We start from the raw sequence: 53184 nt of genomic DNA, 5'->3' as shown, positions 1-53184 counted from the left end.
CAGCAGGCTCCCTGCTGAGCAGAGAGCCCGATGCGGGGCTCGATCCCAGGACCCCGAGATCATGACCTGAGCCGAAGGCAGCGGCCCAACCCACTGAGCCACCCAGGCGCCCCAACCTCTTTTTTTTTTTTTTTTTAAGATTTTATTTATTTATTTGACACAGAGAGAGAGATCGCAAGCAGGCAGAGAGGCAGGCAGAGAGAGGAGGAAGCAGGCTCACTGCAGAGCAGAGAGCCTGATGCGGGGCTCGATCCCAGAACCCTGAGATCATGACCTGAGCCGAAGGCAGAGGCTTAACCCACTGAGCCACCCAGGCGCCCTAAAAGTAGCCTCTTGCACACCTTTTTTTTCAGTATACCTAGATTCCCCCAGGGCTGGAGGCGGACCTACGGAGGTTTGACGACGCTTTGCCTCCAGCCGCTGGGCCGCGCTGCAGGCTGAATCGTCGAGATTCCAGAAGCCGGGAGGGGGCGCTCTGCGGCCCTCAGCCCCTGCCCCGCCCCACACACCGCGCGGACCTGGAGAGTCGGCCCTTAACAGCCCCCTCCTGGAAGGTGCTAGGTCCCAAAGCTGGCCTGCCCCCAGGCCCATCTGCCGGCTAATGTTTAACCTGGTCTCACTCCACATTATCCGCAGTAGAGAAGTCGGGGCGGGGTGGGGGCAGGAGAGGTCACCTCCAAATCGCTCCTTTCCAGGCCTACATGTCCTTCGAGTATCGCCCAACAAGTTCATGAGCACCTACTCTGATGTATTCATGTAGGTCATGAGTACCTAGTATGTGGCCATTCATTCCACCATCATAAGCACCAACCATGTATCCATTTGCCCAAAATATAGTAAGCATCTACTGTGCATCCATGCAACAATTTAAGAGCAGGAATTCTGTGTCCATTTATGAAACATGTACATTGGCTTAACATGTAATGAGCACCTGTCCTGTGTCCATCGTACAATGCCTTGAGCACCTACTATGTGCCAAGAACTGTGCCAGGAGACCCACCGGCCTCTGCTCTGCCAGGGACAGCGGCATCAAATGCACACAAGAGGACAAAGTTACACGGGGAGTCAGATGCCTCACCTACAAGATGCTTTTCCTCTCCTGGACTCAAGGCCAACCGTGAGGTGGCAGGGCTGGCCAATAGCAGGAGGACTGTTTTTGAACCAAGATTGCGACCCGACAGCAGAGCAGCGAGAACATAACTGGGCAGGGGCTCCAGATTGGCCCAAACACGACACACTCAAGAACGCGAGCCCGGGATAAGCTTCAGGAAAAGACAGTTTAGGCGGGTGCTGGGCTTTAGCACGCGCCGTCATCCACTCCTTCCACCTCCTAAGCTTGGGCGCCACGCCGGGAGCGGAGGGTCCGGGCGAGACCAAGGACCCCGGCGGAGCTCAGGCTGGGGACGCAGGTTGTCCCAAGCCTGGGGCCGAGCGGAAGCCCGAACTGCTCCCGGCCGGACCTCGTCCTAATTCCACGGGCGGGGGGACCAACCCGGGACCTGGAGGGAGGGTCTGATCCCGGCCTCGAACCCTGGCTTGCGCCTCCCCGAATCCGGAGCCGGGGCCTCTGCCCGCCCGGCGCTGCCCGCGCGTTCCTGGAACTGGGTTGGGCGGAGAAATCAGGGCCTGCGGAGAGGCATTCCTACCGCCCTCCCCGCAGCCCGGGGCCGCGGGGGGCCTGGCCAAGGTGACCCCGCAGGAGGGAGGCGAGGGGCCCCCGCCCCCTCGGCCGCAGCGACCTCCTCCATCTTCCCGGTCTTCGGGGCTTTTCCTCTGGGCCCGCACGCCCTCCCTCCGGTCAACGGCGCGCCTGCCCCCTCCCCCGGCTTCCCCAAGGGCGGGACATCCCTCTCCCCCCCCCTCCGCCGCCGCCACCCCCAGGCCACCTCCGGGCCGTGTCCCAGCGCTGCCCTCGGGCCGGGGGCGGGGCCGCGGCGGGAGGGGATGTACCCGAGGATGGGGCCGAGGCGGCGCGCGCCGCTCCGCCGCGGCCCGGCGCCCCCTCCCTCCCGGTACCCTCTCCTCGCGGCCCCGCCGCCCTCGCTCCCTCCCCTCCCCCGGCCCAGCGCCGACTCCCGGCCGCCCCCTCCCCCCGACGCGCACGCCCCGCCTGGCAGCTGGCGCCCCGGGCCTGGGGCCGCCGCGGCGAGAGGGGTTTGCTGGGAGGGCGGGCGCGAGGGAACTAGCGGGGGAGGGAGGAGGGAGCAAGGCCGCCCCCCGCGCCCCTCCTCCTCCCCCTCCTCCGAGGCTTGCCCGGCCCTCCTCCCGCCGCCTCCCTCCTCCCTCCTCCCTCCCTCTCTAAGACATCCCCGCACGGCCCGGCCGCCGCGGCCACCTTCCCTGCCGGAGCTGCAGATGTGGCGGAGCGGCCGGGAGCCGGGCGGCCGTGCCAGGGGAGCCCGCGCCCCGTGAGCCTCGCGCCCCGGCCCCCGCCCGCCCCGGCCCCTCCCCCGCTCGCTCCCCTGCCGCCCCCCGACCGCCGGAGCCCGCAGCCGGGAGCCCGACCGCCCCCGCCGCCGAGGTAGGAAGACCCGGGGCGTCGCGCCGTGGGGACGGGACTGGGAGGGCGGCGGGGGGGCAGGGCTGTCGCGCGGGGGCCTGCAGGGGGCTGCGGGACCCCAGGGTCGCCTCCTCCTCCCGCGTCCCCGCCTCGCCCCGGGCCATTGTGAGCCCTCGCCGGGGCCCCTGCGCTCGCTCCCTCGCTCGCTTGGCTCGCGCGCTCCCTCCCTCGCCGGCTCCCTGGCCCCGTCCCTCCGTCTCTCCGTCTCTCTCGTGCTTCCTTCCCTCCCTCCGTCCGGAGGCCCGGTCGACCCACGGCCGGGCCCACGGCGGGAGCAAACTTCGGCGGGGAAGTTGGGCGGCCGCGGTGGGGGCGCGCTGCAGGGTGAGGGGGGCCCCCGGAGCCTGGGCACAAAGTTGTCTGGGGCAGCCGGGCAGTCGCCCCTTCCCAGGGCTGCGCCGGGGCTGTTTCTAGGACGGGGTTTGAAAGGTGTCTCCTCCCTTGTCCCGGAAAGTCTCCCCACTGCTGCGCCTGGTTAGCCTGGGCCCTTCCCCGGCCGGGGGAGGGAGGCGTCTCTGGGGGTCAGGACGGGGTGCAGCCGCGTTGGGCCTGGGAGCCGGAGTCCTGTCTGGCACTTGCTCCTCCTCCACTGCTGTCTGGGTGGAAGCAGAAGAAGCTGGCAAAGTGAAGAGGGCAGGGGTATCCAAAGGGCCTGAAGAAGGGTCCGGAGGGAGTGGGGGAGGGGGCGAGGCAGGCAGGTGCATCCCGAGGGAGGGAGATACAGGCACCCTGCTTCCCCGCAGGCCCCCGGGAGTGGGGCTGGAAGCCAGGCTGGCACCTGGAGGCCTTGGCACACTGCCCTGGCCTGTCGGGTACTCAGGCCACAGCAGGGCAGCATGCTGCTTGTCTGCCTGTCCAGGAAGGACCGCCTGGCCTGTCCACCCGGGGCAGTGATGGTTGCAGGGATCCTGGCCCTGCCCTGGAGCCTGGGAAGCGGGAAGGGATCCTGGGAGGAGCCCTGGGCCCCCAGCCATCACAGCCCAGGATCTTGGCTCTGAAGGGAAAGCTTGACACTGAGGGGGCAGCCAGGCCGGCCGCAGACCTGGCCAAGGCCTGGGCTCTCGTGGCTCTTGGTCTAGGCCAGGGACAGGGCCTGAGCTGTGGTCTTCAGAGGTGGCCTTCCTGAGGGTCTTACGTCCTGGAGGGAAGGTGGGGCTTAGCTGAAGCTGAGGGTCAGCTGGAGACACTCCGGTCCCCCAGGGCCTTTCACAGCTCCCAAGCTCAGAGAAGGGGAAACTGACCCCTTCCGTCTGCCCACCCACCCAGTCCCCTCCAAGCCCCGCTCCTGGTGCCACAGTGCCACAGCTGTTCTAGCCCGTCCCACACGTCCCTCCCCACACATCCCTCCCCGGTGACCTCGGAGCCTTCCCCCTCTGCTCCTCCTTCTCCCCTCTGGGCCTGGGCTGGGCCTCCCAGCTGGCCCTCGCCCACTCTGGGGGAAGGGCTGCACCTGGGGAGCCCTTCCCAGGACACCCCTTTCCAAGCTCTAGCCCAGTCCATTTTACAACCCACCCCCAGGTCTACTTGGCCCTGTCCACAACCAGCCAGACAGGAGGCAGTGCCAGGGGGTTGGGGCACAGTTTATGGAGGTTGAGGACCCCTTGGAAGCGGCCCTGTTTTCCTTAGCTCCTTACCCTCCCCCTCCTTTCCGGAGCTGCCATTAGCGCTGACCCTCTGACCCCCAGAGCCTGCCCACCCTTCCCTGTCTGTGACCTTTGACCTTTGGTGTTAAATCCCTCCAGCTGGGGCTCTTTGGCCCCTGAGTGACCCTGGCCCAGGTCCCCTGGGGGGCCTCTCCCTGCTCCTGGCTCTCTACACAGGGACACCTGCCAGTCCCTCCCTCACTGATGGGGAGGGGGTGCCCCAGGAAGCCAGACTGTGAGTCACCCCACTTCCAGGCACCACTGCTTTTAGAGTCGGTGGCTTTGGGGGATTCGGTTGAGCCAGGCCACAGCATTGAGGGTGAGTGGGAAAAGCCCCTGGCCTGGGAATCTGATCTCCTGGATTGGAGTTTGGGCCAGGCCACCAACTCCCGGGGGCCGGTGGGGCAGCTCCCTCTCACCCCCTTTCTGGGTCTCAGTTTCCTCATCCGTAAAACCAAGAAGTCAGACAAGGTGAACTTCCCGAGCTAGAGTCCCTCAGAAAATTTGTTGGGGGGGGGGTACTGAGAAGTGGGGTCAGGCCAACAAAAGCCAACTCTCAATTATCCGTGGGTGGAGCCAGTATGAACAACTGGATGCCGCAGACATCCAGAAACCTCATTTCAAACAATCATGGGAACCGCGTCCCCCCAAAGCTTTTGTTGTTTCTCAGAAGCCAGCTGCAGATGGGGTAGCCACAGCCGTGTCTCCTGCCTGGGCTCCCCTCACTGGGAGTGCCCGTGGAGGGCGAACCCGCCTGCAGGAGGACAGAGCTCTGCCAGGGACCCTCCTTGGGGCCTGTCAGAGGCCCTGGACTACTCTCAGCCCCACCTTGTGGCTCCCACACTCCCCTCTCCCCTCCTTCCCCGGCCTGGCCTTGGCCCCAGGCGGTGGGAGTGTCTTCTGCCACCTAATCCTCCTGGGGTCTGAACTGTGGTATAGAAGGAAGAATGTGTTTTCCTGACGACATTTTCCCATGTGCGTTTTCATCTACCCGGACTGGCCTGGAATCCGAATTTCCCACTTGGGCGAGGGGGGTGGGGTGGGGATGGGCGCTGGGCAGAGTTTGGGGCAATCCCAGGATGAGGGAGGGTGGCGACAGCTGTGGCTGGGGGACCAGATGTTGGGGCTGGGGCCTGCCGCCTGCCGAGGAGCTGGTTGGGAGGCATTTGGGGTGGGGCCCTGGTGCTGGGAGGCACACTGGGGTTTGGTGGGGGAGATGGCTGCTCCTGGCTCTCCCCTCTGGCCCCGGATGTCTCCCCAGGTTGCATACGGGGCCAGGTTGGAGGGGAGGCCGTGGAGGCCCCTCATCCAAGCAGGGCATTCAGCCTGCAGCCGGGAGGCCCTGAGCTGGGTGGAATGGGGGCAAGAAGCTTTTCTGAGGCTGCAGGGGGTGCTTCCCTCTAGTCAGGGTTCCTTTTTCTTTTCTTTTTTTTTTTTTTTTAAAGATTTTATTTATTTATTTGTCAGACAGAGATCACAAGTAGGCAGAGAGGCAGGCAGAGAGAAAGGAGGAAGCAGGCTCCCTGCTGAGCAGAGAGCCTGATGCGGGGCTCCATCCCAGGACCCTGGGATCATGACCTGACCTTAACTCACTGAGCCACCCAGGCGCCCCTCTAGTTAGGGTTCTTAATGTGATTTTATATCTCACACAGATGATGGAGGCCAGAGGGTGACTGGTGGAAGGTGCCTGGCGATCCCCCCTTCACCTGGAGGTGGGGAACGCCCATGGCTGGTGAGGGGGCAGCTCAGGGCCAGCCAGAAAGAGGCAGCTCTCCCTTGCCTGAGTTGGTTCCCTTGCTATGGCCCCAATAGGTGTGGGGCATCCCCTCTCTGAGATGGGATGCCCGGCCTTTCCCCAGCCTGCCATCAAACCTGGGTGTGGAGGAGCACAGCTTTTGCAAAGCCCCTTGGGACACATCCCCCCAACCCCCGCCTCGGCGCCAGCCTGGTGAATTCTGAGTCAGGTGCTGCTAGGGCCGGGGACTCAGTATTTCCCACCTCCAGTAGCACTTCTGGTGCTCTGCTGACCCACCAGGGTTGAGGCTTTGCTGCTGGGACAGGAGAGGATGGGCTGCTGGGGGGTCCTGTGTAGGGGCATGGCCTGGAGTAGAGAGACCCCCATTCTCTCTGGGGCTCCAGCCCAGCTCTGCAAACCTCTGCTGTTCTCCAGCTCACGACAGTGCCTGCTGAGGTCCCTAGGGAGGCAGGGGGTCTGGGGAAGGAGCGGCATGGGGAGAGCAACTCCCAGAGAAAATTCCCACCTTCCAGCAGCCCCGGGAACTTGGCAGGGCTTGACATCTGTCACCTAGAATTGCCATATCAGCCCAGTGAGGAAGATCCATTGATCACTGACAAACAAGGAAACTAAAGCTTTGGCTGGAATAGGGCCAGTGGTCTTCTGGGCCCAAGTTCCTGGATCTGTTCTGGCTGGTGGGGTGGTACCTGGTGGTCAGTTTCCCAGCCTGGGTTGACAAGGGATCCTGTTCTGGAGGGGAACCCAAGCTGCCCCAGCAGCTGTGTATACTTGGCCCCCAAACCTCACCCTTTCACTGGCCTTAACTCCAGACTGCTCTGTGGGGGAGGTGAGGCCTGGCCGAGGTTTGCAGGGGCCCCTGGCCCTTCTTCGCATTCCAGCACTAGTGGTATGGGGCCATCCCAGGGGAGCTCTGGGGGGGGCCTCTACCCAGCTGGCCCCCAGGGAGCCCCGGAGCCGGATCTGCCATCCTAGCACCCTAGGATGCTTCTCTTCCAAGCTCCCTCAGGCTGGGCAGGGAAGGGGCCTCGGCTCTGGGCATCTTGAGGGGCCGGAGCTCTGGCCTTCTCCTCCTTCCCCTCCCAGATGGGATGGAGTGTTCTGGTTAACTGGTGGTCAGGCTGGGAGGAGCCTGGGGGCACGGGGATGTGAAGTGATTCCAGCATTGGGGTGTGCGTTGGGGGGCTTTCCATCTGCTCCAGATGCCCCTGATGGGGGATGGGCAGAGGGCCTGAGAATCTTCCAGTGCCATGACTGGGGGTCTGAGGAGAGGCTGGGCCTTCCTCGGGCCCTTTGTCTTCAGTGCCTGTGAAACCAGGTAGTACAGGGACGGCCCCGCGATGCTGCGTGCGACATGTGTGCTCACACGTCCTCCTGCCTTGGCAGATGGCTGCCCGGGGAGGGGACTGACCCAGCCCCTGGCCCCCTCCTCCAGTCATGGCCAAGGACTGGTGGGAGGCTCCGGAGGCCCCAGGAGACCGCCGAGCTGCCTGACTCAGTCCTGGGAAAACAATCCTGCCCAGCTGACAGAGGGTCTTGTCTCCTTTGCACAAATGCACTCACAGGCTAGTGCCCCACTGGGACCCTGGGAGTCCGAAGCCTGCGGGTGGAGGCTACTGGGGGGGAACTGACACTCAGAGATTTGAGGGCTTGGCCTGGGATCACTTGGGGTTAGGGAGGGACAGAGGGGGACCCGAGCCCAAGGCTGTCTGGCCCTGGCCCCTGAAATGTCAGTTCAACGTGGGAATCCCCTCGGCTCTACTGTCCCCCGCTCTATCCCCCCATCCCCTATGTGGGCATGAGGGCATGACGTGGGGGCAGCTGTGTCCAGAGGAAGCCCTCCCTTCTCCCCATCGTCCATCTGGGTTTGGCTGGCAAGTCCCAGCGAGCCTGAGCCATTTCTCCCCTGGGCCACTCCCTCCTACATCCAGAGCCCCCCAACCCCCCTCCCCACACTTTCAGGCTGACTGCCCCTGAGCTGCCCTGTCCCCCTCCCCCCTGGGCTATGGGGCCCTCCATTGTCCTGCCTGTTCTAAAGCTCCCCCCCACCCAGTACTGCTGGCTGTCTGCCTGCCAGCCCCACCCTCTTTCAGGCCAGGCCCACACCACCACCTCAGGACACCTAGGGCTCACCCTACTGGGTGCTGTGGACCCTGGGCCCCCAAGGGCCTGCAGCAGGCCAGGCCTGACAGGGCACTACCCAGTGGGTGTTTCCTTTTGGGTTTGGAGACTGCCCCCAGCTTCTAGACTTGCTTTGCTGCCAGATGGGACAAGCTGGGGACAGGTGGGGGAGGCAGGGAAGAGGGGCTGTGGGCAGGGGTGGGGAGGGGAGGGGTGTGGGGGTGGAGTCCAGAAGTCATGGCAGGGCCCCTGTCGGGCCTGGTCACTGGCTGCTCTGGGGGTTGGCCCCATGCCAGCCCTGGGTGGGAGTGGCAGGAGAGAAGCTGGGGGAACTGGGCCCTACCAGTCATCCCAAGTGAATCAGGGCGATGCTGGCCACCCCATCCTCATCCAGGTCTGCTCACGGGTCCTTTGCCCTGGACGGGGAGGAGGAGGCCTCTGTGCCATGGCCCAGGCCCCGGCTCTCACCTTGACCTTGGGCAAGCCACTTCCTTCTTGGGGCTCAGCCCTTCCATCCTTCCCCACCTCACACGGCTGGTGGGCCCCACAGTTGGATTCATTCCTTCAACGGACATTGCTGAGTGCCAGGAAGAGCGGAGGGCGGGTGTGATGGTGCTGTTCAGGGAGTGGTTAGGGAGCTCAAGCTCCAGGGGACTTGAGGCCAGCCCCTTCCTTTCCTGGATGGGGAAACTGAGGCCCAGGGCTTTGCCCACATCAGATTGGGGCAGGCCGGGTTTTCTGGCCTTGAGCCCACAGCACTTGGCATCGCTGCCCAGTTCCCAATGGTGGAGGGGGTCAGCTCAGCATAGGGGCCGTGGGAAACTGCAGTGGTCCCCTCCAGGAGGGCTTCCCGGGCTCTAGGACTCCCTTCTTGGAATGAGGCGCTGAATGCCAGCAGCAGGGGTTAAGTGCTGGGGCCAAAGGTCGGGGCAGTGCATGTCACTCTCCGTGTGCAGAGTCAGGCATCCAAGGTGTGTTCATGAGTCGGTGGCATTACAGCAGGAGCGAGGACTTGGACCCTGGATGACCGTGGCGGGCAGCCCAGGCCGCCGGAGGGCTGGGGATGCTTCCCTCAGCAACGCAGGGACAGGAGCAGGTCCTCTGCTCAGTCATCAGTCAGGCACCTGCGGCCAAGAGTCTGAGGCCAGAGAGGGTAAATCATGGAAGACTTGCTGCAGGAAGGGGTCGGAGGCAAGTGGCAGCTGGGGGAGAATGTGAGAATGTGGAAGGGTGTACAGGGGGCCTGGCATTGAAGAGGTGAGCATCGGGCTTGTGGGAGAAAGAAAGGGAATCCTGAGAAAGGAGGTGCTGCAGGGGAGAGCTTGAGGGCAGGAGCCTCTGGCCTGGAAAAGAGGAGGGTACTTTCTGTGTAGAGCACTCCATGGCTTCCGGTGCCCTCCAGGTCCTGGCCCAGACCCGCTCTTGGGCCTCCTTCTCTTCTAAGTGACAAGCAGTTTTGCGGAAGGTCAGCTGGGGCCACAGCTCCAGCCTCTACAGCACTGGGCACAGAAAGAGTGTGGGCTTTGGAACCTGGCAGTAAACCCCCAGATGTGCTACTTGCAAGCTCTGTCACCTTGGCAGGTGATTGAACCTCTCTAAGCCTCACTCTCCCCCATCTGGAAAATGGAGACTAGCACCTAATTTGTGGGGGGACCGGGAGGATGAATGGTGATGCTGAGCGGGAGCCTGTCTGGGCTGCAGAACAAGTTAGGACCCGATGTCCCAACACTTCACCCCATGTCCCCACTGCTTGGGAGCAGCCCTCCCCCACCCCGCTGCTCAAGCTCCCCCACTGAGGTCCAGGGGCCTTTCATCCTCATTCATCTGGAGGCCCCCGGGACTGAGTGGGTTGGAGGGCCTGGTGTTGGAATGCATAACTGAGCGGTGGGGTAAATGAGGCGGAGGGAGGGGAGGGCCAAAGTCCAGAGCCCGCCTTGCCAGCCTCGGCTCCCAGTTGGCAGGTGCCATTCCGTGGGCCTGGTGCTTGTCCCGGGGTAGTGGGAGGGGTGAGCCGTGGGCAAGCCCCCAGGACTCGGGAGGTGCTTATCGGGTTGTCTCAGAGCCTGACCTGGTTGGGAAACTGCGGTGTTTCCTTCCCTTTGGGGCCTGGGCCTCATCCCTGCGGCTCGTCCTCGTAACTCCTGAGTCCCAGACCGGCTGCTGGTCACATGCTGTGTCCTCTGTTTGGTGTTTGAGCACAGGTGTGACACATATGCATTGCCTCTATGTTGGGGTGCGGTGGGTGCCCGCCCATGTCCTGTGGGACACTGGCCATGGCCTTCGCTGGCCCCAGGAAATTCTGGCAGAGTGCCCAGCTCTGCCTGTCCATCCTGAGTGGCAGTGCTGCCTAGCGGGGCCTCGACTGCTCCTGCCGAGGCCTCAGTGAGTGTGTGTCCCTATCGGGCTCCCCCCACCCCCATGCCAGCTCCTCCTGGGGATTTGGGCAGCCTGGGGCCAGCTCTTCCCTTCCCACTCTGAGGGCATGCGTGGGGGGTGCTTGGCGGGCTTGCCTCTGGCAGAGGCCCAGGTGCAGGCAGTGCTCAAAGCCCCACGCACCACCTCCCCCCCCAACCCCCCAGCAAGCTGGGCAGACAGGAAAATACCAGACATAGTTGTACAAAGGTGGCTGCAGGCAGGCAGGCAGTAGGGGGTGGAGGCCGCTGAAATGGGGGCCTAAGGGAGGCCTCTGTGCCAGGCTGGCCCCTGCAGCTGGACAGGCATGCACATCTGTGTGAGTGTGCTTGTGCATATGTGGGTGGGGTCCATGTGTTGAGTTGCTACCACCCCCAGCCTGGCAGCATTGGGGAAGCCAGGACTGGGGGAGCGGTTGGCGTGGGGGTAGCGCTGGGGAGCCAGCTGTGATCCTTCCAGCTTCAGGCACTGCTCAAGTATCTGGGTGACCTTGGCAGGCTAAGTTATTGCATGGGGCACCCCCAGCCCAGGGCCAGGAACAAGAACCCTCGGAGCCACATCTCCTGCGTGCCCGGCACAGGGCCAAGCTCCTCCTGCGGGATGTCCCCAACCCCCACCTTGCCCGGTGAGCTGGCCCCTTTCTGTGGTACCTGTGTTTCTGACCAGGGCTTGTAGGGGGCAACAGGGACCCATCTGAGGCCCCACAGCCAGGGGCGAGAGCACAGAAGACCAGCACCAGCTCGCCTGACTCCGGGTAGCACCATCTAAACATGCCCGCGGGAGAAGTTCCTAGCACGCACCCCTATTCAGGTGCTGCCCAGCTGAGGGCTTTCCTGAGGCCCCCATGACTAAGGACAGAGAGCTCAACCCTCGCTGATCCACCCAGGGCACTTGCTCCCTCACCCCCGGCCCCCGGGGAATCTGGGGAGGCCCCATCTTGGGATGGGAGAGGGGCTGGCCTGCCTAGGGAGAGGTTCCCAGGGAAGGCAAACCCTTGGTCTTAAAGGAAGTGCGGCCAGCCCTGGCCCCTCTCCTGGGACCTGCCAGGCAGGCAAGGCCTCAGGATAAGCCCCTCCCCTGGGTCCTGGGAGGAGGTCTGCTCCCTCCAGGGCTCCTCAGGGCCTCTGGGACCTCCCTCCTTTTCTTTGAGCATTTGGGCTCCGGAAGGTGGCTAGGGTCTGCCGTGGCCACTGCCCAGGACAGCTGATGTCGGAGGCCCTTTGAGGGGCATGAGCTCGTTTAGTTGCACCTTATGGTGAAAGCCAGGTGCGCTCAGGTGAGGCTGAGACAGTGTTGTCTGTGGATACCATGCGGAGCGTCCGTCCCCCACCCAGCGGTCCTCATTGCTCTAGACTAGCCAAAGGCTGGGCGTGTCAGTGATGGTGACAGTTAATTCAATAAGTTTGCTCGAGTACCTACTATGGGCCCAGCATTATTTTAGTTGCTGAATATTACATAATAATGGGAAACATTAAGAAATCACTGGATGTGTGCATCACCACCCAAAATCCAATGAGAAGTTATTATGGTTACCATCATCCCCTTTTGGAGGCCGGGACAATAAGACAGGGAGGTGACCTGCCGAAAGTCACATGGACAGGAAGTGGCAGATCAAGGGGGAGACCCAGGTGGTCTGACTGGATTTGGACCCATACTCTGCTGCCTGCTCAGAAAGGGGGGTACTGAGAGGATGAGGTCTGCCTCTACCCCTACCCCCAGCCCCTGCCGCCAGGAGGGTGGAGCTCTTGGCCAGAGCAGGGAGGGAGCCGGAGCAGTTCCCAGGAATGTGGGGCCGTTTGCTTTGGCAGCGGATCTGCCCTCAACTCTCCAAGCCTCCCTGTGGGCGCCCCCCGCCCCCAGCTGGCCCCTCCAGTGCCCACCCACTGCCTGCTGCCCCTCCTAGCTTCTGTACCTAGCTCCCACAAACCACTGGGTGGGGAGGGGGTGCCAAGCTGGACCCTTTTTGCCTGCCCTCCCCTCCCAACATCCATGGGCAAAGGAAAGGCTGATAGTGAACATGGCTTCTGGACTCACCTGGGCTTGAAATCCAGTTCGGCCACAGACAAGCTGTGTGATCTTGGATGGGTTGCTTAATCTCCCTGAGCCTCAGTTTTTACATTTGTAAAATAGGGGTGGCCAGAACCTGCCTTAACAGGTGCTGGCTCTTCGTCTGACTGTCTGTCAGACTGGCTGTTGGTCCTGTTGTCATGTAACCTTCACCCAAGCCTTCCAGTGGGCTTGCTCCCCACTCCAGCCCTCAGCTTCCCCATCTGTGAGAACTGCATGTTGGTAGCAATCATCCCAGGCACCAAACACCCCAGCACCCACAGAGCACAGGGGAGGCTGGGGACTTACGTCCCCTTTCCATGCCATATCAAGAAAGCCACTGGGCTTTTGCAAGGTGCATCTTAGACCCCTGTCCCCAAGTCCTAGGCCAGATGGGCCATGGCTGACCAAGGGGCAGTATCAGGACCACAGGGGCAGTAAGGGGTGTCCCTTACATGGCCCCATGCTGCTGTGGGGTGGGCAGGGAGAGCTCCCATCTTACAGAGAGTCCTGTCCTCTCTGCTTCGGGCAAGGAGCCCCTGAGTGTTTCTCAGGGTGGATATGCCTAGCTGCCCCCTCCACCTACACAGGCTGCCCTCCAATCCCTGGGCCAGCCGGCTGACCTCCTCCAGGCAGGGAAGGAGAGGCTTTATCCAGAGCGGAGTCCAGCCCACTCCCCCGAGCCTGGTGACTTCGAACCTCAGTTTCCCCATGTGTACGACAGGGGCAACGACGGCATCTCCTCCCAGTAGGGGTTTTACAGGGCTCAGAGAATTCTTGGACAGCCGGTGCTTGGCACAGGGTAGTGCTGGACGCCTGCTCACCGCCCCCCGCCGCGTCGGGTATGCGTCCCACCCCACTACACAGCACCCTGGCGCGGTCGGTAGCGGTCCCGGCCTCGGTTTCCCAGGCCCCCCGCGCTCGCCCCGCGCTCGCCCCGCCCGCCGCGGGTGGGCTCGGCCGCCAGGTAGGCCGGGCGGGGGCGCTCGCCGGGCGCTGCAGCTGGGGGCCGTCTGCGCGCCGCGGGGCGGGCGCACAATAGCCGCCATTGTCTGGGCCCGGCCGGCGGGGCGGGCGCGGCGGGCGGGGGCCGGGCCCTGGGGGGCCAGCGCGGCCCACCCTCGGGGTGACCCCCCCGCCCCGCGGGGAGGCCGGCCGCGGTCCCGCGCCCGCCCTGCCGCCCCGGTGGTCCCCGCGCCGCCCCGCTTCCTCCCGCTCCCTGGGCTCTAATTAGTTCCTTTCGCAGCTGGAGTAGCGGCGCGGCGCCCGGCAGCGCGACCACCTCGGCGCCGCCTCCCCGCCCGCCCGCCTGCGGCGAGGGGTCGCGCCCGGCCGCGGGCTCTGCTGCCGCTTCCGAAGCTCGCCTGCCCCCTAGGAGCCACGCGCGGCACCCTTCTGGGCGGCCCTCGCCGGCTCTGGGAAACGCGACGCCCGAGTGTCCTCCCTCCTGCCCGCCTGGGTGTCGGGAGCGTCGAATCCGGTGACGGGCCTGCCGCCTTCTCTTGTGAGCCTCCGAGGCCCAGGAGAGTGCCACCCTGGCTGTCGCCGTCCTCCCTTCACCCAGCCGCGGAACAAAGAGCAGAGCCCGGTTCAGAAATGGCTTCTGCAAGCTTGGGGGTGGGGAGTGGAAGGAGACATCTTGAGGTTGGCCAGGGTCAGGACAGGAGAGAGGTCATGGGGGGTCTTCACGTTGGTGTGGGGCCCCCTTCTGGAGGACAGTTCTGGGTGGGGCCAGGCTGGGGTTGGGAGATGCTGAGAGCAGCAGGCTTTTGGGCTGGATTCTTCCTCCTTTCCCAAAGGAGTGGGGGTGGCTGGGTCTCTGGACTGGGTTCTGGGTTCTTTGTGGGAATGAATCCCTGCTTCCTTGGGCAGAACCCAGTGACAGGAAGTGTGTATGTATGTGTTTGGGAGAGGTTCTCTGGGGACTGGGCCTGCTGATTAAGGGGGGGTGCTGGAGTCCCCACTCCCACCTGGGTACTGTGCCTACCCCTCCTGGCAAACAGGTTCCTCTTGGAGGGGGGGCTCCCTAGTTGTATGTTGAGGCATGTCTCCTGCAGGTCTTAAGAACAAGATGACCCCGTGTCTAGGGCTCCTCCCTGGACCCCTTCTGGCCTAGGGCAGAGGGCAGTAAGGAAGATGCCAAAGGATGTTACCTGGGCAGGGTTGCCAAAGCATCAATTTGAATTCCCAGTTCCCAGACCATCCAGCACACATGGTCCCCTTCTCTGGAAGGTCCAGTTGGGGGTGGAGGCTGGAGGCTGTGGGGAGGCCTATGGCCCTAGGCCAGCTGAGGGACCAGGCCACCAGCCCTTCCTGGCTCCTGAATTCTTAATCAGCATAAATATTTACTTCCTTCCTCCCCTCCCAGGCTCCCAGCGCAGAGGAGCTTCAGGGAGGTTGGACTGGGCCTGTGTCTAAAAATAAACAGGTGGAGGGACAGGCAGACAGACAGACATAACTGGGGGAGGGGGGTCAGGCAGAGGGCAGCTCCCTGCCCAGCCAGAGGAGAGTGGAAGGGGCCCAGGTCCATCCATCACTGTCACCCACCCACCTGCCTGCCTGCCTTGGGTCTGGAGCTCCTAAAGGACAGGGTAGCAGCCTGATCCCAGCCCCACTTACCTCACTGGGAGCCCCTGGCCCATGCTCGGCCTGGCAGTGGATCCAAACAGATCTGACTGGTCCCACCTGATGCAGTTTAACTGGGACAAGTCAGGTCACAGACTGGGTCCCACAAACAAGAGTGGCTGCCTCTCCTTGGGCTCCGATATTTAGCCATGTGCTGGTAGGGTCTTGGGATGTCCTCAAAGCAGAGGGTCCTAATTGAGGTAGGGGACTGCCTTGTTCCCTGTGTGCCTGAAGGGTCTTGGCAGAAGGAGAGCTTGTCAAGGGAGATGGATGGGCCAGGACTTGGGACCAGAGAAGATTGTCCAAAGTTGCTGAGGTGCATGGCCTGGAGGAAAGATGAGTGGGGATGTGAGGGCTGTCCTCCTCCTTTGGGCTCTGTTAAGCACATACGTGGGCAACTCTGGTTCCCAGAGAGAGAGAGAGAGAGAGGCACGTGTGCACACATGTACACACACACAAACACACACACGCACAGCTGAAATGTATGGTCATGTGCCATGTGGTGGTTCTGGGGTGTTCTGTATTAAATTATGAAAACGTGCATTTGGTGAATGATGTGGAGTATCTCATAGTGTTGGCTTGTTCAACAGATAGATTTTCAAGGTGTAATCACCTCAATTAGCAAATGCAAGGACACACTTCGACCACATGTGGAAAGGTTGCCCCTGGAAAAAGTTGGAGGTTGGAATAGAGTTGACCTTGTTCTTGGGTCACACCATTGATAATTTCTAAGAAACCGTGAAAATACCAGCGTGAGAACTTATAATAAAAGAATATCATCACCCCCCCCCCAAAAAAAAATGATGGAAGTATGTTCTTACTAACCACCAGACAGAGCTGGTCTACTTCCCTCCAACCCTGTCCAGGGCTGGCCTGGTTGGGCCACAGTCCCCAGCTGCCCCCTGGTGGTGACCCAGAGCCCTCGAGCTCCCCGTGCCTATGGGCACCTTTCTTCTGGAACTTACGTGGGAGGCAAGGCCCCCTGTCTGCACCCCCATCCCTTGGGCCAGGCTCTGCACAGCTCACCTGAGACAAGCTCTCAGCCTCCTTCCCTTGCAGGTGACCACAGCTGCCTGGGAGGCCTCCCACAGTGAGCGCTTGGCGATCAGTAGCGGAGAGCCACTAACAGTGACCTTGGAAGACGCTTGTTGCTCTTCTGGTTTGGTTCTGGGTCCTCAGGCTCAAATCAGGCATGTGATCCCGAGCACAACTTCCCACTTGGTCAGAAATGACCTTTGGGACTTGGCTGACCAGTTCCCAGAAGATCTGGCCTTGAAGCTGGTCGCTTTGCCACTTCTTAGCTCTGTGACCTGAGGCAATATCTCTAAAACTCAGTTTCATGGCAAAATGGACTCTCTGAGCTTTGCCTCTAGAAAAGACTTGAGGGCAGTGAACATCAAAGCTCTCAGTAGGTGGCTGGTGCTCCTGTGTCCCTGGGCCAGAGCCCCTCAGGGTCCCCCTTCCCAGGGAGACAGTGCTCACGCTGCCACACAGCCGTGCCTCCCTCCCCTGGTGGCTTCTGTGGGTGCAGCCCTTAGGTGCAGCCCGAGAAGCCTGAGATCACCGTGTCACAGTATTCCTGTCCTCCCCCAGGTTCCTGCCTGAATCCCAGCTTGGGGGCGCACCGCTGCCTGCAGCCACCTCCGACCCAGCGCCCCATCACCATGCACTCCTTGGACGAGCCGCTCGACCTGAAGCTGAGCATCACCAAGCTCCGGGCGGCAAGAGAAAAGCGGGAGAGGACGCTGAGTGTGGTCCGGCACCGAGCTCTGCACAGGGAGCTCGGCTTGGTGGATGACAGCCCCACCCCGGGCTCTCCGGGCTCCCCGCCCTCAGGTACAGAACCCCTGGCAGGGCAGGGGGTCTCCGGCCCCGATGGAGCCATGGCAATGGGAAGAACGTCCAAGGTGTGTCCCCCAGGATGTGAGCAAGCCCCTCGCAGCTTTCAGCTTAGAGCTAGAGCTCTGTCCATTTATCCTCCCAGCAGTTTGTCTCTGGAGGTGACACTGTCCCTGGGGGGAGGCAACTGACCTACCCAGTCCATGAAGCTGGCACAGCAGAGCCAGGATTCAAACTAGGCCTCGGGGAGGACATGGAGGAGCTGGTAAGGGGGAGCAGGGGATACCAAGGCCCTGTGACCGACTCCTGGGCTTTGAGGCAGCGTGGCTGGTCAGTCAAGTCCGTGCAGATTGGGGACTGAGCCCAGAGAAGTGCTTCTTGGGGGTGCTTGGGGCTCTGGACTTCCACTCTGCCTGCCCAGGACCCACCTGACAACCAGACCCACCACGTCTGAGCTAGAAGGCTCTGGAAGCAACGTGGCCCAAACCCCTCTTATAGAAGGGCGCAGAGAGGCAGGAAGAGGCCCAGGAGAGGTCAGAAAGGTCCCCAGCTGGCAGGGTGACAGCAGGCCAGGAGCCTGGCTTCAAGCTCCTGTTCAGTGGGTACTTCCCACTCACGGGCTTACCCAGCGGCTGAGCTCTCCTGGTGGCGAAGGCCACACTCTCAGCTGTGCAGGCTGCTGCTCAGATGCTTGGGGTCCCAGGGTGGTCTGGCGGTGTGGCTGGTATCTGCTTCCAGGGTCACGGTGGGGGATTCGGAGACTCCCGATCTAGTACCCCTGAAGAATGCTTCTCCCTTAGGCTTCCTGCTGAACCCCAAGTTCCCCGAGAAGGTAGAAGGACGTTTTTCGGCGGCCCCTCTGGTGGACCTCAGCTTGTCACCGCCGTCCGGGCTGGACTCTCCCAATGGCAGCAGCTCGCTGTCCCCTGAGCGCCAGGGCAACGGAGACCTGCCTGCAGTGCCTGCTGCCCCGGTAAGGAGGGCGTGAGGGTTCTGGAAAGATTTGTACTGGTCTCCTGGAAAGGACTACAAACTGGGTGACTTAGAACAATAGAAATGTATTATTCTGTCGCAGTTCTGGAAGCTAAAGTCTGAAATCAAGGTATTGACAGGGCTGTGCTCCCTCCGAAGGCTCTGGGCAAGAATCTTTACTTGCTTCTTTACAGCTTCTGGTGGCTCCCGGTGTCCCCTGCCTTGTAGCTGTGTCATTCCAATCTCTGCCTCTGGTGCTACTTTGCCTTCTTCCTCTGTTGTTTATTTCTGAGTTCAAATCTCCCTTTCTCTTATGAAGACACCCGTCACTGGATTTAGTTCTCCCCAATCCAGTATGATCTTTCTTTCTTTTTTTTTTTTCCTTTTTGAGAGGGAGAGAGAGAAAGAGAGTGAGCAGAGGTGGGGGTAGAGAGAGAGGGAGAGAATGGGGGTGGGGGACAGAGGGAGAGGGAGAGAGGGAATCTTAATAAGCAGGCTCTATGCCCAGTGCGGAGCCCAAGCTGGATTTGATCTCACAACCCTGAGATCGTGACCTGAGCTAAAATCAAGAGTCAGATGCTTAGCCGACTGAGTCACCCCAGCGCCCCCAGTATGACTTAACTTGATTGCATCTACAGACACCCTATTTCCAACTAGGCTCATAGTCACAGGTACAGGGGGTTGGAACTGGGACAACTCAACCTGCCACAGAAGGAGACAGAGCAGGTGTGGGCCTGCTGGCCCAGCGGGGAGCACTAGCCCACTCTGCCTTCTCCCTGCCCCCCCAGGACTTCCAGCCTCTGCGTTATCTGGATGGCATCCCCAGTTCCTTCCAGTTCTTCCTGCCTCTGGGCTCCGGGGGGGCCCTGCATCTGCCTGCTTCCTCCTTCCTTACCGCCCCCAAGGACAAGTGCCTCTCACCAGAGCTCCCCCTGCCCAAACAGCTGGTGTGTCGCTGGGCCAAGGTGAGTGGGGGGGCCAGGAAGATGGGGGTCGGGGCTGGGGTAGGCAGCCCCACGCAGACTCAGAACGCTCCCAGGCTGGGGTGGGCGGCCCCACGCAGACTCAGAACACTCCCTGGCCCCGTAGTGTAACCAGCTCTTCGAGCTCCTCCAAGACCTGGTGGATCATGTCAACGACCACCACGTCAAGCCCGAGAAGGACGCGGGGTACTGCTGCCACTGGGAGGGCTGTGCCCGCCACGGACGAGGCTTCAATGCTAGGTGAGGGGGAGCGAGGGGGGTGCTGGGGAGGAGCGGGAGGGGGCTTGGGTGTCCGGCGAGCGGCGTCGAGCTCCCCTGTGGCCTCCCGGGAGCAGGTACAAGATGCTCATCCACATCCGCACACACACCAACGAGAAGCCGCACCGCTGCCCGACCTGCAGCAAGAGCTTCTCCCGCCTGGAGAATCTGAAGATCCACAACCGCTCGCACACAGGTGAGCAGCCGGGAGGGGGCACGGTGCGAGGGGAAGCCTCTCGGGGGGGTGCGATCCTCGGATCCATCTTCTGTGTGGCCCCGGCACCCTCCTCAGCGTGACCATCCACTGGGTGCCGCCCACTAGGCGGCGCTCACTGCCGACCGCAGGCGCTGGCGACAGAGCCACACACCTAATTTTAAACTTCCTCATCGCCAAAAAATAAGAGGTCCTAATTGCTGCATTGAAGAAAGGACAAAGGAATAGGTGAGATGAATGGTAACGAAATTCCTTCAATCAGATGTATTAAAAAGCCAGCAGTGACACACTGGAGTTAATTCTGTACGAAGTCTGGGAGCGCAGTCTGCCGCGTACCCTTCCCCTCACACAGCACATCTCGCTGCGGGCCAGCCGCAGGTCAAGGGCGCCCCGCCTGGAGCAGCTACCAGACATGGGGTCAATCTGGAGGCATTCTGCTGCGCCAGGACCAAATCCAGCGTACAGGGCATTCTGCAGTGCTCACTGTGGGCCCCCAGGGCCCCCTGCATCTAAGCAGATCTGCAGTCCTGCCTGTCGAAGTGATCACTGTCATCCCCAATTTAGAGCACAGGACTAAGGCCAAAGGCACACACATAGGCCACAGCAGAGCGGGGGGTGATCAGGCCAGCTTCTCCGTGGCCATGCCCTGCTGTCTGCACCTGGGATCAGATCTCGTGCCAGTGCTGGGGACACTGCCCCTTCCATCGGACAGTTGGTGCTCTCGGGGGGACCGCGGTCTAGGGTGAAGGTCCTGGGGCCGCCCTGTGTGCACAGAGGCCCCTCATGCCTGCCCCGCCCCACAGGTGAGAAGCCCTACGTCTGCCCCTACGAGGGCTGCAACAAGCGCTACTCCAACTCCAGCGACCGCTTCAAGCACACGCGCACCCACTATGTGGACAAGCCCTACTACTGCAAGATGCCCGGCTGCCACAAGCGCTACACGGACCCCAGCTCGCTGCGCAAGCACATCAAGGCCCACGGCCACTTCGTGTCTCCTGAGCAGCAAGAGCTCCTGCAACTGCGCCCGCCCCCCAAGCCACCACTGCCCACCCCTGACGGCAGCCCCTACGTCAGCGGAGCCCAGATCATCATCCCCAACCCTGCTGCCCTCTTCGGAGGCCCCAGCCTGCCCGGCCTGCCCCTGCCCCTGGCCCCCGGCCCCCTTGACCTCAGTGCCCTAGCCTGTGGCAATGGCGGGGGTGGTGGGGGGCCGGGCGGCATGGGCCCTGGGCTGCCAGGCCCTGTCTTGCCCCTCAATCTGGCTAAGAACCCGCTGCTGCCCTCACCCTTTGGGGCTGGTGGACTGGGCCTGCCTGTGGTCTCCCTCCTCGCTGGCTCCGCTGGCGGCAAGGCTGAGGGGGAGAAGGGGCGTGGGGCAGTGCCAGCCAGGTCTCTGGGCATGGAGGGCCGCAAGACGCCCCTGGAGAGGACTGAGAGCAGCCGCTCCCGGCCAAGCCCTGACGGACTCCCCCTGCTGCCAGGCACTGCGCTGGACCTGTCCACAGGCGTCGGCTCGGCAGCCAGCAGCCCGGAGGCACTCGCCCCTGGTTGGGTGGTCATTCCGCCGGGCTCTGTGCTGCTCAAGCCAGCCGTGGTGAACTGAACCTGCCTGCTGGACGGCTACCCGCAGCCCGGCTAGCAGCTCCCAACCCTGCCCCCGACGAACGGAAACTTTTCTGCGAAATAGCAATAATGTCCTCCTGCCCCCGGGGCCTGGTTGGCTGGGTCCCCCAGGCAGACCCAGCCCCAGACAAGCTAGGCAGCAAGGATGGTGCTAGAAGGTCATTGGTGGTGTCCCAGGCTCCGGAACAGGGGCTGGTGCTGCCAGCCAGGGTGAGCCGTGCTCCTGGGTGCTAAGGCCTCACTCGCCTCCTGCCCTGCCCTCCACTTAGCCCTCAGTCTCCCAGGCTACCCTCCCCCGCCCCGTGCCTCCCTCATCCATTCACCAGCCTGGGTAGGTCATCCTCCCTCCCTGCCTTGCCTACCTGCCAGCCATGTCCCCATCCTGCCTAGCCTCTCTGGGCCCCTGTTCTTGGGGCTTCTTGACCCCTTTCCCTCTGGCCCACCCTCCAGAGGGAGAGCAAGACAGACGCAGGCAAAGCCACAGGAAGAAGCCACCTTATCCCTATGACAAGGCGCCTCCAAACTCAGAGAGGGAGGCCCGCTCTGCCAGCTGCCCCTCACTACTAGCCCGTCCAAAAATAGCCAGCACTACCTGAGGCTCGGCCCCTTCCCTGGGCTGGATGCTGTCCACAGTGAGGGGACTGCTGACCACTCACCTGCCCCTTCACTGCTGGGCCTTCTCCCTCTACTTTCAGGGAGCCCTGGGAGCGTGGGCAGTGGAGCCCTGAGCGAGGAAGGGAGATGCCAGGACGCCAGGCCCTCGCTTGGCTCAGGGAACAGGTGGGGCAGGGCTTGGCTTAGGGTAGTGCCGCTCTGCACAAGGGACTATGGGGGTTTGCAGGGTGTCAGGAGGTGGGAGGCTGGCCAGGGACAACCCCAGGCTGGGACACAGCTCCTATTCTGGGGGTGTCAAGTCACAGCCAAGCACATAGGGGAGGTAGGGCTCCAGGCCAGTGCTGGGCATGGGAGCTCTCCAGAGGCCATGGACTGAAAGCCCTGGGCTTGGGGGTGGAGAAGCAAACAAGGATGGCCATAGGAGTGCCCAAGCCCTCTGCCTGGGAAGGGGAAGCTAGAGGAAGGAGCCTGGATTTAAGACATGGTTGTGTCTGTTGGCTATTTCCCAGAGCCTCTGTCTTAGAGGTGTCCCCACCCCTGCCCACCACCTCCCCCATGGCATGGACCAGAATAAGCTAAGGATGCTGGTGCTCCATGTGCCCCACAGCCCACTGCCCGATCCCACCAGGCCTCGGGGCCCCGGCAGATGCTTCCCCTCACCCTGAGCCCTCGCTGCTCCCTCTCTGGAGGTGGCCTGGTGCCGCCTGGGAGGCGCTGGCCCAGCAGCCAGGACTCCTGGCCCCTCAGCCACATGACCAAGCACTCCGTTTCCCCTGCTGTAGAACTGGAGGCTGTGGGCCAGCAGGGGGTGCTCAGCAGCCCTGCGGACTCTACCCTCTCCCAACTGCCCTTCTGTCCTAGAGGGGGTGCCCTAACAGGGCCTGGCAGTGCTGGCTCTGCCCCTTGAAGGGGCTGTGAGCAGAACAGGAGGGAGCTGGTCTCCTTTCCTCAGGCCCCACACAGGACCCTGGCCTTAAGTCCCCAGCTGGGGGCCAGGGCTCTGAGACTCAAGCCCAGGGAGCAGAGGAACAGGGCACTGGAAGGTGACGTTAGCTCAGCATGTGACTTGGTGATAGACCAGGCTCGAAAGGGCTGGTGTACGTGTTGTTGTTGTGGGTTTGTTGTTGCACATTCCAGGATATCAGTATTTTAACAGGTTCTAAGTGCCTTTCTATCGTAGCTTATGTTTTTCCTCCTCTTGGCTCCATTGCTGTTAGCATAGAGTTTAAAAAAAAAAAAGAGATAAGCTAATGACTATAACAATATATTCCTCCATGTGAGAGGAAGTTTATAAAGAAACAATAAAAGTGAGTTGCAAAGATGGTTTCTGTCTTGGCTATGCCACGAGTGGAGCCTCCCTGCTTGAGAACTCTGACCAACCGTCTTATGCCTGGCCTGGGTCTCCTACCCCTAGCAGGGAGCACCCAGAGACCCCATTCCAGGGCTTCCTTCCAACCCTGCGGCTGCCACTACTGCCAGGTCTACTGCTGGGAGCTGGGAGGGGGCAAGTGCTGAGGGAGCAGAGAGAAGATTCTGGATAAGTATCATGGGTTCAGGTCCTCACCCTGCCACTACCTGCTGTGACTTTGGTGAGCGAAGCCTTCGTTCTGAGGGAGACACAACTCCCTGGCCTCGGTCCAATGAGAGTCTGGTGAAGGCTTCTCTTTCCTGGCGGCACTGGAACATTCCACCCAGATTCCAGAGATGCTAGCGTGAAACCCTGCTCAGGGAGAAGCGGCCTGTGGCAGAGCCGGGGGTGCACGGCTCTGTACCTCCTGGGAAGGGTGAGGGAGACCTAAGGACACTGATGCTGCAGGAGGGGCCTGGCACCAGGAGGGCAGGACTGGCTGGAATCTGGATGTGTGCATTGAGAAATGCAGAAAGGACATTTATTACCAAACTATAAATTAAAGGAGGTGGGTAGGGTGCAGTGGGGCGAGCTGAGCGGTCACGTTTTGGGCATCTGCTCCTTCTCTCTGTTCTCCTGGGCCTGGATCCTGAGCTCCTCCTGCAGGCGCTCCCAGGCTCGGACCACCTGGGGAAGGAATTAGAACCAGGCAGGACAGTGAGTGGGATGGACCTCTGCCCTTCCCAGGCCCCGCACAGCAGCGGGCATGTCTAAGCTAACAGCTTGGGAAACACAAGTGCTTCCTTTATCAGTGCCCAGCACTCCCAGGGGGGACAGGGCCCAGGCACACCCTGCTGTCTATCAGCTAGTGGTCCTGTTCCCTCAAAGCCATGGCTGCTGGGAGGGCCACTGTCCGGGTGACACAGGGCCCAGGCAATTCAGCCCAAGCGGCTAGGCCCCATGGAGCTGAGGCAGCTGGAGGGAATGGCAGTTTAGGGGATACTCCCTGAGGCTAGGGCACCAAGGAAGGGCCCGGCACAACTTCCTGCCTGCCAAGTTCTGAACTGCCTAGAAATGAGGGGCCCCAGTGAGAAGAGGCCCCCTTGCGTGCCCTCCTCCCAGCATCGAAGAGCACCCACCTTGGACTGCAGGTAGAAGGAGCCACCCACGGACTTATCATTCACCTTGAATAGGTGTTCGTAGTTCTGCAGAGGAGGGGAGACGGTGAGAGGGTGTGCGGTGTCTGGGTTACAGAGGCAGGGGAAGCTGGGAAATGACAAAGAAGGAAAGCCAGAGGGTTCAACCCTGACGCCCCAAGTGTCCCCCTATGCAACCCCGGAAGCCACTGTCACTGCTAGGGGACAGAGAAGTGGACAGGTGCCCACAGGGGGAAGGAGTTCTGTGCCACTGCCTGCTTTGGGCCTAAAAATGGAGTGACAAGCAGCTCCCACTACTTGGGGTCCAAGCTGGCTGCAGCCACAGCCTCCACACCCGCCTCTTTCTGCCGGGCCACCTTCACTCCTCCTGATCCTGGTGGCCCGGCCCCTCAGCCCGCCATTCTGGTCTGCCCAGGCAAGACCCACCTCCGAGCCAGCCTGGCAGTCTCACCTTCTGGATCTCCTCAGGGCTCAGCTTGGAGACATTGAGAATCTGCTGGGCCTCCTGGAGGCTGAGGCCGGACAGGTTAGAAGCAGCTGCAGACTGGTGTCCAGCACGTCCTCGCGCATCAGCTGCCGCCCGGCTGGCTGTGTGGACACACTGGTGAGTGCTCAGCCCTCAGAGGCCCAAGGGTTCCCTTGAGCCTTCCACGTAGGCAGCACAGCCTGCCAGTTGGCATGGGAGAAGACACGCGCAGGAACGGGGTACACCCCTCTCCAGGAGTGGATATTTTGGGAGGGTGGGTTGGGAATTTTTGAAGTGAAGACTGAGCCCACTGGAGGACAGGGACAGGTTCTGGTCCCCAACCCTGGTACCTGGTGCCAACCAAGACCATGAGATGGCCCTGTCCCTCCCCTCTCCCCTGACCCCTCATCCCAAGTGACAGCAAGTTGGGGAGCTTTAGGCTACAATGGGAAGCAGGACGAAGCTGTAAGGAGGAAGAGGTAATAACAGCTCAGGTGAGACCTGGCCGCCCACCAGTTACCTAGACGGCAAAGCAAGTGGCTCAGGTGACCTTTTCCATTTCAGTGACCCTAGAATCAGAAGCCACCAAACTTTTTCTTAAAGGGTCAAAGAATAAACGTTTTAGGCTTGGCAGAGCAATTAGAGTCTGTGTTGCAATTACGTGACTTTGTCTTGTAAGCAACCAGAGGGTAGGGCTGTGTTCCAGTAAAACTGTTTACAAAAACAGGTGGCCAGGTGAGCCAGCTTGCCACCTCCTGCCTCCACGTTCACGTCAACCAAGTTTCCCTTTCTTTTTTTTTTTTAAAGATTTTATTTATTTTTATTTATTTGACAGACGGAGATCACAAGTAGGCAGAGAGGCAGGCAGAGAGAGAGGAGGAAGCAGGCTCCCTGCTGAGCAGAGAGCCCGATGCAGGGCTCGATCCCAGGACCCTGAGATCACGACCTGAGCCGAAGGCAGAGGCTTTAACCCACTGAGCCACCCAGCCGCCCCCCAAGTTTCCCTTTCATGAGAATGTCCCAAAATCCAATGATGTCCCCCATCCCCGGGAAATGCCCCAGGCTGCTGAGGTCCCTGCATTCACTGTGGGCCCGTGGTGAGCGGCCACAGACGGGAAAATGTGACCTGGGCAGGAGCGGCCAGCACCCCCCAGCCTTACCTGCAAACTCCTGCCGCAGCGCTCGTGCGAAGGCCCTGCCCACCACCTGCGCCCCCATCACAATGATCTGGGCCAGGTACCTGGCCTGTGGACAAAGCAGGGACCTGGTTAGCAGGCTGCATTCTAGAGATGGGACCCTGGAAAAGGCTTCCGAGTGACAAGGTCTCGGAGGTGATGAAGCACAGAGCAGCAGTCACAGGTGACTTGTTCCAAATACCCTGAGAAAGAGCCTCTGCTCTGGGTGGTTCAGGGGCTCACCGGACAGACGGCTGGGGGTGAACCCGAGGGAGTCCCCAGGGACAGACAGGAAGCCCCCCGCCCCCCACCAACGGCCTTCACACAGGAGGGGAGGAGCTGAGGTGATGGGGCTGCAGGGCCCAGAGGCTGTGCCCAGACCATTAACTCGCCCTGCACGTCCCTTCTGAGCTCCCGAGACTGGCAGCTCCCACCTCTGTTCAACCAGCCGGGAGCCACCTCGGTTCCCAAGACTAGTGACCACCCTTCCAATCAACACAACAAAAGTGAACAAGACTCTCCACCTTCAAGCAGCAAAAAGCCCACGGGGGGGGGGGGCAGGGTATGAGGCAAAGATACGGAGGGCCAGCCGCTGAGGGAGAACAGGACTGGCCACCAGCTCCTCCACTGGTTCAAGCCCGTGCAGACTCCGCTAAGCTCTGCTCAGCACCCGGCCTACAAGGATCCGCGGAAGCCAGCCGTGCCCTCGGAGCTCCTGCACACTGACCCCCCCATGGGGAAGCGTCTACACTGGCGCAGCACGGTTTTCTAACCCAGTACAGAAGAGTCTCATGAACCACGCCCAGGAGGACAGAAAGGCCATGGAAGAAAGCCTCAAGATGAGATGGAAACTCAGGGAAAAGATATCTCTCCTGGGCTGGATTTTGAGGGCAGATGGAATCACAAAGGGAGTATCGGGGCTTTCTAGGCAGTGGGACCAGGGCGAGCCCAACAGGAGAAAGTGTAAAGGTTGTCCTGGGAGCAACCCAGAGCACAGGGGACGTGTAAGGTCGTTAGAGGTTAAGGCTAAAAAGATGGCTGAGACAGGAAACTGTACAGACTGACTGAGAACAGAGATTACGTACAAACAGCACATGTGGAAATGGCCCTGGGCCCTGTGTGTGCGATGGCACAAAGCAGGGTGCGCGGAGGACCCAGAGAGCACTCACTGCAGGTCGACACTGTTCACGGGCACCCTCCTGTGGCTTCCCTTTCTCTTTTTTGCACTCCTCTGTCGTCAGATGTTGTCACTCAACAGGTATCAACCGAGCCTGGGTGCCAGTCACCGTATTCTATTTACTATGCTATTCAACGGCAAAATTCAAGACACCAAGGCACAGAGAGGTTTTATGATCAGCCTGAGGACATGGCTAGTCCTCAAGGGGAAGGTGGGTAGGAAACCCCAAACTGGCGCTGTTTGCCGTGGCATCTCCAGGCTGCCCACCCCACACAGGATCCTGCAGGGAGAGCACGTGAGCAACCTGACCAGGACCAAGAACCCAGCCCAAAGGCCAAAGAGGGGCTCGTCAGATTCCAGTGGAATCCAGACTCCCGAACTGGCCTGGTTTGGCTTCCAATGAACCTGCCCTTATGGGCGGAGTGGGATGTTGGTTCTGGGACGCTAGCAGTAATTAATAAATGGAAGTGGGGTTGGATTTCACAACTAAGTAGAAATTTCCTAAGCCCTGTATTTCACACCAGAAAGCAAAGCTCAGTGAGGACTCTTTAGTGATCAAAGGGAGGGGGCAGGGCCTCAGCCAGCTGTGCTGTGGGTGGCAAGACAAACACGGGGCACATTGCAGGTTGGGAAGTTGCCTAACATCTCCTTCCATGCCCAAAGCCCCTCCTGAGTGGGAGAGGAGGTTCCTGGATGGACTGCTGGTCCTGTCTGGGGCATGGAGAGAGTGACAGGCCCGTAGGTGGCTTCAGAGGGCTCCCTCGGCCTGCACACCCTTTAGGCCTCAGACCATCCGTTCATCTGCTGCCACACGCCCAAGGGCAGCCCCACAGCTGTGGCTGGTACTGCCCACTGACCTCTGCCCGGAGCAGTGGCTGCTGCTCAGTAATGAACGTTGAGAAGGTACTACTGAGAAGGTAGAGGAGCAGCTCCCCAGCCACAACGGCAGACTTCAGACCACTGCGGCCCAGTCACTCCCACTGCTGGAGCGCCACGGCTGCACAGTGGCTCGGGGGGGCCTGCAGTTTCAGAGGCCATCCCGGCTGGCTAAGCGGGCTGCCTGGCTGGCCCGCTGAGGCCTCTCTAGGGGAGGAAGTATGGTGTGTGGTCATATAGGTGACCTCTGGAATCACCTGTGTGCAAATTCCAGCTGTGTGCCCGACACAAACTCTCAGGTTCCCTCAGCCTGTTTCCTCCCCTGTGAAATGTGCCCAACAATAAGGCTGTCAGGGATTCAATTAGATAATGCTTGTAAAGTGTCTGGCACAGAACCTGATGATATAGTAGGTGCTCAATAAACGTTGCTTTTCATCTATTACACTTCTTTGTTTCACAAAACTTAACAAAGGTCAGACACTATGGAGTAACAGCTTTTCCCAATGAGGCAACTCATTTGACATATCCGCTGATTCCTCAGGGGAGAAGGCTGCAAAAAACCAAGCTATGTGCCAAGGGCAGTGAGAAGCAGTGTGGAAGAGGAGGGAGAAGGCTGCTTTGGAGCTATAACCTGGACTCCTGGCTTGTTTTCTAGTTAGCTGTGTGGCCCTGGGCAAATTACCCAACCACTCAGAACCTCAGTTTTCTCATCTGCAAATTGGGGAAAATAATACCTTCCTCACAGGAGGGCTGCAAGTTCCTCAGGAGGCAATCCACGTAAAACCAACCAGGCAGTCATTGGCAGGTTCAAAGCAGCCCAACCTTAACCTTCACTTCTGAACGAGACCCTGCTGGTCTAGAGATCATCCGCTCATTCAGTGCCCGGCGCCAGCTGCGGATCAGCCATGCTCAGAGTTCTCTAGTGACAAGGAGTGAGGAAGACTGCCACTAGCTGAGGCCTCTCCTAGATAGTCCCAAAACATCCCATAGTCCACTGACACTTGGGCCTGAAGACCCTGGACAAGAACAACCAGCTGACACGGCATCCAACTCAGGACCAGAGCAGAAGAGCACAGGCAAGCACTGGGGGACATTTGGGAATGTGGCTTCTCATGTTAAGTGCATCAAGAAAGGAGCCTGGCTTTCAGAAAGACCCATGTGCAATGTTCCCTTCAAAGCCCAGTTCTAGGCTCTTGGGCCGGTGGGCAGAGACTGCCACCGAGCCTAACCTCCTTCTCAAGGATGCACTGAGGTAGGAAGGGGGCTTTGTTCACCCAGAGCCCCTGCAAACAGCCTCTGGCATCACAACTAGGCAGGAGAACAGTCAGGACCATGGTATGCCTGGGGCCCCCACCTATGGCTGGCACGGCAGCCCGACTGGCATTTGTATGAATATGACAACCAGCTCACCATGGGCAAAAACTCTATGCCCCCAGACAGGGTTTCCAAATTCCTGTTCCTACCGCTCCCTCTGCTGGAGGGCTTCCGCCACACAACTCTCCACAGCCACTGCCTACGAATTCAGTCCACTTCTTAGGCGGGCATCCTCAGCTCTAACTACAAACAACTTCTCTGGTTTTCTCTCCCCTCACCTCTCTCTGCCCTGCAGCCATACCACCTACTTTTAAATCAGCTCTTACTACTTTTACCCCGATGTCTCCCAATTCACACACAAGTCACTCTTCTCAAATATTCGGTGATGTTAGTGTATTCACAAACTCTGTAAATACACTAAAAAGTACAGTATCACTAGTTCCTGAACATTTTTATCACCCCCCCAACACCATACCCATTAACCTTGAATGCCCTCCCTACTACTCTCATACTGTCAAAACCCAACTTCCTCCAAGATGGTACCGCTCCCCACCCCAGTGAAACCATCTCAGAACACTATCTTATCCTATTACCACGCTGTCATATTTTACAGACTTGCCCAGTTCTCCCTTTAGGATACAAACTCCTCGAGAGCAACATTTTATCTGGCCCTTGAGGGTGGCTCAGAGTGACACGCAGGAATGCATGACAGGGACCCGGTTGAAGGCTTCATTGTAGGTCAAAAACATGTCAGCACTCGAATGACACCACTGGATGAAATGACCCTGGAGGAATCAAACTCCCTGGCATTCAGAGTCCTTCTCAGTGAAAAGGGAACAAGGACCATCAGAATTTCATAAGCATTAATGAGAGAACCCACATAAGGCCTCAGCTCAGGGCATGGCACCTGCAAGCTCTTAGAGTATCCTTACTACTGGTTAGGAAGTGGCTCCCCAAACCGACTGCTTCAATCACCTGGGGGGACTTCTAGAACCTCCGTGGACAGAACTAAGGACACTGCATTTTTAAAGGGTCCCCAGGTGACCTGTCGCAGCCAGTCCGGCCCAGGTCTCTGGACCGGTTCCGGGTGCCAATGGTACCGCAGAAACGCTCAGCTTTCGGTGTCGCGGGGCCTGGTCAAGCCCCGGGTGTGCTCCTTTCTTGGCAAAGTCTCAGAGCCCGTTTCGTCAGCTTTCAAAGAGGGACAGTAACAGGGCGATACCACCAACTGGCTGCGAGCCTGCGCAGGGACTCCCGGGCCAGGTCCCCGCGCGGGGGCTGTGCGCACATGGCGACCGCCTCTGCTGGGCATTTTCAGGCCGGCCAGGTCCGCCCTGCCTTCTGTGGCCCGCCGCAGTCCTCCCGGTGCGACGCCCCCGGACCCAATTCCCCCCGGGCACGTAGGCGGCGCGCCGCGCCCGCAGCCCGGCCGGAGCTCGCCGCCCCGGCCCCAGCCCCGAAACAGCCTCCCTGACCGCCCAGCAGGGTCCTACCCGAGGCTCACCATGGTGGCCGCTCCGCCTCGGAGTCGCAGGCTCCGGCTTCCTAGCCCCACCGCTCCAACTCAAGGGCGGCCGGCGGGTCAGAGGTCAAGGGAGAGAGCGCATGCGTGACGCCGTACTAGGCATGCGCACTGTTCCTCCCCAGGGGGCGGGGCGTGTGTACGATGTAACCAGTGGGCGGAGTCCGAGGCGGAGTCGGCCTCGGACTCCGGCTTAGAAGACGACCGGGGGCGGGCGATGGGCGGTCCCAGGACCCCAGGTGGCCGTCCTGTTTATCCGGCGGTGCTAGATGCGACAGAATGAATACATCTGTCAAATGCGGGCAAATGCGGGGCAATTTCTTCCCTTGTTTTGGCAAAATATTTCGTCCTAAAGGATATGCAATAAACATAAAACACCCCACGAACATGAGTAGGGTGCCGAAGTCTCACAAACATGTAAGAAAACCGAAAACTTCAAAAACGGTTTTCCTTCTAGGTTCCTTCTGTCTGGAAAGGACATCTCTTTCAAGTTCTTGCTCAAATGTCACCTCCTCAATGAGGCCCACCCCGCCCCCCACCAAGGCTACAACTCGCCCTGCACTGTGTTTTAGTAACGGCTTTGAGATAAAGTTCACTATTTCAGAGCGCACAATTCAGTTCTTCTTAGTGTACTCACAGAGTTGTGCAACCATCACCATTAGAACACCAGAACATTTTCATTAAACTCCCCCCCCAAAAAACTGCCCGCCCTTGCCTCCCCCAGCTCCAGGCGACCGCTAAGCTTTGTCCTGTCCTTTGGATTTGTTATTATTATTATTTTTTTAAGATTTTACTTGACAGAGAGCCAGAGATCATAAGGGGGTGTGAGGGGGAATGGCAGAGGGAGAAGGGGAAGCGGGCTCCCTGCTGGGCAGGGAGCCTGATGCAGGACTCCACCCCAGGACCCCAGGACCCCAGGATCATGACCCGAGTAGAAGGCCGATGCTTACCTGACTGAGCCACCCAGGTGCTCCTGGACAGGTCTGTTCTGAACAGCTCATGGAAGCGGAATTATACTGTATGTGACTTTTTGTGTCTGGCTCTCAGTCCCCTCTATTTTTTCCCCCCAAACTTCTTACTTATCACCTTCTTCCATATTATTACAATTCATTTATGTTCACTGTTTATAACCTGTTCCTTCCCACTAGAATGTAGATTCCTTTTCTCTTTTCTCCACTCCTGGACAGGTGGCTGGCAAAGGGAAGGTACTCAACACCTAACCCTAATGAAGGTTAAGTCAGGCTGCCTTGGACAATGTGTTGGACCACTGCCCTTTCCTCCAAATCTCCAAATTCTTTCCTCAGTGCAGTGACCGCCTTTTCTTTTGTCTGAAATGTTCTTCTTGTAGCTCTGTGGCCTTCGGGTTTCAATTCTCGGCTTAAAGGTTGCCTCTCAGACTCTGAGTACCCTGCTCTCCCTACATCTTGGCTGCTCCCTTTCCACATCTGTTCCCCCCTCCTTTTTTTTTTTCTTAATTAAGTAATCTCTATGCCTAACATGGCGCATGTTTAACTCACTACTCTGAGATCAAGAGTTGCATGCTCTACCAACTGAACCGGCCAGGTGGCTCTGTTTTGTCTTCTTTACGGCTTTCTTCACGATCTGCTTACTTGCACACAGTCTGGCTTCCCAGCACAGGAACACTAGAACAAGTACCTCGAGAGGCCTCGTCTCTCTTGTTCATTACTGTGTCTACCATCCACAGCACTGCCTACGTGCTGGATGAATGAACGAACTCGTAGCAGCAGAAAAGAACTCAGGAGCAAAGTGAAGCCTGGGACGAGGGGGAACCCAGAGCCAAATTCCCTCACCCATCCTTCTGCTCCCTTCCCCTTCCATCAGCCAAAAGACCACAGCAGCTCAAGAGGTCACCAGCTTCAAAAAGTTTAATTGCTGAAAACATCCAGGGTACACTCAGGCCAGTCCCTGAGGGGTTTACAGCCCCCTGAATTGGGCCCTCAGCTCTGTAATGCCCCTTTCTCCTGGTTTCAGACCTGAGGAGGAGGGCAACTGGTCCCTGGCCCCTGAGACTGGGGCTGCTCCAAATGGCCTGGCAGGGGGCCAGCCCCCAAGACTCCTGATGAGAAGTGGGGCAGCAGGCGAGAGAGGACAGCGTGTAACAACTGAAGGTGCTGGGTGAAGCCAGCCCAGGCTGGGACCAGCCCAGGGGCGTGCTACTGACCCCCACTACCACCCCCACGCCCACACCCCTGGCTCCCCATGCTAGCAGGCAGCTGAGGAGAAGCAGCCAGTCCCACAGAAAGCAGAGGTGCAGACAATCTACGGGGGCTGCAGTGGGGCCCAGAGGCCGGAGAAGTCCCCAAGACTCAAAGGAAGCCAGGGCTTTGGGATAAAGTGTGCCAGGGCCAAAAGGCCTCTCCCAGTTGGAGGGTGAGATTTGAGGCGTGCAGGGGGCACCACGCCAGGTGGTTCTAGGAGGTGGCAGCGACCGGTGAGGCTAGAGGTAGTGGTGGGCAGGCTAGTCCTGGGGAGATAAACCAAGGGGGTGCGGGGTGAGAGGTCTGGGGAAGGGTGGGGGGTGTCGGCTGCAAGGCGACGGAGGGAGGGAGGTGATGCCAAGGCTCTCTTCTCTACTCACCCACTCGTCCTCGTCCACACCTTCAAAGGAGTCCTGGGGGAGCGGATCCTCCCGGTTCCCTAGCTTGGCCACCATGGCATTCAGCAGCTAGGAGACCGGACAGGAGAAGAGTTGGGAAGGCAACAGGACAGGACTTCCAAGCCCAAAACACAGGACTTCACAGTGTGAACCCCGTCAAGATTGTGAAAAGAGCCATTTTCATCAGAGTCATTTCCTCTGACAAAGTGGATGTTTTCACAGAAAAAGAAACCTCATCCGGGATCAGGGAGCCAGAGGCAGATGGACACACAGCACTGGAGTCCCAGGGCAGCTGTCTCCACACACTGCCTCAGGCGCTCAAATGTGTGCCAGGGTCCCAAACACACCTGGGTCTCAAAGCCTTGGCTCTGTTTGGGTTGGGCCAGGCCGGATAGGGACCTCTTTCTGCCCTTCCCTGGCTTCCTGAGTCCCCTGCCCCATGGGTCAGGTGCAGAGCTCTGGAAGTTCTCCCCATCAAGCTGCCCAACTGAGTGAGGACTGGTCCCAGCCTGGGCTGGCTTCGCCCAGCACCTTCAGTTGTTACAGGCTGTCCTCTCTCACCTCCTGCCCCAGCTTGGGCTGGACTAGAGAACAAGAAGCCAGTCACCAGGTGTAGCCAGGACCCTGTGCGTGCCACACTGGCCAACTGTGTCCTGTGCCTACCTCTTCCTTCTTTTGCTGGTCCGACTTCTCTTCCAGGTAGAGCGCTGAGGGTGGGACCCGTCGGGCAGGAGCTTCACGGGGGGCCTGGCTCACTGGGGTGGGGGAGGGACAGGCATCGGACATCAGAGAATCCCCCCGGTGAGGACTGCTTGCCCAGCCCTTGAATCTTGGGGCAGAGACCCCAGAGGGGGCAACAACAGCTACTCCACTCTCTGTTCACAAGGCCCCTTGGGGTCACCTGGCAGTGTGCGTGTGTGCCTGTGTGCACGTGCGTGTGTTCCTGTCAGGGTTGGAAATGTGGTGGAAACACAGACCCTGTGCTCTGTCCTCAAAGGGCTCAGAGTCTGAGCCTGGAAATGCAAGCACCCCATCCTTGGGAATGTCAGGGGTTCCTGTGTCCCATCAGGGACAGGAGGACCTTGGACTTGGCCATTTGCCCCTTTCCCCAATCCCTACCCACTCCCCTGCTTCCCGCTCACCACCCCCCAGCTCCTCATCCTACCTGGGGTCATGCCAGGGGGCTGCAGACTGAGAAGCCGGAGCTGCCCATTGGCACCGCCCAGCCAGGCGCTGGCACTGAGCACCGGCTCCCAGCTCACGGCTGTGTCTGGGAAGACATCATCCTGGAAGAACTCTTTCTGTAGGGAAGGAGGAAGCGGCTACCCGCAAGCACCAACCAGAGGCCCAGGGCACACCAGCATCCCTTGGGAAGGTGTTAAGGTAAGACCCAGGACCCCCGGCTGGGCTTTCTGCCAGTTTCAGAATCTCAGCAGAGTAAGCGGTACAGGTGCCCCAAAGAGTAGTGAACTGGGACTGTTTGGTGACAGGGCCAGTCAGGCTCCAAAGCTCCTGACAGGGGTTGGGAAGGGGGACTAGGTGTTGGGTGCCAGGCCCCTAACCGCACCCTGACTCGGGGTAGCCGGAAAGCGACAGGCTCCAGGGAGGTCTGGCGAAGCCGCAGGCATCGGGCAAACTCTACTTCCCGCACGTCACACTCCGTCTTGGGCAGGAGGATGAAGCCCTGGGAGAACAGGGGAGTCTGAGCTGCCACCGGGGCCCTCCTGGAGCACCGGCACTGCAGCCTGTCCCCGCACCACAGCGTGCTGGCGGCGCTCAACTGCGAGCTCTCTGGGGGAAAGACACCCCGACGGGTAGCCCTGATGGCAACTTCACGCTACCGACAGAACCTGTTCAGTGCAGAGCTGGGGGGACGTGTGTGGTAGCCCCGGAGGGTGTCTCCACTGACAGCTCCCACAGATATACTAAGTAAGCCTGGCAGCACAAAATCAGCTGTAAGATCAGCTAAAATGAGTAAGAAATGATACACTGGATGTTTACTGCCGTGGTTTTTAATGTAATTTATTTGTAGGTTCATATAACTTAAGATTTTATGGATTAATTTTTAATAGCGGTAGAGTTTAACACCCAGCTCCAGAGAGCTGCCAGCCCGCCCTGGCCCAGTGACCTGCTGACCTCACAGGCCCCTGCACTTCCCCATCTGGCCAGTAGAGGGCGAGGGAGCCCAGTGTCCTCCAGAGAAAGGAGGACTAGGGAGTGCCCCTCACCTTGTGGGGGTCCGATGAGGTGAAGCTATTGCACTCCAGGAAGAAAGGAGCCTCCGGCAGCAGCTCATACAGGAACACGCGGGTGTCGCCCTAGGTCGCGGGGTGGTGAGAGGGAGGCGGCCAGCTCAAGCTGCCTTCCTCCCCACCGCTCACCTGTCCACCGCCCCCACCTGCATACCCCAGCCCACCTTGCCGGTGAGTAGCACCAGGCTGGTATCTGGGTCATAGCTGGGAAGCAGAGTAGAGGGAGCCACGTCCAACCCCAGGACGGCCAAAGGACCACCGGCCAGGGCCTCGGTGGGGTACAGAAGCAGCTGGCGCTCACTTCGGCTGCAACGGAGATCCGGGGAACAGAAGCAGGTCCTTAGAACTGCAGAGGCCTAGATCAGGGCAAGGACTCTGACAAGCACCCTGGTCAGGCTGGGGACCCAGAGGGCTTTGGAGCCTGAAGGGGCTCTGTCCATTCTCTTTCCTGATCCAGTTCTCAGAACTACCAGCCCAGAGTCATGCCACAGCCTCATCCTTGACCGCTACTCACTCTGTTGCCCCTGACCCTTCTCGGCACAGTCCTTACACTGCACTGTTTCCTGGCCACCATGACCTGTAGTCTGGACTTATCTCCCCACACTCAGCTTCTCATCCTCTGCTCCGGCCTGACTGGTCAGCTTCCTGGCTTTTCCATCCAGACTTGAATGCCCTCTCCCCTGGGTTTCTGGGTACTAGCTCTTTTGTGGCTCAGTTCAGATGACATCTCCCTTAGGAGGCCCTCCCTGGTTCCTCCTCCCAAGTGCCAAATACCCATCCCTCGGACCTCTCTAGTAGGCTTGGTTTCTTCATGCTCTTTACCTGGTCCCCACCAGGCATGGGCTCCAGGCAGCAGCACGGGGTTCTTAACTTCTGGGTTCCCAGTTGACTCATTCTTCCTCCCCACCTCCCTCTTTCCCATGCATCCACCAATCTACCCACCAACCCACTGATACATCCAGCCATCTTTCCATCCATCCAATCAGTGAATAGCAGGGACAGTTTTTGATGCCTAATACACGTATGGGCATCTGGGGAAGGAGGACACAATTAGCTAGGGATGGTGGTCCCCGAGTCCTTACCTGTCAAAACCAGACACCAGCAGACAGTGACCATCACACGCCCAGACCACGCGGGCTCCACGGGCTCCCTCGGGCCCTGGGCCTTCCTGGTGGGATATAGCACGTGAAGACCAACAGCCATCCCTTGGGCAGGTCTGGAGGCTGCCCCCAGTGTACCCTGCTCACCTGCAGGGGCTCAGGACCACCCCGGGGCTCATAGACCCGCAAGTACCCGTCCTTGCAGACAGTGGCCAGATGTCGTCCGTCGGGACTCCAAGCCAGGCTAAAGATCTGGAGGCAGGTGCAGACAGATGTGAGAGGCAGCTCTGCACATGTGGCTGGGTCCCTGCCCACGCATGTCCTACCTGGTCCCGGTGGCCCTGCAGCTTCAGCCGCTCGGCTCCCGCCTGAAGGTCCCAGATCCGAATGGTAAGGTCATAGGAAGAGGAGGCCAGCACGTCAGCGGCCAGGGGGTGGAAGCGCAGAGAGTAGATCTTCTCTGTGTGGCCTTGGGGAGAGGCATGGGGGAATGCTGAGCCCCTCAGGAGTCGCCGCCCGTCTCCCAGCCCACACCCTGGGCCCAGCTGACCTGTGAGCACAGCCTCAGGTGTCGTGAGCACCTCCTGCAGGCCCTCTGGGGGCACCCGCCACAGTCGGATCCTGGCGTCCTCCCCACCTGCCGAATGCAGGCTCATCACTGCTGTGCCCAACACCTCTGGGTTGTGTGCCCTCGTTCAGAACCCCGAACCCTCCCTCAAACCTAGCACCCAGCCTCCTTACCCACAGCGAGGCGGTAGGGGTCAAAGGGGTCCCAAGCCAGATCTGTCACAGCTGCCCCATTCTGCAGCGTGGGCAGTGCTGTGTCGGGCAGGCGGCCAGGCTTCTGCAGCTGTGGGAGGCAGCGCCCAGGCACGTAAACAGGCGGGGAGCTCAGTCCCCAGGGCTGCACGGCAAGCTGCGTGCCTGCGCCCCCACCCTCTGCAGCCAATGCCCCACTGCTGGGTGCCCCAAGCTCTCTGCCTCAGCCATCTTCAGCTGAGCCCCAGTACCATGAGGTCCCAGAAAGTGAGGGGGGCAGTGTGGATCGGAGGTAAGAGCTCGGGCTTGGGGGCCAGGCAGCCTGGGTTCGAATCCCAGCTTACACGGCCGTGTGACCCGACAGGGCACCAAACCTCTCTGTGCCTCACTGCTCTCTCCCATCTGTAAAATGGGGAGAAGAGTGGTATCCCTGCAGGACAGGGATTTAAGGGGATGCAGTGTGAGTGCCCGGCACTGAGATTGGAGCTGGTGTGGGTACCCCATGCCCTTAGCTTCCTGCAGGGCCCTGGAGCACACGGTGGTGGGCGGGGTCCCTCACCTCCAGCACAGCCACTTGCCCGCCACTGCTGAGCAAGGGCACGGCCACGCGTAGACGGTTGGCACAGAATCCGTCACTCTCGCCGGGCGTGGTGAGGTTGAGCCCCTTGAGGTTGGTGATGTGGCTGTCTCGGTGCAGGACGGTGCCCTGAGCATGGCGGAACTTGGAACTGGGGCCTGGCAGGCGGCAGGGACAGAGTCACATGAGGACGCCCTGCCTGTCTGCTTGCCCTGAGTCCTGGCTGCCTGCTCCCCTCGCTGCGGGGCGCACGCCCCATGCCCCAGCCTCTGCCAACACAACCTGCCCAGAACTACGCCTGGAAACGGGACTTGCGAGCCCAGGACTCCAGGGAACATCCAGGCTGCCCTCTTCCTTGAGACTCACCTCATCCCACAGGGACAGGTGACCCCACCAGGAGGGGAGGTGAACATACACAGGTTTAGTTCCTGCCCAGACACACGTACCCAGCAGGCTCTGCAGGGACCTCTGGCTGGGGCTGGTGCCGATGCCACTGGAGCTAGAGAGCGAGGGCCCCAGGCTGGAGGGCGTGCAGGGTGAGGTCAGCGAGCTAAGAGGGGAGGAGAAGCCCTCCTGGGGGAGAAGCACCCTGGGTCAGCCAGCAGGCCCCAGTGTGTTGGCCAAAGCAGGATGGCGCTGGGGTCATCAGTCTGGGCCCCTCCTCCCGGCCGGTGGGACACTGTGTGGGCAGGAAGCCCCACTGTGGGGTGTTGGGTGGAGACACAAACACCCACACTGACCAGGGCTGGAGGTGACACAGGGCGAGCTAAGCTTCAGACTGTGCGGACAGAGGGTGGTAGCTGCCAGCTCCTAGCTTTGTAGGAGAACAGGCCAGTTGGGTTAAGATCTGCCAGGATTCCAAGAGAAGCCAGAAATCTGGATTTTCTGTGAAAGTCTTGCTTTTCATGTGTTTGCTCAATTTAGAGAACAGTGCGAAGGTCTTTATTTATGCTTCACGTGTTTCTCGCTCTTGCGCTTAACAGCTAAAAAAGGCTCAAAGACCATCAGGCGGCCCAACGTGCTTGCCAGCTTTGACTCAGGGGACCCACGGTGGCGGCAGGATGGGGAGGACGGGCGGACAGCCCAGGTACTCACGCTGGGGTCCGCATCACCCCCCGGGGTGTCTGCAGGCATGGCCGCAGCAGGCGGGGCTGCATCGGGGGCGGGCTCCGCAGGGGGCACCAGGCAGGAGGTGAAGCTGGGGTAGGGCCGGTGAGCTGGGTGGAGGCTCACCTTCTGCACCTGTGGGAAGAGGCTGGCGCTTGAGATGGGGGAATGGGACAGGTGTTTGAAGCCGGTGAACAGACAGCTGGACAGGACAGTGCAGTGGCCAGCCAGGCCGTGGCCCTACCTGCTGGTTGCTCCCAGCCCACCAGGCATGGGGGTCAGAGGCGGGCACGCAGCCTGCGGTGTCTGGGAACAGGTCCTCATGGAACTCCACAGCCTAGTAGTAGACAGGTACGTGGCCGGGGAGGTCCAGGCTGCCCAGGCCCTCCTGGCCCCTCACCCAGGGTAGCCCTCACCTTGCGAGGCACGTGGTAGCTGACAGGCACGATAGCCGTGTCGCTCAACTGCAAGACGCGGAGCACCTCGCAGCCCATGACGGCCAGCGCCCGCCGGGGCACGAGAGCCGCCCCCCGCAGCACGTTCTCCAGGAGGCACTGGGTCACTGTGGGGGACACCACGGGAAGACAGTCAGGGAGGGTGGGAGAGAGGAGGGGGAGGACGGAGGAGAACAGGGCTTACCTGAGCTCAGTGCTGGCTGCTGGGGGGCTACCTCATAGCAGTACAACTGACTCTCGCCCTGAAACAAGCCCAGACTGAGTGCGGCCACTCGCGGTCAGGCCGCCTGCGCCAGGCCTCCTCCGCGGGCACCAGCTTCATACGCCGACCCAGCTCCCGCCCCCCAGCCCCCCCCCCCCCCCCCCCGCCCGCTCCCAAGCCCACAGCAGCACCCCGCCTTCAGTTGGCTTCACCGTGCACACTAAGAACAGGGCACAGTCCGGATTTAGAGTGCCTTGCCACGGGCTAACCCTGCTTGAGTGTTGGTCTTGTCCACAAAGCTGACATTTTCGGGTGTTACAGTCATCCCGATCTGAATGCCACTCAGCCTGACAGGGGTGCAGCCTGGGTCACACAGCTTAGGCTTCTTTCTGTCCCCAGTCTCCCAGGTGGCGGGCTAGGTCAAAGGTTGGGAAGGACCTGGCACGTGAGGGCACTACCCTTGGTGGGGGGCGCTGACAAGGACGGGCACTCCAGCGTCTTGCTCACCTTTCCTGCCAGGATCAGGAGCCCGGAGTCTGGGTCCAGCAGGGGCAGCAGAGACCTGAGGGAGAGAGGGCTAGTGGGCAGGATGTGGCCAGCCTCTGTCCCTGAGGGGCAGCTGGAGAACGGTCAGCCTCGTGACTCCAGATGGGGGCTCAGGCCGAGCACCATGCTGGCGGGGAGGGATGTGGCCCCTCTAGCTGTGTCCAGCCTGTCCCCTGGGACCCTCCACTTTCTCCCTGTGCTACCAACACACCGACGCTGAGCACATCCCCATGTCCCAGCGTTTCTTGCCCTGGGTTCCCCATCTGCCCACCTGCTTCACTCCAGGACTCATATGGACCCTGGGCATAGGGAAGCTGGGCCCCCCTTCTACACCTCAGTCCTGAGCTCCATCCCAGGCTCACCAGCTCCAAAAAGAGCCCACATGCACTCTGTCCCTGGGCTCCCATTGTGGCCAGCCCATGAATCAGGCCGGAGTTACCAAGGAAGACGAGTGGGCCTGCTGGAACCAGGGACTCCCTCCATCCCTGCCCAGTACAGTCGGCCTGGGTGCACCAGGTCTGCACTAAGGTTTGGGGACGCCCTCCTTAGTTACCCCAGGCTTCTGAGGACATCTTAGAGACTCAGAAGCCTCCTCAGCATGACTTTAAAACTAAGCCAGGGGCTGAGACAAGGGCCTCCTTCGCCCTTCCCTCCCCATTCTCCGTCCCGACTCTGGATGGGGGGCAGTGGCTGGGAACATAGAAGGCAGGCTGGAAGCCCCCAGCACCCCTGCCACTCTATACCAGTCACCTCTGGACTGATGGCCTGTCACTGTCCAGGAGAATTCTGACAGGTGCCTTCATTTGTTAGTTTCTTCTCCCGGTCTCAATTTCACGTCCCTAGGAACCCAAGGGCCTGGACTCTCATCCCAGTGCTGACACTGCCCCTCAAACAGAGACCTTTCCTCATTGTCGTCCCAGTGGTCAGAGGTCGCCCAGCTGCGGCAGCTGCATCTATCCCTCACCCAGACAACAGAAGGCCCAGCCCCCACTTCCCTGCCCGTCCATTACCTCCTGGCCAGCTGCCCAAAGCCTGCCTGCGGCCCACCTCCCCTCCCTACCCTACTGGGAGCCACAGAGTGGGCTGGGGAGCTGGGTGGGGCCCTGGGTGTCTCCACGGCTTCCGGGAGTCCTCTGGGCCCGTCACCTGTGAGTAACAAGGCTCTAATTACCTTGGGTCGGCAGTGTAAGCTGGGCTCAGAACTGCCCTTCTTGACCTGGTCTGACTAGTGCCTTCTGTGGGGGAGCAGATGGGCAGGGGAACAAGGTTGGCGAGTGACCCGAGGTGCACCCCACAAGGATGCTGGCTCCACTGGGGCTGCAAGCAGGTCCCTTCAGCGGGACCTTCATTCACTCACTCCTTCACTGCCAACCATTCATTCCTTTGCCGAGCAGATCTGTGCCCAGCCCTTGGCTCGACCCGTAGCTGGGACTAGAACTGAGTGCAACGGACCCCACCTCTGTCCTCAGGCTGCTCACGGCTGGGCCTGAGAGCCAGACACAGTCACCCAAACATGTGAAGGAAAAGCTCCCTGGGGACGCATGGCGGGGGGGGGGGGCAGGGAGCCTGACTATGGCGGGCTGAGGAGGAATCAGCCAAGTGTGGAGAGTAGTCTCTAGGCAGGAAGAGCAGTCTGTGCAAAGGTGCGGCGGTCAGGTACATGGTCTGTTGGGGAACAGAGGGAAGGAGGATGTGGCGGGTGGCCTGGGCATTGAGGGGGAGAGGCTGAGCTTCCAGTGGGGGTGGGCAGAAGCCAGACAGAATGGGGCCTACATAAGAAGGGGAATTCTGCCTCCCTCCATCAGACAAGCAATAAGAAGCTGATGTGATGTCTTTAGTGAAGGGGGACAGGATCAGACGTGTGCCGAGCGGAGATCGCCGTGTGGAGATGGACAGGAGGGTGTGGTGAGGAGAGGTGAAGGGCTCAGGGTAGCGTCTGAGAGCGAGTGGAGGGACTCCTGAGGCCCCACGGTCACCTTGACAAGAACTGGGGAACGGGCCTGTGGGTGGCACTGACAGCTCATCCCGGCTCTAATCCAACTTCCTCAAGACGCGCCACCTGGCCTCCTTGCACTCCCTCCCCATCAGCCCCAACTGGCCAGCCCACTGACTCAGGCGCTGGGGGGCGCGGGGGCAGGAAGTCATGGAGGGCAGGGCTGGCTCCTCCAACAGGTCAAGCCAGTCTTCCTCCCTTCCGGGCAGAGCCATCCACGGCACAGGCCAGGAAATGGGGTCATGGCACCCAGCCCCCAGGGCTGACCAATAGCTGGCACGGGTCTGACCCCAGGCTTGTAAAGAGAGCCAAGCCAGGTCTGGGTCTGGAATACAGAACATGGTTCCTGGCAGAGGACCAGAGGTGGTAAGAGCTGGCACGGGCACCTCTCCCACTGCTATGCTATGGGGCAGGGATGGCATCTGGGCCTGCCACTGGAAGGACTCTGACTCAGGTCCAGGGGTCTGCTCCAGAACCAAAGTCACAGAAGGTCTGGAGCCCAGACTGGGCCCCTACGTCACAGAAGATGCAGGACAACAGAGGTACCAGGTCACAGGAGGGAGGAGTTAGCACCTGATAATCCCACCAGCTTTCCCAATATTCCTGCATTTAGCACAGGAGGTACTGCAGGTCAGGAAAAGCAGCTTTAAGAGTTCTCTGGTTCGGGGAGCCTGGGTGGCTCAGTGGGTTAAGCCTCTGGCTTTGGCTCAGGTCATGATCCCAGCATCCTGGGATCGAGCCCCACATCGGGCTCTCTGCTCAGCGGGGAGCCTGCTTCCTCCTCTCTCTCTGCCTGCCTCTCTGCCTACTCATGATCTCTGTCAAATAAATAAATAAAATCTTAAAAAAAAAAAAAAGAGTTCTCTGGTTCTTCTTGCCAGCCCATCTCTCCCCTTCAGACCCACCAACCTAGACATCCTGCCATAGCCCCTCATCCAAAGCAATCCAGGTCCCTTGGATCTGTCCTGGCTACCCAGACTGGGCAGTTGGGAACCCCCTGCCAGACCAAGCCTTGCCCCACACTCTTAGCTGCCTTAGAATCAGGTTCTAAGGGTGCGTAATACCTTGATCCCCTATGAGAAGAGAATGGAAAAACTGGGGGAGGGGTCCCCTGGAAGCTACCCTTACACCTCTGGGGGGAGTGGGAGTATAGCATGTGTGAGTCCAGGTTCAGGATTGGGGTGCAGGAGAGACTCTTTAGGTGGGTGGGATCTCCCTATTAGCAAGAACTGGGCACAGAAGCAAGAAGTTTTGGGGCCTGTCAAGAAGTCCTGTTCCTTGCGGCGCCTGGGTGGCTCAGTGGGTTAAAGCCTCTGCCTTCGGCTCAGGTCATGATCCCAGGGTCCTGGGATCGAATCCCGCATCGGGCTCTCTGCTCAGCAGGGAGCCTGCTTCCTCCTCTTTCTCTCTCTCTGCCTGCCTCTCTGTCTACTTGTGATCTCTGTCCGTCAAATAAATATATAAAATCTTAAAAAAATAAATAAATAAAAGAAGTCCTGTTCCTTGGGGAAAGTCAGGCGAGAGGCCCTCAGAACACCCCCTTCAGTGTTGGGGGAAGGTGTGGACCCTCCTGAGAGCTTTAGGGGACACAAGCCCATCTGACCAAAGCCATACAGTACTGACCGCAAACCCAAATGTCTCAGAAATGTGAGTGAGTGAAGCAGCCTGGTGGGAGACACTTGGGAATGGTGGGGACTGGGGCAGCCAGTAAGCCTGGGTCTCCATCAGAGGGGGCAGCGACTACTCAGCTCTTGCCCGGAGTTCCTTGCCCGGAGACAAGCTGGGAAGTCCCATTTTAATGTGAAACCACCAGATTTTTCAATGTTGGCAATAGCTTCAAAGTTTTAAAAAGTCCCAGACAGGCCAAATGAAACGCAGCCGAGAACCAGCACTGGCCCAGGAGCAGAGGTTCACACGCCATGACCCACATGTACATCTACACCAAGAAAAGTGTGTAGTGCAGGCTGGGTTGGAGGGGATGGTGGGTATCCCAAGGCTCTCTGAAGTTGGGAGCTGAGCTGGTCCCCCAAAGCTCACAAATGTGGATCAGGAGAGCAGAGCATTTTCCTGGAATATTGCAAGGCAGGGGATTTTTCTGGACTAGTCTAGCCCTTGACACTGCCCTCCCCTCACCAACGGCCAACAGCAGCAGCACTCAGGCCCCACCCACGGACGGCCGGTGAGGCCCAACCTCCCACCCCATCCCACTCCTCCAGTACTGTGGGGCCTTGGGCAGAATCACTTCCCTTTCCCGTGTCTCAGTCCCCTCATCTAAAATGTGGAGAAGATCACCCAGGGACACTCACCTACCCCCAAAGCCTTCATGGCTAAAAGGACCCCAGAACTCAGATTCGGCATTAGATATTGTACTTAGCAGGCTCTCAGGGTACTGTGTGTGGCCTGCCCAAGAGTTTTTAAAATTGGGATTAGCTACCAACAATAACACATTGAGAGATTTCACCTAAAAAACCCAGATTTCCAGTTTCTCTTGAAAAACCTGAAACTCTGGAAGACTGGGGCAGGTCATAGGGGTTGAGCCTTTCCACCAACCCCACTTTCCCTACCCACCCATCGCCACCTCTCCAGGTCTCCACAAGCTATGGTGTCTGCTCTTTGGGTTTAAACACTGTCCTTATGTCGCCCGCCTGTGTGTCGTAGGTATCCGGGTTTGAAACTCTTGGTCTCAATATTCTCTTGCTTTTGCTTTTACGAAAAACAGGGACCCGCCCAGAATCATATGGCCAACTAGTGGCACAGCAGACGGGAGCGCGGGACTCCGTCCTCCTTGGTCGGGAGGTGGAGGAATGAGTATCAGGCGGCGGGCGAAATGACCCCTTTAGCGGAGAGAGGAGGCGGGTCTCTATCGGCCCCGCCCCGCCCCGCCCCGCGGGGGAGCGACCCCGCCCCCAGCCCTTAAACCGCGACCCGCCTCCCGCGAGCTGACTCCGCAGCCCAAGCCCGGGGCGGGGAGACACGAACGCGGCTGCCTCGGGACCCCGGATCCCAGGACCCCACCGGGCCGGTCGGCCCAACCCGTCCGGCTCCTGCTGCCGCCGCCGCCCGGTGAGTGTCTACCGGAACGGGGCGCTGCGGGCGGAGACGGGGGACGGCGTGGGGCAGTCTATGCAAAGCGCCGATCACGCGCGCGAACTAGCCCCCGTCGCGCGGACAGGCACTCAGGACGGACACGCGACCCCCAGCCCCGCACAATCACCCGGACTGACCTGGGCCCAGGGCGGACGGGCCCCATGCACCCCCTGCCCGCGCCCGACTTGCCCCCTCCTTGGGCAGTCCGGGACAGCCCCATGGCCGCGCGCGCGCGCGTGCGCGCGCGCGCTTACAAGGCTCACCAGCCGGTAGCCGGCAGGGCTGTGAGCAGACAAAATAAACACCCCCTCCCTGGCTTCCTCCTCCCACGGCTGGGCCCTCCGGCATGACCAGTTTTATGAATCAAAACCCTTTGAGGGGATAGCCAAGCCATGGTCTTGGTTACTTTTACCTCCTGGAGTGGGACAGTCTGGTTCTGGGCCTGGAGCCCCTGTGCAGATCTGTAGATTGGCCGCCTGGGGGTACTGAGGGCCCTTGTCACCATACCTGGGGCCCACAGGTATGCAGCTTTGGGGAGGACTGGGGGTGGCTAGGAGGTATCCGATGCCCCTTGGGGGGCAGGGAACAGATCTTGGCTGGCTGGGGCCCTTCCTTTTCCAGATATTAGGGTGCCCCAGCTCTGCCTCTGCCAACGACAGGGCTTTGCTTGGGCTATGAACCCAATGGCCAGGAGCCAGCTTAGTCCTTTGTGTCCCTGGGCTGGCAGCTCTGGGGCCTGAGGGCTGCTGAGGTCCCCTGTGGTCACTGGCAGGCCAGGCGTTTGGTGCCAACCATTCTGCCTTGCCCCCATTAGTTAAAGATTACCACACCAGGGTCACTGAATGCCTCTCCTCTGGGGCCCAGGGGTGGAGTCTGCAAGGTGGGAAGGAGGGAAAGGCCCCGAGGGTCCCCGTGTCTCCCTGCTTGCCTTTTGCACCAAGGACAGGTGAGGTTCTGGAAGAGGCACCAGGACCCAGAGCCCTCCTCTCCAGGGCAAGAGCTTATGGGGCTGGGACACTGTACTAAATTTCAAAGGTTCCTTCCTGCTAGGCTGGACTTTGGGTGTTGAAGGCAAAGAAGGGTAGCTGGGTGGGTGCCCCAGAGGGCAGTGAAGTCCAATATGGGCCCAGCTGTTGGCAAGGCCCAACAGGGATAAGGCAGGCGTGTGGGGGGATGGGAGAGAAGTCCCCTGAGTTGGCTGTCTTCTCCCAGGGGAATCAGCCCCCGGAGCTTCTGTAAACAGAGTGTCAGAGGCAGGAAGAGGGCTCTGGTAATGTGCAGCCCAGCTGGATTCCCTCCAGACCATTATCTGGCCCAGGGAGGGAGGATGAGCATACACGTGCCAGACAGGGGGCCTGGGCACTGGCTGTCCCCACCTCCCCCAGCTGCATACTGAAACAGCTACTCTGGGACCCGGGGGTCCTGAAGGTCAGATGTGGCCAGTGGGGGACTGGTGTCGCAGGGCATCTGCTGGGACTCTGAAAATGAGGGAGGGGAAATGAACATGACTAGCCCCTCAGATACTGCCCAGACCTGTGTTCTCCCTCGGAAGCCTCTGTGGCAGGCAGGGAGATGCCCTGGGCAGGGTCCACAGTTTCCGGTTCCCATTCCTGACACCCTCATTCCCCACAGCCCTGGGGGAGCTGGAGCAAGTCCCAAGTAAAGAGGGTTGAGTCCTCATGGGGTCTTGTAAGTGGACCCCTCCCCTGAGCTAGGCAGGTCCTGGGAAAAGGAAAGTGGGGTCTCAGCTGCCCCCAGGAGGCAGCTCCCACCTCAGAAAGCCAGCCAGCCAGTCCCCCTTGGAGACCAGAGAGAAGGCTGGGTGAGCCTGTCCCACAGAAGCATCCCTGACCATCTACAGGCCCTGAGCTCTCAGGAAGGGTATCAATGCCACTGAACGGGGCTAGCGGCCCCTCCTGAAGCCCCCCTCAGCTCCCCTTAGAGTCCCTCCCTGAGCCAGGGAGCCCAAGGCTCTGCACTGCCAAGAAAACCAGCTCCCCTCACTGCTGTGGAATTTGCAAGAGTTCTTGGAGAAGGGGGAGGGAAGGAGGGAGTGTGTATGTGTGTGTGTGTGTGAGAGCACGGCCCAGTGGGCGTGTGTCTGGCGTGGGCATGTGTTTGCGCGCGCGTGACTGGAACAGGGCTGTGTTTGGGGGCGGGCTGGGGTGCTGCAGGAGTCTGAGTGCACCGCAGGCGAACAGGGGCTCAGCCTTCTTCCTTTTATCGGTTTCCACATTCCAGAGTCAGCCGGATTGCTTTCCTTCAGCTGGCTGGGCCGCCTGGCTGGCCAGGCCCTCAGGCCTCCCCCACTTTTCCTCATTCCAGCCTCCCTGGGTATGAGGAGGCTGAAGCAGGCTCCCTTGAGCCGCCTTGGTTTTGGGATAGAGACAGGCAAGGGGCCAGTTCTCCAGGTTGGGGACGGTCCCCCCAACCAGTCTCCTCCAGGGGAATGCAATAAGGCTGACATTCCTCTGCGGCTGCCTGAGAGATTTAATTAAAGAGGGAGGAGAGAGCTGGCTTGCACTGAGAAGGGGCTGGGACTGAGGCGGTCACTGGGGCCCCTACTGGCCCTGGGCCTGGATGGGCAGCGGTAAGAACTGAGAGACCTGGGTTGGGGAGCCGGGTTGTGGCTCCCCTGAACAGCTCACAGACCCCAGGAGGGGCCAGTTTTGCCGCAAGGGAACTGAGGACCCCGGGCATGGCAAGAGTGAGAAGGGCAAAGATCCCTTCAGGGCCACTTCCTTCTTGGTCCCAGACAACCTGGGCCCAGCTGGCTTGGGCTGGTGGCCTCCCTTGGTGACTAAGGTCTTCCTCTGGCAAATCCAGGGTTAATTGCAGGGTTAGGGCCTTACTTGATGGATGCTTGGCCCTGGGTGGGGACAGGACAGCTAGGAGGCCCTACGTCTGACTGAGCCCAGCCCCTGTGGCATCACACCTGCACGCGTGCCGATGGTGGCATCTGGACTGGCCCATTTCTAGTTGGGCCACAGCCACCAAATAGCTCCTGGGGAAGCAGGTGTCCTCTCCCAACAGAGTGGCACCTCTTCCGACTGAGATGACATATCTCGCCGCCCTGAGGGCCCACTTGGGCAGAATGGCTTTAGTCACCAGTCTCCCAGTCCTGGGCTGACAGGTCTGGTGGCTGCCAAGTCACCCACGGTGCCACTGAAGGCACCCATTTGGGGCCAGGCAGCTCCTGCCTGGGAGGAAGTAGGAGGGGAGAAAAGGGCCCAGCTCCTGCTCTTTTGGCACGCCCAACCAGCCACACCTGCTGGCAACCCGGACCCCTCCCTGGACATCCAGACTGTCCCCCTTTGCAGTCTTCTGCCCCAGGGTCTGAGCCCTGAAGGGGAGACTCACTGAAGGAGCTTCTCCAAAACGCAGCTCTGCCTGGGCCTTATCCCAGAAATTCTTATTAAATTGGCAAGGATTGGAGAGCCCCTCAGGAACTTCCCAAAGCTTCCCGGGAGATTATGATGTGTACCTGGGGTTAAGAAACCCCTGGGGTTAAAGGTGGGAGACAGAAAGACAGCGAGGAAAGGGAACTGGATGAGGTCACAATGTGGTGCCTTGGGCTTCACGTGCAGAATGAGCAGAGCCGGCTGCAGCGGAAGGTAGAGTAAGGGAGAGGAGCCAAGACCAGTAGGGACTCCCAGCTTCATGACAGAACCAGACTGCGGTCCCCACCCTCACCTTGTCCCCTTCCTCTGAGAGCCTAGGATGGAGACCCCAACCTCTCTGCTCTGCTGTGCCCCAGGAATGGGGAGATGGGCAGACCCCGCCTTGGCTCTGAGTCTCCCCAGACACGTCAGCGAAACCGGAGCCAGCCATCCTGGCCGCCGGCATGGTCCCCGCCTGCCTTGGGGGGGGGGGTTGGCAGACTCCTGGGCTGGGCTGCTGCCAGGCCTGGCCAGCAGGCCTTAGCCCAGGGGGTGGGGGGCGGCACTGGGAGCCAGAGGCCTCAGGGTCAGACCTGCAGCACTGGACCCCTGCACCCACGCCACAGTGTCTGGCCCAGGAAGGGTCTGTGCTGGCCTCGTCTGTCCGACCCCGTGTCCCCAGCAGCCAGGCGTGTGGCCTTCCCCAGGAGCAGTGAGATGCGCAGTCTCAGCTCTGATGTGGTCCCCCAGATGCCTGGGTCCCACCCACTCACTAGCACCTGCCTGACCCAGGGCCCATGTGTGACTGGGCGCCTCCAGATGTCTCCCACACTCAGACGTGGGTGAGGGCCCTAGCGTCCCACTGTGAGCTGAGGAGGGGTTCCTTACTCATAGAGCCTCTCCCTCTGCTCCCTTCCCCTATTCCCAGGTCATACGCTCAGGGGGGCCGGCCAAAGCACAGCTCACTCCCCCGCCCCCTTCCAGAACCAAATACACCCCTCGTCAGGCTACTCTCTCCAGCTCCTACTCTCCCACACCGAGGACGAAGGCCAGCCTCCACGTGGAGGCCTTGCCCTGGGCTCAGGGCGCCTCCTGTCTGGGCGGAAAGTGCCACGAAGCCCCTCCCACACCATGCCATCCTCCCCCTCTATGTGCAAAGGCAGGGCTCAGGTTTTACGGGTAACACCTTCAGTAGCTGATGTTGACTGACCACTTAGCACGCGCTCCGAGTACAAACCAAACAGCCCAGCGATCAGGCAGTATAACCGGGAACCAACCCCCCGCCGGCCCTTCACAGCCAGAAGGGAGGTGAAGGGTTGAGGCACGACTGTCATGCAGCCAGGCTGGGATCGCAGGCAGTGGGACCTTAAGAAGCCCCATCCCAGCAACTGGCCCCTGGAGGGCAGCACCGCCAGCAGCAGGAGCCTGGGCCTCAGTTTCCTGCCTCTTCCCACCACACCACAGTGGGCCAGGCCAAGGCGAGGAGGCTGCAGGGGGCAGGTGGAAGAGAGATGCCCTGGACCCTTTGCCCTCCTACTCCCACCGCCCCCCAAGCCGCAGGGCTGCCGCCAGGAGTCTCTCCACACCCTTTGCAGAGGGAGAGGTCCCACCTCTCCGCCTCGGGTCAGCAGATCAGATATCAAAGCCCAGGCCAGGCCCCCGGTCCTTCAGGACTGCTGGAGCTGCAGTGGCCAGGCCAGCCGTGAGCTCCATGAGACACCACACCCCCAGTGCACACACACCGCAGAACGGGCCCAGGCAGGCGGAATCGCTCCCAGAACTTGTCAAAAGAACTCCCCCACTTAAAGACAGACAGAACAACTCAACACTGCAAGCCCAGGTGCTCACAACAACTCCAGAGAGTGAGGCAGGGCTAGTGAGAAACTGAGGCCCAGAATCGGAAATGGACAAGGGAAGCGATTTAGGGCCCAAATTTGGGCCTCTATGTCCTGTTGCCCTGCGGCACCCTGTCCCATGGCTGGCCTTCCCCTTCTGGGTCCCCTTCTGGGAGCTATGTGATCTGCTCTTGGTGCCAGGAGAGCCCACGGCAGAGCCCATGGAGTTGATGGCACCCGGCTTCTCATTTGCCAAAGCCCCAGTGCTGACTCCTTGCTCCGGCCCGGGTGCTCACCCCGGCCCCCCAGCAGGTGGGAAACTCTCCCCCACCCAGGGTGCCAGTCGCTCTTTTTCTGATCCAGCCCCGGCTCCCCACAGGAGCCAGGTGGCCACTCTGCGGCTGGACAGACCTACAGCTCCCGCAAGATGACTTAATGTATTAGAGTCATGGAGCGAAGCCCAGAGCCCACACATCAGTCCCTCCTCAGTGTAGAGTGGGGAACGCCCCCCAGCGCGCACCCCGGGCCCCCAAGGGCCACGCGGGGCTGTTCAGTTTTAAGCGCTCCCAGTCCTAGAACGTGTCCCAGAACCTAGAAACGCCTGGGGAGACAGTGAAGAAAGCAAGACAGTGAAGAAAGCAAGACAGTGAAGAAAGACAGTGAAGAAAGCTCTGAGAGAAAGCCACTGTCTGTGGCCTCAGAACTGCGATGCCCCGGGGCCCAGGCTGCCTGGAGTGTGAACTCTTAACTGTGACCTTATACGTAGCCCAGGGGGAGCCGAAGCCGCAGGGGTGGCCACGTGTAGGGTCCCCTCCCACCCTGGAGCCTGGCTGCGCCCTTCCTGACCCTGCCTGCCCCGCTGGGAGGCTGATTCAGGGGGAGGCGGCTCACCCCACATGTGGAGGTGGGGGGCGGGGGGGGCGCTCACAACCCACATCTGGAGGCCAGGCCACACCCGCTGCCTTCTGAGTCAGTGAGGGTGGAGTGGGTCCCCCTGCGGGAGAAGGCCGGGTGTGGTGCACGCAGCCCCCTTGGGGTGGTGCCGGCAGGGCTGGGGGGGGCACAAGGCCTTCCAGGTCCCGGTCTTAGCTTCCCTCTGACGTTCAGTTACAGGCTCTGCCCCACTGTTCACTCAGCAAAGATGAGCTAAGCATGCTCTGGGACACAAGGGAGCAGACAGGAGTGACAGCAGGGGAAGGGGTCAGGGTGCCCTCCCTGGCTGGCCTCTGAAGGGTGGTTTTCAGTGAACGAGTGAGGGGCAGACGGTTATAGGCCTGCTTCCCTGGCAAAGGGGACCCTGCAGGCGGGCAGGGCCTGTGCAGGCCCAACCTGGGTAACAGGCCTTGACCTCGAGCTGGTCTCCCTGCTGACTTGTCGCGTCTCTCCTGGAACCACCTGCCCGTCCTCTGCCTCACACTTCAAGGGGCCTATGTTCCTCGGAGAGGAGCCTGAGGGATGGCAGCCGGGCGGAACACAGGCTCGGCTGAGGGGGCCGTGTTACCTGCCATGGCCTGACGGCTGGCAGGCATGGGGGAAGGGGAGGCCGGGCCCCAGGACAAAAGGCCCTTGTGTGAGCAGAAGGCGCCTGGAGAGGAGGAGTGCCGGCCTCCTGGGGACTCTAGGGGCCTGGAGAGTGGGGACTGCTGCTAGGGTGGCCCCTGGGCTCCCCCAGGAGCCTGAAAGGGGGCCTCATACTGTGGCCCCATTCTGTCTTAAGCAGTTCCAGCTACAAGCTGGAGTCCCGAGCAGCTGAGGGAGCCGCCCCCACATCAGCAGGGCAGGACCATCACAGGCTGCAGGCCCAGCTGCACCTGGACGTGGTTAAGGACCTAGGCTCCGGCTCGGATTTCCTTGCAGTGGGAAGGCAGCAAGTCACTACACCTCCTGGAACTCCCTTCTCTTCTGTCACCTGGGAGCAGTGAGAATAGTTTCCACCTGCCATGGCTGTGCGGGGCACCCCACGAGAGGACTGGAAATGCAGGGAGCTTGCATGGGGGAAGAGCTGCTGCCCCTTCTTCTCAGTACTCAGGCCAGAGTGGACCCCAAGAAATGGTAGACAAACCAGTCTGCAGAAAGTTTCTAGCCCCAGCACTGTCTCCGGACCCCCCACCTCTGAATCTGTCATCACACCTCAGAGGTGGGGATCTGAAAACCAGGGCTCCCTGCCTCCCTGCTCCCCACCCCACAGGCGGACACCTGCCAATGGCTCAGGCCCTCCTCTGCCCCCTCCCTTGGAACATTCCCCCTAGCCACATCCTGGAGGGGCCCTCAGCTCCCATACTGGGCAGGTCTGACTTCACAAGTGGAAAAACACCGATCCCATAGTTTCCATGTGAAGTCTTCCCGCTGCGGTCTCCTCACTCAGAGGACACAGAGCGTGGCGGCAGGGGCCGGCGGCCTGGGGCAGCCAGCTTCTCTGCTTACGCGCTGGCTGCCCGCCCCTCCTCTTGCAGACGCTGCGGGGAGGGGCTGCTGCTCTAAGACCCATGGGGCTCCCTCCTCGCCCGTCCACCTCAGTGGAGATTTGCGGGGGGGATGGGACTTGAAGGGAGGGCACAGAGCCTGATGCTTTCAG

The 53184-nt window shown here is 60.5% G+C and overlaps 3 protein-coding genes across 3 annotated transcripts; 1 reads left to right on the top strand and 2 right to left on the bottom strand.

The window, feature by feature from the left end:
- The first annotated feature begins 2480 nt into the window (after positions 1-2480).
- Positions 2481-21306, top strand: LOC116863126 (zinc finger protein GLIS2-like). The gene is made up of 7 exons (XM_032850622.1): positions 2481-2521; positions 16754-16996; positions 17800-17972; positions 18760-18936; positions 19061-19194; positions 19290-19408; positions 20230-21306. Exons 2-7 carry the CDS (start codon positions 16825-16827, stop codon positions 21027-21029), a joined length of 1575 nt encoding a protein of 524 aa, XP_032706513.1. The 5' UTR covers positions 2481-2521; positions 16754-16824; the 3' UTR covers positions 21030-21306.
- Positions 21307-23530: 2224 nt separating this feature from the next.
- Positions 23531-30790, bottom strand: LOC116863128 (mitochondrial import inner membrane translocase subunit TIM16). The gene is made up of 5 exons (XM_032850625.1): positions 30682-30790; positions 25796-25880; positions 24621-24757; positions 24152-24217; positions 23531-23699 (listed from the first exon to the last, which is right to left on the bottom strand). Exons 1-5 carry the CDS (start codon positions 30682-30684, stop codon positions 23613-23615), a joined length of 378 nt encoding a protein of 125 aa, XP_032706516.1. The 5' UTR covers positions 30685-30790; the 3' UTR covers positions 23531-23612.
- A 1780-nt stretch (positions 30791-32570) lies between these two features.
- On the bottom strand, positions 32571-40398 carry LOC116863127 (coronin-7-like; the record flags this gene model as incomplete). Its single annotated transcript, XM_032850624.1, has 19 exons — positions 32571-33184; positions 33299-33385; positions 33980-34071; positions 34482-34617; positions 34884-35000; positions 35545-35634; positions 35733-35874; positions 36651-36736; positions 36816-36920; positions 36995-37137; positions 37219-37305; positions 37410-37518; positions 37987-38162; positions 38451-38577; positions 39100-39246; positions 39356-39448; positions 39528-39673; positions 39751-39808; positions 40276-40398. Coding segments are annotated over 19 exons (2070 nt in total), but the record flags the coding sequence as incomplete, so codon positions are not given.
- Positions 40399-53184: the final 12786 nt, after the last annotated feature.

Source organism: Lontra canadensis, unplaced genomic scaffold, assembly GCF_010015895.1.
Source record: "Lontra canadensis isolate GAN:19392208 unplaced genomic scaffold, GSC_riverotter_1.0 scaffold571, whole genome shotgun sequence".
Classification (NCBI taxonomy): domain Eukaryota; kingdom Metazoa; phylum Chordata; class Mammalia; order Carnivora; family Mustelidae; genus Lontra; species Lontra canadensis.
The sequence above is the reverse complement of the archived record's forward strand: the minus strand, read 5'-3'. Positions and strand labels throughout refer to the sequence as shown.

Excerpts from the sequence above, each read along its gene's own strand:
- LOC116863126 (XM_032850622.1), top strand. The coding sequence starts at position 16,825 with ATGCACTCCTTGGACGAGCCGCTCGACCTGAAGCTGAGCATCACCAAG. Across the intron at positions 18,937-19,060 it reads TGGTGTGTCGCTGGGCCAAG|TGTAACCAGCTCTTCGAGCT; the intron begins GTGAGTGGGGGG and ends CTGGCCCCGTAG. Across the intron at positions 19,195-19,289 it reads GGACGAGGCTTCAATGCTAG|GTACAAGATGCTCATCCACA; the intron begins GTGAGGGGGAGC and ends TCCCGGGAGCAG.
- LOC116863128 (XM_032850625.1), bottom strand. Across the intron at positions 24,218-24,620 it reads GCCCTGAGGAGATCCAGAAG|AACTACGAACACCTATTCAA; the intron begins GTGAGACTGCCA and ends CCTCCTCTGCAG. Across the intron at positions 23,700-24,151 it reads CCTTCTACCTGCAGTCCAAG|GTGGTCCGAGCCTGGGAGCG; the intron begins GTGGGTGCTCTT and ends TTCCTTCCCCAG.